General features: G+C 35.6%; 1 pseudogene; it reads left to right on the top strand.

Moving 5' to 3' along the window:
* The first annotated feature begins 38,769 nt into the window (after positions 1-38,769).
* On the top strand, positions 38,770-53,613 carry LOC114676150 (small ribosomal subunit protein uS2B-like; annotated as a pseudogene).
* The last annotated feature ends 18,476 nt before the right edge of the window (positions 53,614-72,089 follow it).

Genomic DNA, 72,089 nt, shown 5'->3' with positions numbered 1-72,089 from the left:
CTAGGAATTCAACTTTTTTCGATTTCACATTTAAGTGGGATCATGTGGTATTTGTTTGATAGTGCCTGACTTATTTCAGTTAACATAATGTATTCCAGGTTATTTCTTGTTGTCACACATGACAGGATTCACAACTTTTCATGTTAAATAGTATTTTATGATCTATATACACCATATTTTCTTTATTCATTTTTACATTGATGGCCACTTAAATTGATTCCATATCTTGTCTATTGTGAATAACGCTGCAATGAATGTAGGAGAGCGGATATCTATTTGACATACTGATTTAATTTTCTTTGGATACCCAGTAGTAGGATTACCAGATCACTTGGAATTTCTAGTTTTCATTTTTTGAGGCATTTCCATACTGTTTTTCATAATAGCTGTATCAATTTACATTCCCACAAACAGTGTACAATTTGTCCATTTTCTCCACATCTTTACCAATACTTGTTATGTATCATCTTTTTTATAATAGCCATTCTAACAGGTGTGAGGGAATATTTTATTGTGGTTTTAATTTCAATGTATCTGATAATTAGTGATGTTGAGCATTTTTTATATACTTCTTGGCCATTTGTATGTCTTCAACAAAATAAAAAAATAGACAAATGGAATTACATCAAACTAATAAGCTGCACAGCAAAGGAAAGAGTCAATAGAATGAAGAGACAAACTATAGAATGGAAGAAAAGATTTGCAAACTAAACATCTGAGAATGGGTTAATATCTGAAATATATAAGAGACTCAAATAAATCAATAGAAAGAAAACATAACTCAATAAATATGTTATATTTTAAATTACGCAAATTATATGGTATTTAATATGTAGTAGGTAGAATTCTAAGTGCTCTATAAATATTAGTTTTCTCTCAAAGCACCCCTATACATTAGGTACTATTAATTAGCCCATTTTACAGATGAGAAAACTGAGGAAAAGTTAAATAACTTTCCTAAGGTCAAAAAGCTAGTAAATGTTTGAGACACGATTTGAACTCAGAAATTCACTTCAGAATCTGCTCTTATACCCTCATGTTACATTATGCTCTCCATTGGGTTCTTACGTTATACCATCCCTTTGAAATACTCTCTCTCTCTCTCTGTGTGTGTGTGTGTGTGTGTGTGCGTGTGTGTGCGCATGTGTGTCAAAAATAGCATTCACGTCAAAGGACTCTGCGAAATTCCCAGAATTGGACAAAATAATTAATAATAGCAGGTACACCAGGTAGAAGGCTGACTCTGTTTTCCATGTTATAAACCAATAAGTTGAGAGAAACAGTTGTTTGATACGCTGAAGTATAGCCATTTGGGACAACTTGTTCTAGAACATACAAGCTCATTTGCTTGACACGGTTAAGTAAATTATTTCCAATGTAACTCAAAATTATTACATGAGCGTTTGGGGAGACTGGCTTGTGTTGGGGCACTTAGAATTTTGGAATCTGATTCAGTATTCAATCAAAGCAAGGTTTTATACACTTCATTTCTGTTGAATTAAATGCAAAATGATCATTATTTTTGAAACCTTTATTTTTAATGTACAAATTACAAGGCACATAAAATGGCAATAAAAATCCAGCTTTAAATGACGGTAATAAAACAAATACTGTGTTAGATGGAAAACCAAATACACCATTTTGTTACCTTTATTTACCCAATTGATCGTTGGGAATGAGCCTGGCAGATGGTTCCTTGATAATTTGCATTTAATTAGTCAGATATCAACAAATAACACAGCAGAACTTCATGAAATAATGTGGTTTAAAATGAACTTTTCTAAGGAAAAAATTTCCTTCACTGATACTGTTTGCCATTTACTATCCTAATTGTTTTTATTGCTAATATATGCTAACGATTGAGAAATACATTTTCAGTATATATAGGAAATTCACCCTAGTTAATGAAGTTTGTTTTTACATATGAAACCAAATAGTTAGAAACTTGTAAAATAAGAATAAAATATTTTAGCTCTATTTTATGTCATCAAAATTTTCTTAGTTCGTTTTACGTGAATAATAATGTAGAGAGTGTTGGAAGAAATATCAACGTGAATAATATCCAAGTGTTCTCCCTTAGGTGCTCATAATGTGGAAATATAGAACATATACATATACCCACAATTCACATTTATAAACACGTAAGTGTGTATACATACTTATATATCTCCCAGCATCAAAACTTGAGTAAAATATATCACTGGCTTCTAAGAAAACCTTAAGGACATAATAGAACATTCATTTAAGTAATGTTTTATTACCAACAGTTGTGAAGCATTAGAAGATGCTAGTGTGTGTAGAAATACACAAAAGTGAGTCCAAAAGTCATCCAGAAAATTTGAACTCTAAACGGGAAAGATGTTTTAAGAAAACCTTAACCAAATTTATTTTTCTGGTACCCTTCTATTTGTTAAGGAACAAGTGATATATAATAAAAACATCTATTTCTAAATAAGGTTTTAAGAGTTTTCCTTACAAGTATGACATAAAACACTTACTGATAATAAGGCATTATGTCAGAGTTTAAATTCTTTCTCAGGGGTACAGAAAGTAATTGACATCTTCCAAATAATGGCATCTCAGATTTATTTACATTATACACTCCAATAAATGTCTTTTGAATGAAATACAGCTGAACTACTTTACTGCCAAACCAATACTAGGAACCACAGTTATAAGTCTATTCATCTTGTCTGATAAACTCATTTTATAGATTTGGTAACTGAGCCCTAAAAGGAAAAAAGTGACATTCCCAAGGTCACATGCTGTTTTCAGGGCAAGGTGGTACTAGAAATAAATGTTCTATGTTTTTTTTCCATCAAACCATGTGCTATCCCAGAAAGGTCATAGTTTCAACTTATGACTTGTGAAATCAGCCAGAATTCTAAATATCCACCAATAATGTCAATTTCATTTTGAGAGGCAATGTCCTTTAATAGAAATCCTAAAATACAAATATTGGAGTTAGAAATAAATTTGAATTCTGGCTCTGCATCAACTGTTTCATAACCCCAATAAAGAACATTAACCTCTCTTAGCTTTATCTGTAAGTGTTAATAACAATAATGTATGTTTTCATATGGTGAGGATTAAATACTTGATTTTTTAAAAGAACTCCTCCCAGAGGTGGACATATAACATTCACGAGGTGGTAGTATCCTTCGCGTTTCCTTTCCTACCCATCATTTTGTTCCCAAATTTACCACTACTACATACACACACACACACACACACACACACACACACACACACACACACACCCCTCTATCTTTCCACTGGGGAGATATCTGGCTTTTTTCAAAAATGTTTTCCTGAGCCTTGTTAAGAGATTCGGTTGTACTCATTCTTTGTTATATTTCATTCATGCTTCAATAATGCAATGAAAACTAAAGTCTGATCTTACTATGTGAAATTATCGAATTTTCTTATCAAATTTCTATAATTTACAGTTGAAATTAAGTTGTATATTATATAATAAATAATATATTTATATATCAAATATACTGTATATGTAATATTCCTATGCTTCTGTGTTCTGATTTACTTTCACCCAAAGAACTGAATGAAATAGTTTTGATTTGAAGATATTTAACCCAACTCTCAATGACCAGATCTTCAGTGAAACATTGTCTTACAATTTAGGAAACACGTGCTAGTCTCTAAATCAATATTTGTTGAATGGATGGGGTTTATTTAAACTAATAGAAGTTTTTTTTTTTCAATCTTAAGAAAGAAGAAGAAAAAAATCATACTTTTCTCTCAGCATTCTAAAGTCCTCTTTTATTTTCAATTTAATGTCAACATCCTAAAATCTGCCTTGTGGATGTGTTCACAGTCACTCAGCTAATCTGGAGCAATCACTATTCTCAAATAATCTTGTCTGTGCATGCGACATCTCAAAGTATAATTATCAAATAGTTGGCCGAGTGTGGTGGCTCATGCCTGTAATCCCCGAGCTTTGGGAGGCCCAGGTGGGAGGATCACTTGGGACCAGGAGTTCAAAGCTGTAGTGAGCTATGATGGTGACACTGCTTTCAGGCCTAGATGACAGACTGATACCTTGTCTCTAATAAATAGTAATAATAATAAACTTCAAATAGTTAAAAGTACGATGTTTATACAAATATTATAACACTGGTTCTCCTTGTTAATGAGGTGGTCAACAGGAATGAAAAGGTGATTCAAAGGAGAATTTTTAGAACAAGAGTTATACAGGCAGTGAAAAAGGATGTAGGCATAAGATGGCTAACATAATATCTCGGACATTTTTTTCTACAAGCAAATAATGACTTGTATCTCTGCTAGACAAAAATCCACAAGTTAACATGTAAGTTCACACAAGCTGGGATTTTATAGTAAATATTGAGTCAAACGATGGTATGCTCCAAAAGTGTAGATAATCAAGCACTCCTTTGGTGGGCTTATTAAAAAGTGTTGTGATCTAACATGGCACTAAGATTACATGCAACTCTCCCTTCACCTGACTTCCAAGTTTTTGTCATTTTTTTCTAACAAACTGAGTTTAGTCTACCAATATCAAATGACACGGGAATGATAGCAAGAAATATTTGCTCATCAGCTAGGACAATATGATGCAACAGCAATCTATTTGGGTCAACTAATTTTAAAGGGAATTTATTGGAAGTATTATAGTGTAACTCAAACAACAAAAAACGAAAAACAAAATAATTAGCATTGGAAAGGAACTAGAAACAAAGCATCTCAGTAGATCAAAGCAGAAGAAGCAAAAGGAAGGTGTATAAATTTTCTTGAGCTAACGTAATGTATCACCACACTCTTAGTGGCTTAAGACCACAGATGTTTATTTTCTCATGATTATGAAGTCTAAGAGTCCCAAATCAAGGTGTTGGCAGCTCTTCTCCAAAACCTCTAGGAGAATATCTTTTCTTGCCTTTTCTAGATTCTAGTAGCCCCAGGCATCTGTTGGTTTGTGGCAGCATAAATGCAATCTCTGCCTCCATCCTCGCATGACTGAATTCTGTCTATATCTGAGTCTGTGCCTCTACTCTTTGTATTAAAAGGACACCAGTGACACTGGATTAGGGCCCATCCTAATTCAGTATAACCTCATTTTAACTTGATTGCAATTACTTCTTTTCAAATCAGGTCACATTCACAGGTATTATTGGTTAGGATTTTAACATATTTTTGAGTGGGGCACAATTCAATCCAAATCAGGAAGACTCTACATTGCAGCAATAAGTCAGCTCCAACCATTTTTTCTATACTACATGACTGCATTCAAGGCTCAAAATCCTGGGAAAGAATTTTAGATAGCCAAATTTGGATCATATAACCCAATGCCTTACAAAATGTCATGCAACTAAGTTGTCGATGTTTTCTGGTAAAATTATTTTACCAGAATGAATCTAATAACTGCAAAACAAAAAAAATGCTCTCTATATCTTATAATAAATCTATAGATTCCTCCAGTCCTCCAATCTACTCATTGTACAAGTTTCAGTAAATTACCTCAACTTCATTAACCACAACCCTGACTTTGTAGGTGCCTGAAAAATTTCTTATATTAAAACAATTTTTATCCATATTTTTCCTTTTACTTTTAAGTGTCCTTTGCCACAGAAGTGCCCTAATAGCTCAGTTTACAACCAACTGCTTGATATTTAGAAGGGAAGCAGAGTGGTAAATGGAAAACATTGTCTGAGTTTCCTTATCTCTGCTATTGTAAGCTGACAAAGGAGTTTAAAAATTAAAGTTTTTATTATTATACTTTAAGTTCTGGGATATACGTGCAGAATGTGCAGGTTTGTTACATAGGTATACATATGCCATAGTGGTTTACTGCATCCATCAACCCATCATCTACATTAGGTATTTCTCCTAATGCTATCCCTCCCGTAGCCCCTCAGCCACTGACAGGCCCTGGTGTGTGGTGTTCCCCTCCCCGTGTCCACGTGTTCTCATTGTTCAACTCCCATTTATGAGTGAGAACATTCGGTGTTTGGTTTTCGACTCCTGTGTTAGTTTGCTGAGAAGGATGGTTTCCAGCTTTATCCATGTCCCTGAAAAGGACATGAACTCATCGTTTTTCTATGGCTGCATAGTATTCCATGGTGTATATGTGCCATGTTTTCTTTATCCGGTCTATCATTGACGGGCATTTGAGTTGGTTCCAAGTCTTTGCTATTGCGAACAGTGCTGCAATAAATATACGTGTGCATGTGTCTTTATATTAGAATGATTTATAATCTTTTGGGTATATACCCAGTAGTGGGATTGCTGGGTCAAATCGTATTTCTGGCTCTATATATTTGAGGAATTGCCAGTCTTTCACAATGGTTAAATTAATTTACACTCCCACCAGCACTTGTACAAGTGTTCTGATTTCTCCACATCCTCTCCAACATCTGTTGTTCTCTGATTTCTTTTTCTTTTTCTTTTTTGTTTTTCTTTTCTTTTTTTTTTTTTTTTTTTTTGAGATGGAGTCTTGCTGTGTCACCCAGGCCAGAGTGCAGTGGTGAGATCTCGGCTTACTGTAACATCTACCTCCCAGGTTCAAGGGATTCTTCTGCCTCAGCTTCCCAAGTAGCTGGGATTAGAGGTGTGCGCCACCATGCCTAGATAATTTTTATATTTTTAGTAGAGACAGGGTTTCACCATATTGGCCAGGCTGGTCCCAAACTCCTGAACTCATGATCCACTGCCTTGGCCTCCCAAAGTGCTGGGATTACAGGCATGAGCCACCAAGCCCAGCCTGTTTCCTAACTTTTTAATGATCGCCATTCTAACTGGCATGAGATGATATCTCATTGTGGTTTTGACTTGCATGTCTCTAATGACCAGTGATGATGAGCTTTTTTTCATGTTTGTTGGCTATATAAATGTCTTCTTTTGAGAAGTGTCTGTTCATTACTTTGCCCACTCTTTGATGAAGTTTTTCTTTTTTTTCTTTTTTCTTGTAAATTTGTTTAAGTTCTTTTTAGATTCTGGATATTAGCCCTTTGTCAGATGGATAGGTTTCAAAAATTTCCTCCCATTCTATAGGTTACCTGTTCACTCCAATGATAGTTTCTTGTGCTGTACAGAAGCTCTTTAGTTTAATTAAATCCAATTTGTCAATTTTGGCTTTTGTTGCCATTGCTTTCGGTGTTTTAGTCATGAAGTCTTTGCCCATGCCTATGTCCTGAATGGTACTGCCTAAATTTTCTTCTAGGATTTTTATGGTTTAGGTCTCAAGTGTAAGTATTTAATCCATCTTGAGTTAATTTTTGTATAAGGTATAAAGAAGGGGTCCAGTTTCAGCTTTCTGCATATGGCTAGCCAGTTTTCCCAACACCATTTTACTAAATAGGGAATCCTTTCCCCATTGCTTGTTTTTATCAGATTTGCCAAACATCAGATGGTTGTAGATGTGTGGCATTATTTCTGGGGACTCTGCTCTGTTCCACTAGTCTATATGTTTGTTTTGTTACCAGTATCATGATGTTTGGTTACTGTACCCTTAGAGTATAGTTTGATGTCAGGTAGTGTGATGCCTTCAGCTTTGTTCTTTTTGTTTAGGATTTTCTTGGCTATATGGGCTCTTTTGTGGCTCCATATAAAATTTAAAGTGGTTTTTCTAATTCTGTGAAGAAAGTCAATGGCAGTTTGATGGAGATAGCATGGAGTCTATAAATTACTTTGGACAGTATGGCCATTCTCACTATGTTGATTCTTCCTAACCATGAGCATGGAATGTTTTTCCATTTGTGTACTCTCTTATTTCCTTGAACAGTGGTTTATAGTTCTCCTTGAAGAGGTCCTTCACATCCCTTGTGAGTTGTATTCCTAGGTATTTTTATTCTCTTTGTAGTAATTGTGAATGGAAGTTAACTCAAGATTTGGCTCTCTGTCTATTTGTGTCTAGGAATTCTTGTGGTTTTTGCACATTGATTTCGTATCCTGAGACTTTGCTGGTGTTGCCTATCAGCTTAAGGCGTTTTGGGGCTGAGACGATGGGGTTTTCTAAATATACAATCATGTCATCTGCAAACAGGGACAATTTAACTTCCTCTTTTTCTATTTGATACCCTTTATTTTTTCCTCTTGTCTGATTCCCCTGGTCAGAACTGCCAACACTATGTTAAGCTAAAGACAGCTTTAGTTTTCTTGCAACGTGGAGATATACAGCTGAACTCAACGATGCTGTGTACCTTTAATTTTAATCATTTTATAAAGAAAAGAAGATCCGCTGTAATGGTGGCAGCAACACCGCTGGCAAAAATAGGTGTCATTCTATCAGTACACGGTTAAAAAAGATTGGTAATCTGAGAAATGTAGATGCTGTGCTTCTTAACTCCACCATGTGGAACTGGATAATAATAGGATGAGGCAGTAGGAGGAAGGAGAAATAATCCTCATGCACATTTATTGTAGCTGGAGTTATGCCTCTGTGAATATACCTGGTTAGTATTTTGTTTGGAGTGGATTCAGGTTATTGAATTGTTTTATTTGCAACTCCTAATAAAGAGCAGAATGAATTTCCTGAATAGGAAGTGCTCTCAACTACAGTACATTGAGCATTTTCTTAATTAGCCACTCACAGTGTAATTGTACACTGTACAATTAAATCTGGGTTAAGGTGTGAGTTGGAAATATTCTTAAATGATAGGAACACCTAGAACGGATTTAAAACCTAAAATCCTTAATCTTTTCTAAGGTGTGATTTACACAGAAGAAATGTGGTATCCTCAAAGAGGAATTGTGCATTCACAGTTTTTCAAATACAAACATTAAAATAAATGCAACATACCGAATTCAGGTGCCATTGCTATGAGATATTCAAGGAGAGGAGAAACATTCTTAAGAAAGTGGATTCTAAGATTATTATTCAGAAATGACACTTCAAGGAAAGGCTGGAGAATACCTGGATGATGGTTCTAATACATAAAATTAGCTGACATAAATTGGAAACCATAGATTAATGCCTCAGAAGTAGATTTTAGGTAAGGGGAAGTTTCTTTCGCAGTCAACCTCTGACTTAGGAGAACTCAGTGTTTGGGGAAGAGCAGTGCAGCATCATTTAGAAACTATGTTATGAGGGGTATATGGCTTCTCACTATGTTATGAGGGGTATATGGCTTCTCAAACTAGCTCACTGAGTGTATTTTACATTCACCCTGTCGCTGAAGGATTATAATAATAAAAACTTCATTTCTGAAAATAGTATTTCAGGCTGAACAAATGGAAAGGGAAAGAAGGAAGAGTATTTTCCCTTAACTTGCCCTTGTCCTAAGCCAAAGGGTAAAATTAATATCAACAAATTCATACCAATGAAAAAATCTACTAGAGTACTTAACATATTTTAAGATGCTTTTTAGTTTCAGGGAGTGGGTTGACAGGGATACTTTAAAGTAAAAGTTTACCCCAATAACAGACTACCTTTGGTTCAATTGTCTGTGCTAAAAATCAACTTTATCTCCTTTCCGTCTTTTATTTTGTTCCTCCTTAACATTATGTGAGAATTATAAACAAAGGGAATTTAGAAAAAACAAAGGAAAGGGCTGGTGACAAGTAAGAAGACTAAGTCAATAATACCAGCACTTGTATTTCAGAAATATGATGGAGATAAACTGAGATAATCAGATTAAAGGAACATGACGGAATTTGCTGTGCACTGGTATGAAGTTATAAGAAAACACACGGGCAGAATTTCTTCAAACTTTCTGATATGAATAATTATGCAAAACTAAATGTGTAAACACTATGGATGGTCTGTGATACTTAATGACCATGAAAGTGAAGTCATAGTTTTCTATTTTTCTACATCAATTCACATTGTACACTGAAAGTCTAGTTTCCAAGATTAGTAAAAAATGTAATGGTGGTCATTTTCCATGTTTCTCTTCTATAGGTTGATAAATATTTAGATCCTGGGTTTTACGCCTTTAAAGAAAACATCAGAACATCGATACACCCTTGCCACCTCTAAGGATGCTCCTTCTCCAGGGCCTCAGAGGTAAGTAGGAAATGAGTGGATTTTTTGGTGGAGTCCTTCACCATTTATCCTAAAGCAGGGAACTTCAGTGTTCTGTTTCCCAGAACATCTGTACAGTCACCCCTGTTGGAGGAAGTCCTGCCGCCTTTCCGGCACTGAATACTTCCACTGGAGTGTTCTTCCAGGGTGAACCTATAGCCTAGATTATGTCAAACCTAATTCTTATTAAGTTATTTTATTACTTTATTTTTTCAATACGTTTATTTGCTATAAGTTTCAGTTAATGTTACCCCAAGGCTTTTGCAAGACGATACTCTCTGGATTATATCTGCAAAGAATAGGTTGTGTGGGTTCCTTCATTTATTCATTCATTCATTCTTTTACTAATTTACTCATTCATTCTAAAGTATTTATTGGTTATCTCCTATATCTCTGTATCTGGAACACTAGAGGTGAAAGATATCGTAGAGCATATAGTGGAGAAGAAAAACAGAGGAAAGATACTAAAATGATGTGATAAATGCCATGGCACAGTGAGTTTCAAAGGCTTGGAAGAGCAACATCAACTAAGGCTTGAATAACAAGCAGAAATTAGCTAGGTATAAAGGGCAGGTGACAAGGACATTGCAGGTATCAAGGTCTAGGAGAAAGATCCAAGTGCCTAAGGCAGATAGCGTTCATGTGCCTGTTATGCAGACAATAAGGAATGAAGTAAAAGAAGTAAGGCCCAAATTCAGAAACTTGATGTTGGTCTTTTGTTAATGAGAAGTCACTGAGTGAATTTAAGGAATGGAATGAAATGGAAATAATTACCTTTGAGAGAGCTCTCACTTGTTATGATACAAGGAGAGAGTGAAGAGAGAGATTACAAGGTAGGGGAGAGAGGTGGAAGTTAGGCAGCTGCTGTGGTCATTTCTGGAGATGAGGAAGATGAAAGATTTTGAAAATGGAGATGAACAGTGGACACTGTTAATGGATAGCAAATGCTAAGCATTTTATATATGTTATTTCACTTAATCCTTGTAACTTGTTAGTTACAAATGAGGAAGCTAAAGCTTAAGAAGTTAAACAATTTGCATTTAGCTTTTGAGTTTCAAAGCTGGGATTTGAATTCTTAAATCTCCTTTTCCCCAAAGCCCACGCTTTTAACTATGAGAAGAATTAAGGAGGATGAGGGGGAGGAGTGGGAGAAGAGATGGTAAATGAAAAGAATTTTGCTTCATTGAAAAAAAAAATCAAAATGAGTCACTCATCAATGAGTGAACCCTTGTTTATGAAACTTCAAAGGCACAAACGTTAATCTAAGGCACACTTCTCTTCATGCACTTATTAAATTGTGAAATCAGCTGTCTTTTAGTTGTAAGTAGTTCAGTGACAGTTCAAATCATAACGGCTTTAAAATAAAATATTCTCAATTAAACACTGTGTGGTCCCTCTTTTCCCAGCTTACGCTGAACTCCTGAACAAATTTTAAATTTTTTTGTTTCATAAGCTCTTTGAAAGTTGGGATGTGGCCCTTCTAAGTAAACAGCAATAACCATTTACAGAGTGCCTGACTTAAACCAGGCAGTGCATAGAAGTGTAGAATCCATTCATGTGTTATCTTGTACATTCATCACAACTGATCTATAAGTTAACCAGTTTTTATTGAACCCAGTTTATGTGCTACTCCAGATTTTGTGAGTCTACCTGCTCCTGAACCTCAGTTGTTTCCCAACGAAAATTTTAGGATATGCCCTCATACGCCACATCTGTTAAAACCATCTTCTAAAACACGAAGGGCTAGATTTGGACACATCTTCAATTTTATCTGCCATTATCCATCTCCACTCTACCCACTAACGACTTTGCCTCTTTGTTCCACTTTTGAATTCAGATGAAACATGTTTCTCCTTAGCATGGTGTCTGGTTTTACCTCTCAACAAAGATTTAGCACACAAGCTCTACCCTACACTTTCTTATAGATAATCTGATCTAAGACAATTAAGATGATGATGGTGATGATGATGATGATGATGATGATGATGATCAGCCAGGTGAGTATGATTCGAACAATTAAACCTGAGTTTATACAAGGAATGAAGGGCTTATGTAAAATTTAAATCCTGGTCAGTTGTATGTCTGATACTTTCCTAGTACATCAGTTATTTCAGGAAGCATGGGTGGATTTAGTGATTGTTATGGGTTGATCTGTGTTTCCTTAAAAAGATATGCTGAAGTCCTAACCCCAGTAAGGTAGAATGCGAACTTATTTAGAAATGAGATATTTGCAGATATGATTAGTTAAGATGCTGTCACAGTGGAGTAGTGTGGGCTAATCCAATGATTGGTGTCCTTATAAGAGGAAATGAGACACAAAAAGAAACACATGGAGAAGACCACATGATGACAGAGGCAGAGATTGGAGTGATGTAACTGCAAGATCAAGAACACCAATGATTGACAGCAGTCACCAGAAATTAGGAAGAGTCAAGGAGTGATTCTTCTCTACAGGTTTCAAAGGGAATGTAGCCCTTCAGTCACCTTGATTCTGTATCTCACAGCCTCAAGAACTGTAAGAATAAATTTCTGTTGTTATAAGAAACACCTAGTTTGTGACACTTTGTTACAGCAGCCCTAGAAAACTAACACAGTTATTCTTGGCAAATGTCAGGGGATTTGCTCCTGGATATATCAGCTCAGATTCAGTCTTGAGTTCATTTAAAATTTATATATCTTTTCTTTATTAAGATGAAAGTAATATACCCTCACTAAGAAAATTATGCAGTAAAGTATAATGATAAAAATAAAAATTTCATAAATTATATAACTCAGAACTAATTGCTCTTCTATCATTTAAAAATATTATTTTAACTTTTTATTATGGAAATTTTCAAGCATATATAATATTAGAATATTATATTAAAACACCTTATACTCTCCACTCAACTTGGACAGTTGCCAACATATGTCCAATCTTGATTCATCCACACCACCACCCATTATTCTCCCACTAAACTGAGATACTTTAAGTCAAATCTGAGACATTATTTAATTGTATGCATAAACAATTTAGTTCATATCTAAAAATAATGATCTATTTTATAATCTGGCTATAATACCATAATCACACCTAATGCATTAGAAAATGTTTTTTATATCATGTAGTCAATGTTCAGTTTTCTCTAATTCTTTTTAAGAAGTGTTTTACTATTTTGAATTTTCAAATGTCTATTAAAAAAAAAATCCACTACATATAATTTGCTTGACATCTCTTAAGTCTCTTTATCTCTTGGTTCTTCTTTTACACTTGATTGTTTTTCTTGCCATTAATTTGTTAAATAAATCAGTCATTTGTCCTAAAGAATTTCTCACATTCTGAATTTTGCTGACTGATTGAATGTGGGGATTTTTTTGTTTCTTTGTTTCTTTGTTTGTTTTAATGCTGCTCTCTCCTTTGTGTGTCTTGCAAACTGATAAGCAGATTTTAAGGTTTGATCAGGTTAAGGTTCAATATTTTGGCATGGGTAATTTACAGATGTAAGTTATGCTTAATGATTCCTATTATACGTATCAGTAAGTAGGTCTTTTCTGATTTCTGTGTGTGGGGGGTGTGTGTGTGTGTATGTGTGTGTGTGTGCATGTGCATGCACACATGTGTATTCCTAAGGTTAAAAGGTGTTGACAATGTGACCTATCCATTTTAAAGCTTTCCAAAACTTCAATCTTATTACTATTTCTAATGTTCACATTTTCTGTCTTTTCTGGGATGGGATTACGCTCTTAAAAATGACTGTAATTTCCTTTGATCTAATCACCATTATAGTGGCTTTGCTGCTTTTTTTCATTGCAACCTCTGGCTCCAGGGTTCAAGCAATTCTCCTGCATCAGCCTCCCAAGTAGCTGGCGTTACAGGTGGGCCACCACACCTGGCTAATTTTTGTGTTTTGAATAGAGATGGGATTTTACTATGTTGGCCAGGCTATTCTCAAACTGCTGACCTCAGGTGATCCACCCGCCGGGGCCTCCCAAAGTGTTAGGATTACACCTATTAGCCACATGTCCAGGCGGCTTTGCTGCTTTTGGTTTTTGAAAGAAATTCCAGGCTCTTTTTATAGGATATAATTTCCTCCCAAACCTGGAATCAACCATCTGTCTAAGCTGTCTGGTTTCCTTTTTACTACAGAAAGGCATTTAGAGACCATAATCTGTATGCTTGGGGCTACTCAGTAATATTGGGATAGTCATCGTTTCTAGAATTTCAGTGGACAGATGTAGAAAATACTGTGTTAAGATAAGAATCATGAGTTCATTTTGATCACTTCTATTCAAATGTTGAATTATAAGATTTTTGCTTAACTTCATTGACTTTATATTTCTTTTAGCTATCTTCTCTAATGACATAAAAAGTATTCAGTTGCTTCATCCAAAAATATGTGGATAATAATTCAAAAATAACAAATCAATATTGTAAAAATATTGAAACATACAAATTTTAATATTGTGGGCATATCTCATTGTCATTAAGATATATTTCACAAAACTGTACAAATTACTAAAATTCAAAGTATCCTAAAATAATTCTTTGTACCAATAAACTACTGACTTATACACAGATTCTTCTGTTTCATTTTTCTTTAGAGTTTAAGGGTTTTTTTCCCCCCACATTATGAGATTAATAGAAAACTTTTGCCTGTTTGTCTGGGCAGAGTGGTGCCTCATGCCTGAAATCCCAGCACTCTGGGAGTCTGAGGAAGGTGGATCACTTGAGGTTAGGAGTTCGAGACAGCTTGGCCAATATGGTGAAACCTTGTCTCTACTAAAAATACAAAGATTAACTGTGTATGGTAGCATGCACCTGGAGTCCCAACTACTTGGGAAGGTGAAGCAGGAGAATCGGTTGAACCTGGGGAGGCAGAGGCTGCAGTGAGCCCAGATCACACCACTGCACTCCAGCCTGGGTGACACAGCAAGACTCCATCTCAAAACAAAACAAAACAAAACAAAAACTTTTGCTTGTTTCCAAATTTGAAAATAAATAATCAATGCTGTTTCTTCTAGTTTCTTCCTTTATCTCTTCCTCCTCTAGGTAACCACTATTATTAGTTTTAATTTTACCTTTCTGGGCATTTTTTAAGTTTAAAGGTATCTTACTATACATACTGCTCTGCCTCTTTGTGAAAGTCTATTTGGTTGTCCATCACATAGATTTAACCATGATTTTGTTTTACTTGCCCCGTATTAATTAATATGGATTCTTTTCTAACTATTGTAAGAATGTTATGATAAACTATCTTTACTTAAGTCTTTAAATGTCCTCTCATTATTTTTGTAGTATAAATTCTCAGGAGTACAATTTATAATTTGAGCATGAATATTTTAAGCTTGGTCCCATATGTGACAAGTTGCTTTGCCCAGATTTGGCATTGAAGAGCATTTTCTACCACACCATTTGAAGTCCCAATTGGTCTGCATTGACAATCTCACATGAATATGAAAGTCATTATGGTGTAGTCCATTTCTGTAACATTTCTTTCTTCAGTGAATTTCATCAAGTTAACAGGTAATGAAATTTTGTATGAAATTTCAAATTATTCAAATTAATACGATAATGCAAAACCTTTAAAATATAAACTCATAAAATGTCTGCATCATGCCTTGGCATTTTCAGAATTAAGTGAAAGTTATATTTCTGATTTCCTCATTCTTTTCATTCTCCAAGCACAAAGTATTTATGGGAGAGAGGTCATGATGTTCATATCCGCTTCCTTCCCACTTCGAAATCTTACTCAGATCTGACTTTTCCAATTCACATCTATTAGTTCTCATAATTCCTTCCCAACAAACTTTACCCATCTTGTATCAGTTCCCTCAGGACTTTCACAAATGAGAAGAAGCTGATATGATAAATTGATAAGAAACATAAAATCAGTCAACTGTGTCATGTGGCTCGATGAAAGTTAATGTGATAGTGTCATAGTTATAAAAGCAGATATCTACATTGTGTTTGGTTACACCGCATTTGGAGTACGTATTAAGGAAATAACTATTGAGTACTAATTAGATTCTACGTACTACACTGCAGTCCTAAGATTACAGTAATAAATTACACAGATTTGTGTCCCACTCTGATAAAGCAACTTAAGGGTGATACAGATAAATATCTAACAGCAAAATGTGCATGATTTTGTTTTGGGTACCAAGCATTAAGAAGGACATTGGCTAACGCTGAAAAACATATGCAAAGAAGTGATCAGGGTAATGAGGGCAATTCATCTGATTCTTATAAGAAAAATGTAAAAGAATGGGATATTTAGCCCAGGAAGTGTAGCGGAAATAGGATAGTCCTTTGAAGCTATAAATTCTTGTAACATTCTTGAACTGGAAAATTATGCCACAGAATGGAAGTTAATCAATGGCTACTATTATTTTTCTAGCAGTATACTTTTTTCCAAGCATATATAAGAAGACATACGGGTATTCCTCACATTGCACGATACCCTACTAACTGAAAGTATTGCGTATCAGAACATGTGGGGATTGGGTAAAGTAAGAACTAGGTTCCCGCTCCCCGCCCCCCAAACACACAGATTTGTGTTACGTGATCTGTGCTTAGTAAAGATTGGCTGTACTCCAATTCAAGTGAGTTTGCGGTTTTATAGTCTCAGCTCATATCCTCTTCCTCGGAGAGGTTTTAGAGCTTCCAGTGGCACTTCAGAGCATTTGTGAGACCTTAGAGTTTCTTAGAGCAAAATTTGAAAACTAAAATGAGAACTTGAGGAGGAAAAATACCTGTCTGTTTTTACTACTATTGTTTGCCCAGCCCTTAGCAAGAAACTCAGGAAATAATCAGATTAAAGCTTTGTACCAATCGCTGAAATGAACAAATACATGAGCCAACCCCTCTTCTGGTTAGATGTCTAGGTTTCAGCCCGTTAACGTCTCTCCTATGCTAACTCCCTCATAATGCGTGTCACATTCAGCAATAATTATTTCTGAATGTTGTGGTTTACTGTTTGCTTCTATTCTCTCATGTGTAAATTCCACATGAGCAGTGATTGTGCTTAATTTGATCTTTACTTTATCCAAAATGCCTATAAATAGGTGCTCACTGCATGTTGTTGGTTGGGTGAATTAAAGAACACGAGCAAGCAAGGAAAGAAGGAAGAAAGGAAGAGACAATGAGAAGGAAAGAGTAAGGAAGGAAGTGAGGAAGAAATGAATTAATTACTCTGCATACCTGGTGATTGTCTCTAACTTTCAGATTTTATAAATCTATAGCTGTAGTAACAGGTGCAAAAATGTTACTGGGTGCAACTATTGACTTTGACACCTACCACCACTGCTAGTACTGCCTGTTAACATTTACTGAGATTAGTTTGCCCTATGCCCTATGTTAAACTCTTTACAAGTTTCATCTTATTTAATCTTTAAAAGTCCTCAATGAAATAATAACTTTTTATGATCCCTATTTAATGGTTCAGAAAGCACCTGGGTAATGTGCTTCCAATACACTGGTAACTGCCTCCGTGTTTTGACAACTCTGTAGAAGCTCACAATTCCCTAAAATAAAAAAAAGTGGCTTCTTTTTGAATCTTAGATTTCAGACACTGTTTTAGACTGGAAGGGTGGTTTAGAAGATGTATATTCCTCATTTTCAAAATCATATCATATAATCCATCCTGTCTTTGTATAAACAGACCACTCCTACATATTCCTCTAATAAGAATGCACAGAAAATGGCCCTTGCTAAAAATTATACAGCCACAAAGACATTCAGTATCTCCTTTTCATCCTGGAGTGGGTTGAGAAAGCAAGTAGTGCAAGATATTTTATTTTTTCAACCTTTCTTGCCCAAAGGGATGAGTCAAATTCAGTGAAATACCACAAAGTGTTTTGAGATCTGAGAAGCAAATTATACAAATTCAAAGCATTTCATACAAGTTAAAGGTGGTTTTATGCCCTATACCCTTTAAAAGAGTACTAGTGTTCCCCTTTAATAGGTTTGTACTTTGAAACAGTAGAGAAATTAAAAAGTGATAATTTAATCTTTTCTGCTTTGGAGGACACTTGCAAAGATTTGGGGAATAATAATAGGATGCCTTCCAATCTGAACTCTTAAGTTATGTACCCCCTGTGGATTTCCTAAAATAAGACTAAGGCTACTGAAAAGAATATTGCTTTCTAAATGAAGCCAATACTTCTTGACAACTCTTCGTTAACAAAATCCACAACTTAGGGCACTTACTGAGCAGAGAGTGCAATGTATTGACAATTTGAGGGGTTACTAAAAATCTGTATACCTGCATCAGTTATCTTTGCCAGGGTTAACTGCATTAAAATAAATATCTATATTTTGCTGATACTCCCCAAGAGGGAAAGTAATAAATAGCCCCATCTTTGGTTCTTCCATTTCTGCTGCATTAATCTTGGAGTTTAGTATTACTGCAATCATTCTTTCATTTATAGTAAAGGCAGTTCTGAAATCTTTGGGGACTCTTTTTCAAGTTTTCTCTTAAGATGTGGGGGTACCAATTGTAGCATCTGTGTTCTGGTACAAAGTGTGTTTTACATAAGTGTAAAATATGTCTCATTTCCAAAGTAATTCAAGAGTCAATTGAATATAAGAGCCTTCACCATCATAGCAATCACATTTAAGGAGATTAGAAGGAAGCAAAAGACTTGCAACCACAAAGACTAACTGCTCAGTGCTTGCTTTCCTCTTTTCTTTTAACCCCTTTGTGTTACATTATTGAACAGGCCTCTTGGCTTCAAATGATTCATCCTCATCACTGGTGCGCCCATCACTTGCCACACATCTGCTTCTTGCAGCCCATATCCCAAATGCACAGGCTCCATAGACATACAATAGCCCAAAGAGTCTATCTTAGATTTAAATAAGCTTCTTGGCTTTTGGTAACTGCCTCCATGATTTTCAAATTCCACAGATACTCAAAATTCCCTAAATAAGGGCAATTTTTCACATTGTTTTCCTTGATGTTTTTCTGGACCTTAAACCTTTTAGAGGCTCCAATGTAAAGTTATCTACCCTCTCCCCAGGGAAATGAAAAGCACACATATATGAAGTATTGTATACAATTTCCACGATATAGTCATGGATATTTTTAATCCCATTTCTGTTTATCTTACTAGGAGTTTGCTCAAAAAAGGTGAAATGGAATTTAGGATGTCTGTGGAATTTTTATTGAGAAGACACCTTCTGCCCCCTCATTTGTGAGGATAATGTATACTCCTTTCTAAAACAGATGCTGAAATGTTTGAGGGGTAACACAATATGTGTTTGTTTATGTATGTGTATATGTGTGTGTTTTGTTTTTATTCTTGTTTTCTCCTTCACCAAATCTGATGTAGGTCAGACATCATTTTCTAGCCACTACTGGTAGCATGTGTGACCTCCAAGTTCATAGAATCAGAGAATGAAATTATGGTGGCAAAATCAGAGAGAAAATCATTCACCCCCAGGCCATGAATGTTGATACGAATTTTATTCATAACCCATTGGCCAGAACTAGTCAGATGTTCCCAACTAACTTGTAAGAGGATCTAGACAATTACAGGATGACTAAATATTTGGTTATTACCTGTACATTCTCTTTTTCTAACTCTCCTCTCCCTTTTCTTAGAAGGATACTGTAAGAAATTCATTGATACTCACTGTAGCAAAGTATCTCTGACACAGTGATTGATGTATGAGAGATCAATCACCCTCTCCCTCTCTCTCTCTTTCTCTCTCTCTCTCTCTCCTTCTTGGTCTGTCTGTCTATCTCTCTCTCTCTCTCTCTCTCTCTCTCTCTCTCTCTCTCTCTCTCTCAGAGAGACCAAGGCCATACTAACATTCAGAGTTTACACAGAGAGTTTGTTTTTCTTCAAAATAATAAAATCCAAATATAATATTTTGCTGATTAAGAAGATACACTCAAGAGAATGCTTTGATTGCTTTGATTTCTTAGAATGTTCACCTCAGCAAGTTAAAGTATTTGAGTTAGTAATATAGACTCCCCCCTACTTTGCCTGGATTTTAAAATAAAATAATACATTGAGAAATAAACCCTTCCCCCACACACACACATACATACACACACACACAGACACACACACACACACACACACACACACACACAATGCTGAGGTAATAATGTGGGCTAACCCAGTAGAAATTTAACTCTTCATTGAAAGGAAACATTTAAAAAGGCATTATAATAGTTTTGAAATTTGACATAGATTGATGGCTGATAGGGTTGACCTTACATTTATACTATTTATCTGATACTTCAAGCCCTCTGGCTTCTCATAGAGGGATAGATGATAGCCTGCATATTTGAGCCACGTTCCAGGAGGAATCATTGAGACTCCATCATCTGTAAGACACATCTATGCTGAGTAGAAGTATGTCAGGTCCTCTGAGAATCTTTGACCACTGTGGTGAGGAGAAAAGAAAGGAAGAAATTATAGAAGCTTCATGATTGATTGTTACTCTTTTTATCTTATCCTTTTTAGTATCATATTCAATATGCTTGTTGTTTTTCATGAGTACCTGGTATTAAATACACCTTAATTTAATTTTATTGTACAAGTATGCTTAAGGTAACTGAAATAGGTCATCAATTAATAAAGTCAATTCATGAAAACACTGTGACACTTTCTGAAGTCTACACGTCAATGCCAATCAATTATTAACTGTCTTCTGATTTCACAGTATTTTCCTCTTGACTGAATCACGTAACAACTTGTATGTCCTTTATGTATTTATTCCCTTAACAAATATTTACAAAGCCCCTACTGTGTGTCTACAATTTCCTCAAGCAGGGAAAAAAGTGTTAAAGAGATTAGTTGTCTATTTTCCCTGAGGGAATGAGGAAAAGGAGTGTGGAAACAGGATGTAAGAAGTCTCAGAATACAATTTACAGTGAGTTTCACTGACAAAATAAATAGAATTCCAGAACTGTACAATTCATAACTCTATAACTCTGAGGCTGGAGGTCTAGGTATTATATTTCAAGGACTACCCTGTCTCTAGGGCTCCGGATTCAATTTCGATCTGCCAATGAGATGCACTTCCTTGAAATTGTGGAAGAGAGAGAGAGAGAGAGAGAGAGAGAGAGAGAGAGAGCGCCATCTTTCTCCAGCAGTGGAGGCTGATGTGTTGGTCTCTGCAGATATGACAATGAGCACAGCAGACTCCACGTCCTTTGACCCTTTGACAGGTGTCATATTTGGGACTGAGGGGCATTGTGATTTCCTCAGTGGCTGGAAATACCTAGATTGTTTTTTCTGCTCTGAAATCTATTGATACAGTGATTATTTCCTTTGCAAAATGATTCTTAATTTTTACGCTAAGATTTATTGTGGAATCTATGTATCTTGAAAAACATCAGTTCCATGGGTTTTTAATTTGTATTGTGAAGCAAGGATCTTCTGGTCAAATGACTTTGGACAAACCTGCATTATATATCTTGAGATTCCCATAAACATTATTGATAAATTCGTTCAACACACTAGTTGTGAAAGAGTCTAAATGGTCCAGCAATAAAATAAACCCATTTACTACTGTTTTAAGAAAACGTTTCCCACACTAGCTTAATCAAGACTACCTTTTTGGAGCACCTGCAGAATTATCCTTCAAGGACTACATTGTGACAACTGGTGTACTGTAGCATTTCTAAAATAAGCAAATACCTGTAACAAATTATGCTTTATTTTATGAAAGAAAACCACATGGACTTTTCCAATATACACATACTGGAAAAAGTAATTTCTTTCTATTGTGATTACTGGGTATGTAATATCAGAAGAGTATTTCTGTCAATGGATATTTAAGTTTCAAATAAATGTTATAAAAATGGTAGAAGATCTCTATCTGGGAACATTGTGACTTTTTAAAAAAATAATAAGCTCAGTGACAATTTGTCTGTTACATAGGTACCTGATATGATTAATTAGAGCTGTGTACTGGCCTGGGGATGCCATAAAAATACATAATACATTAGGAGGCTTAAACAACAGACATTTATTTTCTCACCGTTGTAAAGTCTGAAGAGTCCAATATCAAAGTCTATCAGGGTGCAGTTTCTGGTGAGGGCTCTCTTGTCAGCTTGCAGGTGGGACACTTTGTCCTCACATGGTCTTTCGTCTGATCACATAGGGAAAGGGATGGGAGAAGAGAGATAGAGAAAGATCTATTTCTTCTTATGAGGCCACCAATCCTATAGGATTAGGGTCTCACCTTTATGACCTAATTTATCTTAATTCATGCCTAACGACCTTAATTCCAAATACAGTCACATTGGGGGTTAGAGTTTTAACATATGAATTTAGAAAGGACATAATTCAGTCCACAGCAAGTTAATATTTAGCAGATACTAGCTGTAGAGCCATACAAATTGTTTCCAGCCAATAGTGGTTTAAACTTCTCATTGCCCATGTTATATCCTTCATTAAATATTTTTACTATTATCATTCATTATAATTGAGACAATGAAATTATTGTGCTTCCTTTCTTGTGGTAGAACTAGACAGGAATACAAGAACTTAAAGTTATTACTAGACATTTTCTAGTGGCTTACCAAACTTGTGCAATTAAACTAGTATAGGGAGATTGGCCTAAATTTTTAGAAAGTAGAGAATTCTCTTTGCTTCAGTCCCATGTTTGTAAAGCTAGCCTAAAGTGAGCCTTTCACATATTCATGCCATCAATACTCTTTACTGAGCTCTTTCTATGTGGCAACCAGTAGGATCCAGTCATGCAATGGTAGGTAGCACAGACCAAGAGCCTTCTCTTAGCAGGCTTCCTGTCTAAAGGAGGAGAGAGATCTGACCAAATTACCACACAGACATGCCCTTAACACCATAATGAATATTATGGAAAAAATAGAGCCCTACCATTGTTTCAAGAAAAAGTTATAGTAAAGGGAGGCGAATGCTGCCAACAGGCCACATAAGCTGGGAGTAACCTAAGAGGAATCAGTGGGAATCTGAAGAGAGATGTTCTGAGGGTGGCATGGGTGTGAGGCCAAGTTACAGTAGGGTAAGATGTGAATGAAACGTGACCAAATAGGAACAGTAAATTGATGCCCCCCTCCATTTTTTAAGAGTTTGGCCATTGAGTGGGAAAATTTAAAATTAGAATCTTTTCTGGAAATTCCATCATATTATGCCAGAGGTTCTACAGGCAGGTGGAGTTTCCGTGGGAAAGCAGCCCCACATCTTTCATAAAACCAGTCAAGAAAAGGTGCCCAAACACCCCTTGTAATGCTCAAGAAACTGAGCTAATAAAGCACCACTCAACATCTCTAGAATCCATACAAATGAATCTCCTTACATCTGAGAATTTGTCTGGTTGAGGTAAACTTTTAAATATTAAACAAAGGAGAAGAAGAAAATGAAGAAAAACAAACACTACGATTTTTCCATAGAGCAGTAGAGCTACTCCTCTTCACCTAAATAAAATCTTTAAGAAATGCAAAGCTTTTTTTAATCCGTATTTGACCAATTTAACAATCAGTCGTTTCTGATGTGATGCTTTAGAAATATTTGAGACTCCTTTCTCTCTAAGCAGTGGCACTAGTACACCTCATTCTATTCTTAACAGTTTTGTCACTAAGCACATTGCCAGTTTACTACGTGGGTAGTAAAATAGGAGATTATGATAATGTTACATGACTCAAATTTGTCTGTTCTCTTCAGATCTTGCACCTGTATTATAAAGAATGTGTTTTTTTTCTTTGCCAGCTGAATCCCCAAGTTTTGATGCCACAAATGGGCGATACACCTGGTACCAGGCATCTAGAAAGTGCATGATGGAGACGTCATCAAATAATAAATATCAGCCACCATTTCTTCAGGTGCCTGCTGTCAAGAGTACCTACTTCCCACCTTCCTCTTCATTTTCAGTACTTCTAGTCCCCTTCAAGCTGGAGAACCAGCTAAGTGATGATGTTATGACCATGTCTAAGAGAGAAGCCAATAGACTTAGTAAGCAAGTAGAGGTGAGAATCTCCCCAAGTAAAGTATACGATGCAAAACTCCTCCATTAAAAAAATCCAGCATTAATGTTTGCTTGTCTATTGGAGGTCAAGTGAGTTCACAATTTTGGAAGTTGCTGAAGACATGATTCTCAGATAAGAGAATTAGAAATACGTTGGTACAATTTCAGTGACCTCCAGTATTTCTAAAACTCCCAGTTTTCTTATCACCATCTTTTTGCAGCAACAAATTATTTTTTCTTCAAAATATAGGGCCAAACCACCAGTTTATTTTAAGAATAAATTATACATCTTACTTAGGTCTCAAAAGAATCCTATTCTGTATTTCGTGTATCACAATGAGTTCAGCTATTAATCCAGTTAACATGATTTCTGTACTAAACTTTGATGCCACCCAAATTTGTTCACCTCCATTATTGTTCCCTCGGTCAGCATACTCATATCTCTGCCTCAAATAGCTATCACCACCTGGAACCCTTTATTCCCCTCTTACTCACCTGTTCCTCCTCCCCACAACATCTGGAGTGAGTGATCTTCACAAAGAACAAACCAAACGTTGTTTTGCTTAAATCCTTCAATGTGTCCTTCACACCTTGCAGGATAAAGCCTAAACTTTTCACAGCAAAAGAAGGCCCTTTACGATAAGCCCTTACCTACCTTTCCAGTCTCATCTCTCCCCAGCTCTCTTTCCACTGTCTTAACTCAAACCTTAGAAAGCTACTCAGGATTCCTGGGTGAGCTCGTCACTCTTATCTCTGGGTCTTTGCAGACTGAAATGCTCGGAACTTCCCCCCCTGCCCAGTTAATGCTTATTCTTTCTTTGACTTATAAGTCACCTCTTTCTGGTATTATCTCTTACAAACGCTTTGACAAAATAGGTTGGAGGACTCTCTTATATACTTTTACAGCTACCTATACTTAACTGTAGCATAACATGTTTCACAGGTGGTAGTTTTTTTCTGATTTCTTATCTTCTTTATTAGATGCCATGTTCTTGGAGCTCATATGTCTTGTTGACTTTGATATTCCTTCTACCAAGCAAAGTGTTTTAGTAAATAGCAGATAGTTTATATATGTGCGTATGTGTGCATATACATATACATACTATATATAGACACATATATACAGCATATACAGTTTATATTTATATGAATATTATATAAATATTTTATATGTCTATATTATGTAGTTTATATATACACACATATATAATATATACATATGTGTATAACTATATATAGCTTATATATGTGTATATATGATTATATGTAACATATGAATTATATGTAAATAATATACCTAAAAGAAGCGCTATAGTTTGTAGATGGGTTGTCTCCATCAAATCTCATGTTGAAATTTGATCCCAGTGTTGGAGGTGGGGCCCAATGGGAGGTGTTTGGATCACGGGTGAGTTCCTCATGAAGAGATTAATGCTGTTCCTATAGGATGGGTGAGCTCTTACTCTGTTAGTTCCCATGAGAGCTGGTTGTTAAAAAGAGCCTGGCACCTCCCTCCCTTCTTTCTTGCTCCCTCTTTGGCCATGTAGTCTCTGCACCTGCCAACTCCCCTTCACCTTCTGCCATGAGTGGAAGCAAATTGAGACCCTCACCAGAAGCAGAGCGGAATGCCAGTGCCATGCTTCTTGTTCAGCCTGAAGAATTGTGAGCCAAATTTTCTTGGTAAACTACCAAGCCTCAGGTATTGCCTTATAGTAACAATAAATGGGCTATGACAATAGGTGAATAAAATTATTAGAAAAAGGGTTTATTTTGCCTCTAATAATATTTCTGCATACATCATTTTACCCAATATCATATTAAAGATAATAAAACTTACGTGTTCAAAATGTGCATTAAAATAAATACTTCTCTTTACCTTCTATATCTAAATATTCAACTCTTAAGTGAGAAGGACAAAGTTTGTTTCATTTCTACTTTTACAGCATCTTAAACAATTGTAATTTCTTTCGATGATGATGATAGTTGTGGCAGTGGGGGTGGTGATGAAGACAGTTGTGTGCTAATGATCAAACATTAAGTTTAGTATTTTCAGAGAACTGAATTGCACTTCCTTTGTTTTATAAGCCCTGGATGACTTAGAGGTGTTCATCATATCTGCAGACCAACCCCTGTGCAGCTATGGGTTCCTTTATTTTATATGCCTGTGCTCGGAAAGACAAAACATCCCCAATGTGACTTCGACTCAAGCCTTTTTGTTTTTTCTTTTAAAATTTACTGTTTTTCCTAGAGATAGTATACAAAGAGCTCTTTCCTCCAAGAATACATCCTGATTAGGATGTTTTCAAATTATAGGAACAAACTACATTCTGCTTTCTAGCACCTCCTGAACATTTTACAATTTACATTAATTAGAGAAACTAGGTGGTGTTCTAACAGGTACATTAATCTGACTCTTCCTTGGAGTTAATCAAGTAATTAAGATTAAGGCTATTGTCAAAATAGGGAAGGAAGTCTTTCCCATGCTGAATTACATCTCTGTTTGTGATTAACCTTCTTCCCAACAGGTTTTTCTAAAACAAAGAAAATGGGTCTCTGAATAAGAGTGTTTTTCTATCCTCTACTGATTTGGAGGCTCTGTTGACACAAGTATTATACAGTGTTATCTGTTGTTCAGAGTTGGAGAGAAAAAAGTGACAATCCTATTAACAAGAAAGGGTAATTCAAAGCTTCTTCTATTGGGAAGTTCATATTAAGCAATTCCAGGCATGCAATCATTTTTAAATTAATTCACAAAGGCAGCCCAAGTGTATTATACTTGCTATTATAGTCTTTCTGTGTCTATTACTGAATACACGTGACCACCACCTTTTGCTTCTTCATTTTACCCGGAAGGAAATTCAGTGCAACTTTAATGTCAACTGAAACTTTAAAATGTCCCTTGAATTTTAAATACCAGTTGTTGAAAACTAGAACAATCGTCTACACTTTAACCAGTGCCATATCAGAGGCAGATGGACACACTGGTTAAGATTTCAGGCTTTGGAGTAGATGGTTGGATTACACTACAATCTCTGTTATTAACCATGGAATGTTGATTAATCTCTTAGGGTGTTTAGTTCCTCTTCTAGGAAAAGAATGACAATAATAAATACTACTTACTTGATAGGGCCCTTGCAAGAAATGAGATGATGAACATGAAATAATGTTGTATGTTTTGAGATTAAAAAATGAGTTAATGAACACAGTTGTCTCACATGGAGTAACTACTCAATTTTGATATTATCATTGTTATTTGATAACATTCATTTCCTTTATGTGTGTGCAGAGTGGTCTGGCTCACTAAATAGACCAAATCCTATGATTAGAAACAGTGTATCATTTCTAAAATCTTTAAAGAAGTTTCATGCCACCTTTCTGGAAATTAGTATCTACTGTTACACTTCCGCACATCAATAAATCCTGGACTGAGTGACATGTGAAGAAAGGAAGTCCTTAAGCGCCACCTGGTGGTATATTCTTGATTTTGCTTCTATCTCGGCTACCAATACTTTCACAAATCCCATAGGATCATGCAGAATGAAGTCTTGGCCTATTAAGTTAATTAAGCACTACTCGGCACCATGGTGTGTATGACCCAATCTAAGAATTTTCATGATCCAAAAATGAGACTAAATTTGGAGTAACGTCTCTCCTTTAACTGTGAATTGAGTCACGGCCAAACTCTTATTAGAAAGATTTTCGATTATGTGATTTCTGGGTTAGGTACTCCAAAATTAACTTACAAATTGAATGTTCACAAAAATCTAAAACACTTATCCACCGTCCATTAAAATTTAAATACAATTTTTGCATTAATGCCAGCCAACACTCTCTCTGCCAAACTATGGATTTGACTTTCTCCCCAACATTTGTCCCAAACCAAAGCACAGCAGTGTGTGAGGCCATTAATACTGTTATTTTCTCCATCTACTTTTCTTTCCCCACAGCTTTCAAGATTCTGCATAGGCAATAGTTCTTTCCTAGTACTGCAAGCCAGCTGTGACATAGTAACAAGATGCAACCAAGTGGATCGATAATAATAATAATCCAGCTACCACGTTGGCAGGAGCCATAAGTTTCATTGACTTTAGTGGGTAATTTGTGCACTTTGGGCAGTGTGGCCACATACGTTTAGGACTAGCAGGGAAAAGATGGCTGTATATCAATTAATGCAGGTGGTGGCAGCCAATTAGTGGAATTAGAATAACCTAGTTCAGAGATTCGTATTTCCAAACTCTCAAATGTTTTACAAGCACTGCCTTTGGATGTGCTGTCCTTTGAGTAGGAATTTCTCACCATAAATAGATAGCTCTCCTGTGGTCCAATTAAGTCAACTCCTTAACCTGTATTTTTTAAAATAAGTGGGTTGATTTCAATTATAGCCTTTTAGCACCTACATAGGAACCCGGTTTGTTACCTTACTTAGAAAATTTATGAGTGTGTAAGAATGTGGTTTCACTAAGGTAAGTGTCATTTGGAAACTGTCCAGAGAAACTGATTATATCAACTAGCATTATGGCTCATAATCTCTCCCATCCATTCCTTCTCTCCATTCCCAAGGCTACTACCTTGGTTTAGACTCTCATTATTTCTTTGAGCTAGCTTAAGCATCCCTTAACTAGTCTCCCAGTCTCAAATATCTATCTACTAAAATCTCTCACATGCTGTGGCCAGGACAAACTTCTTGAAACAAACTTCTCGTGTTGTCACTTCCCCACTCAAACTTTTTATATACGCAAACATAAATGTATATGTACATACATGTGCACTTGTGTTCCTGTTTTTTCAATATTTGAAATATTTCATTTCAAATATTTTTATTTGTATGAATTGACCTTTTATCATCAATACTTTTTTACTATTGATAAGGTATAAATATGCAAACACATATATACATAAATGCATAATATTAAAAAAGTTAAATCCTTGTTCTGATATTCAAGGTCTACCATTGCTTGGTCCTATCTATCTTTCCAGCTTGGCTATTACCACATATTCCCTTCATACTCTCAAATTCTCTTAATCATTGTTTCCAGATGGATACATATTAATAGACAACATTTAGGCTTTGAAACAAGCAGACCTGGATTTAAACATTTCACCAACTATCACAATGAACTATTTTAAGAAAACCATTCACTGTCTTTGAACTTTGGTCTCCTCATTAGTAAATAAGAATAACAATACATTTTTTGTAGGGTTGTTTTGAAGACTGAATGAAGTAATGTACTTAGAAGAGGCTCATAGTATTCATGCTAGTTATTTCTCTCACCCCTTTTATACCTAGTAGTATTTTATCTATACATCTTTAAGGATGTGTGATATTTTCTATATGGTAGTAAAGTATGCATAAACTATATGTTTCACAAATTTCAGGACAGAAATGGGGAAAAAATTGGCACACTTATTGCCACCTGTCCCTTTCCACCTTTCCATGCTCATAGCAGGAATCTTTCCACAAAGCTTAGTGAATCATCAAGCGCTCTGCCCCCCCGATTCTTCTTCCTTTTTTTTTTTTTCTCTTTTGAGACAGGGTCTCACTCTGATTGCTCAGGCTAAAGTGCAGTGGCCCTATTTTGACTCGCTGCATCCTGCACCTCCCTGGACTCAGACGGTTCTCCCACCTCAGCCTCCTGAATAGCTGGGTGCACAGGTGCACACCACCATGCCTGGCTAATTTTTGTATTTTTAGTAGATACAGGTTTTGTAATGTTGCCCAGGCTGGTTTTGAACTCCTGGACTCAAACAATCGTTTGCCTCAGCCTCCCAAAGTGCTGGCATGACAAGCGTGAGCCATCGTGCCAGCCAAACACTTTTAGTAAGCTCAGGATTCTTTAATTCTTTTCTTCTTAAAAAACAAAATGGGGAAATATAGACACAAACTGGATATCACTACTTGATATCAGAATCAGAGATTAACCAGTGCATATCCATCTTTGCAGTCAAAGGCACCTTCAAGGACACCTACCACACTTTGCTGATGCTTTGAGGCACATATGTTCCTAGATGCTCCAAGCACTACAGTAAAGGATTTAAACAGCAGTAAAGTACATGAATCGGTAAAATTGAAATAGAGATGTTTGTTGATAAGGGAAGGGAGACAACTGAGAAAAAAATCACCTCAGATAGATAAGTTATTTACCAGATCAGAAAATGTCCCTCTACACATAAAGATGTCCTTGTTTTCAAATCTTACATTGATCCTTGAGACTGTGATCTGTTCTATGACCACTGAAAGCACCAGCATTATTACAAGCAATCAGAGGGTTTGAGTCTGGATGGTGCCAAAAGATTCTCCATATGGTCTCAGGAAAACATTCAGAACAGAGGCCCAGTCTCCCAACTGGTAGCCTAAAAGTGTACACGTTATTAATAATACTGCCACCTTCTGAAAACAAACCCACTGTATTAATGGGAAATGGAGGCTCTTTAACAGACGCAACAGAGAGAAGCCAACTAATGAAATGCTAATAGCCTCTTTGGTGACTGGTCTGGGCTTTGGCAAAGGAAGTGGTTCTCGAATATGAGCTCACATTTAATCATCTTGTGCTTATTAAAAAATGCAAGATTCCAAGACAATATCCCCAGGAATCCATATGTATTTTTATATTTATATGAATGTGTATGCATATATGTACATACACACAGATATATGTTTGTGTTTGTTACATACACACACACACACACACACACACACACACACACACACACATCTATACCTGCCATGAATTGAATGTGTTCCCCAAAATGCATGTGTTGGAAATTTAATACCCAATGCAACAGTGTTTTGGAAATGGGTCTAACAAGAGGTGTTTTGGTCAGAAGAGCTCCATACTTACAAATAGAATAATACTATTTATGAAAGACCTGAGCCTGCGTGTCCTATCTCTTGCTCTCTCATGCATGTGCATTTTTGTCCTTGCATCATGGGAAGCAGCAAGAAGACTGTCACCAGATGCAGGATCTTTGACACTGGACTTCCCAGCCTCCAGAACCTTAAGACCTATGTATCTGTTCTTTATAAATTACTCCATCTCAGGTATTCTGTTATGTAACCCCAAACAGATTAAGACAAATAAATGGTACTGGGAAATGGGACTGTTGCTATAACAAATACCAGAAGATGTGAGAAGGGCTTTGGAACAGGGTAAAGAGTAGAGACTGGAAGAATTTGGAGAGGCAGGCTATGAAAGCCTAGCTTGCTATACAGGGAGTACTAAGGGTGCATCTTCTGAGGGCTCAGAAGAAGAGAAGAGCTGTAAGAAGAACCTAAATCTTCTTACAGATTACTTAAGTGGTCATGATCAGAATACTGGGAGAAATACAGAAAGTAAAGATCATTTTGATGACATCTCAGGTGGAAATAACAAACAAAGTATTGGAAACTAAAGTAGAGGCCATCCTTGTTATTCAGTCACCCAAAAACTTGGCAGAATAGTGTCTATGTCCTAGGACTTCATGAAGGTAGAATTTAAGAGCTATGAGCTAGAATATCTGGCAGAAGTAATATTTAAGCATCAAAGTGTTCAAGATGCTGTATGACTTCTATTACCTGCTTACAGTAAAATAAGAGAAGGAGAGAATAATATAATGATGGAATTTATCATTAAAAGGGAAGCAGGATAGAAAGATTTAGAAAAATCTCAGCCTGGCCATGTAAAGAATTAAAACATGTGTTCAGCAGAGAATATCAAGTGTGTGGCCGAGTGACTCTTTGCTAATAAGATTAATATGGGTAGAAGAAAGCCAGGTTCTATTGAGTAAGCAACAGAAGAACAACCTTAAAGGCATTTCACAGACCTTCAAGGTAAGATAGAACTTTAAAGGCAAAGTTTTCAGAGAGGTGGCTACAGGACGTCAGGATTCACTGCCCCTTTGCATTAGGACTCTGCTTCCTGAATGCAGTGTCTCTTGGCCATCCTAGTCTTGGCTCAAGTGGACCCAAGTGAGGCTTGATCCACCAAAGGCACAAACTGTAAATCATGGCAGCACCCTCATGGTACTAATTCTGCAGGTGCACAGCAGGCAGGAGCTCTGGGACCATGGCAACCTCTACTTAGATTTCAAAGTGTGTTACAGATAGACTAGAGACCATGGCAAAGACTTGCTACAGAAGCAGACCCACTGCAGAATGTCCTGACTAGGGAAATGCCTAGTGGAGTCGTAAGAGTGGAGTAGCCCCCAAGACCTCAGAGCTACTGAACCATCAATATGCAGCTCCTGTCTGGGAAAGCCACGGGTATGAGACTGCAACCCATGAGAGCTGCTAGGTGAACTAAGCCTGCTAAAGTCATAGGCATGGGCTGCCTGATGCCTTGGAGGTCCAGTCCTTGTTCCAGTGTGCTGAGAAAGCAAGACACGAAATCAAAAAAGGTTATTCTCCAGCTTTAAGATTTACTGCTTTTCCCCTATTGGATTTTGGACTTACTTGGGACTAGTTACTCCTGTTTTCTTGTCTATTTGCCCGTTTTGAATGAGAATGTCTATTCTATGCCTGTTACAAAACTTTAATTTGGAAGTAGATAACTTGCTTTGGTTTCACAGGCTCATAGCTGGAGGGCATTTGCCTCAAAATGAATCATGCCTTGACTTTCACCCCCATTCTATTCAGAGGAGACTCTCGACCTTGGCCTTTTGAGTTGGTGCTGGAACAAACCAAAACTTTGAGGGTATTGGAATAAAAGTAATGTATTTTGCTTGTGAGAAGGACATGGATTTGGGGGACCAAGATTGGAATGCTATGGTTTGAATGTGGTTCCCGAAAGCATATATTGGAGATTTAATATCCAATGGGGCCTAGTGGGAGGTGTTTGTGAAGTGGGCTACATCTTCATGAATTGATTAATAATGCCAGTTATAAAAGAGTTTGGGGCTGTGAGTTCAGTCTCTTGATCTTTTGAGCATGTACTCTTTTGCCTTTCTACCAAAAGAAAGGTGATGATCAAGAAGGTCCTCACCAGAAGTGAGTCAGTTGATTTTGGACTCCCAAGCATCTAGAACTATAAGAAACAAACATCCGTTCTTTGCAGAAACAAAAAACCAAAAACCACATGTTCTCACTTATAAGTGGGAGCTAATAACTGGGTACACGTGAACATGAAGATGGTAACAACATAAACTGGAGACTACTAGATTGGGAAGGGACAGAGTGGGACAAGGGTTAAAAAACTACCTATTGGATGCCATGATCACTACCTGAGTGACAGGATCAGTCACACAAACAGCAGCATCATGCAATATACCCATGTAACTAACCTGCATATGTACCTCTTGAATCTAAAATAAAGGTCAAAATATGTTTTAAAAAGGAAAGAAATGTCTATTTTATATAAATCACCTTGTCTTGGGTATTCTGTTTCAGCAGTCCCAAAAAGACTAAGGCAACACTCAAAAGCAAAAGTTGGTGGTGATCTGAGCTTCATTACCAACTTTTCAGTCTTCCTTTGTGAAATAGTGGCAAAAATTAGTTTGATTTTTGGAAAATATGATAGGCCTAATTGATGTATTAAAAGTAACATGATGAAGTAGAGAACATTTTCCCAAGGTGATTTACCCTCTATTTACACATATAAGTAAGTATGTGAGTGACAGCCATATCATGCCTCTGAATACATCCCTTGTCTCATCAAAGAAGGTGACCAAAGTATATAAAAGGTCATATAGTATTGATTATACATGGCATCACAAAAAGAAGAAATCAGAGGACATTACCGTTATAATATTAAATAAGAATTTTCCAGTGGAGAAGATGGATGTGTCATATACTCAGAAGGAGTTAAAAGGAAAGTTCATTATCTAAGACAAGACAACATGGGAAAATGAATTGTTTGGTCGCAAATTATGTTTGATTTATTTATAGAAATGTTTCATTCAAAGCCTCTGTGAAACATCTTTCTGTTTGTTGTAAAGACATCAACTAAGCAAGTCAATATAATTTGGGAATTGAAGAATAGTATGGTCTAGAGAAGAGTTTTTCTATTGTGGCACTATTGTCATTCTAGCTTAGTATTCCTTTGTTATAGGAGGCTGTCCTGTACACTCCAGGATGTTTAGAGCATCCATACTCTACATACCATATGGCAGTAACATCCCCAACCCATCCTCCAGTAGTGACGACTAAAGATGTCTCCAGATAGATCCTTGGGGGCTAAATTACTCAGTTTGAGAAGCACTGGTGAAGGCACATAGACTCTGAAGTCATAGGTATATAGGGGGCAGAGAAGTAAGAAAGAAGATTAAACATACAAAGAATTGTAGGATACAAAACTATCTACAGGGTATGCTTGGCAGGGGTAGGGGAGACAGAAGCTAAAGAAGTTTAGTCAAAGAGGTAGGAGAGAAACCAAGAAAACATACTCTTTCTAAAAGTGAGAATGTTTCACAAAGGAGATAATGTAACTCAAGGATAGAAAAGCATCCATTAGGTCTGAGAAATAAAAGACTATTAGTGACTCAATGGAACTGGTTTGAGGAGGTTGGTCAGGCATAAATGAATAAGCAAAAAAGGAAGAGAACGTTGATTAATAATGTAGGACGTAAATGAAGCAGAAAGAGAATTAGCTAGGTAGGTAATTGGAGAAGAAAGCTTTTATTTATTTTGATGTATGTATTTTTAGTGATAAGAGAAATAAGACTTATAGATTAAAATAAAAGAAATGTTTGGAAGAAAAGAAGCTGAAAAACTTGAATTTTGAGACAGAGTAATGACACTAACTTTATTGTTTTAAATCTTATTATATAAAATGACTGTAACCAGAGGAGAAGCGTGATGTCTAGGTTACGGTGCTGGTTTTACTATGAACTGACAGCATGACAGGTGTCCTTATATAAGAGACTCCATTTTTGCAAGCATGAAAAATGAAGCATTTAGAAAATGAAGGAACATTAAGAAGTTAAGGTCAAAAGAAAATGTCAAATCTGTGAAAGAAAAGGACAGTGCCTAGAGACAGCAGGAGTGGATGCTAGGGGCAAGGTGTAATATTAAACCAAAACTCAATCAGCCAATTACTGCCTGACGTAGTCACCCCTTAATAGATTGTTTTAAAAGACATTTGGATCTTTTTTTACCTGAGAGCTATAACCTATGCAATAACTACACCTTCTTTTGGGAAGCTAAATGAGATTAAAAACAACACAGAGAAATGTATGAAATGCTGCTGTCTTCTACAACAATGATCAATTTTAGACAGCTTCGCCTTGTCCATGAATTATCAGTCTTCCGCCTTCAAACATAATTTGGAAGCATGTTATTTTATGAAAAGAAGGAATGACAATTACTCCTCAAATTATGCTTATTTTTATAGTTCTGATAGCTATATCCCTCCAAAATATTAGAGAAGCTGGTAATCACGTAGGTCCTTTGACTTGCTTTTCTTTCCCTTATAATGAAGAAGTTTGATAACACGGTATCTGGAGTCCTTTCAGTGTTGAAAACTAAACTATTATCATTCTATTGTGGCTTGGGGACCCTAGGTCTGACCTACAGTGAAACGTAGTGTCTGAAGTTAGGGTAGGCTCTCACTCTGTCTCTCTGTCTCTCTCTCTCTCTCTCTCTCACTCTCTGTGTGTGTGTGTGTGTGTGTGTGTGTGTGTGTGTGTAATTAGGCATTTTAGTTGTCAGGCAATTTAAGTATATTAACTCTTTAAATGATAAAATCATCATCTAGTGCCCTGAGGCAGCAATTTACTAAATGGTATTCTAAGTAGCCTGGAAAATATAATGGAGCCTCTGAAAAATGACCAAAATCTTTGGACTGGAAATTGTCCTCAAATTGTCCAGCATAAAACCATGTTGGCGCAAAGATGGTAGCCATTAACAATGTTTCATATATAACATATATGTAGCCATAAACATTTTCGTGATTTATTCCTAAGCAAATGTGCATTTGCTGACATGGAGGAGCAATCTTCAGGGGAAATGGCTCTATAATGTACAATTTGATGTGTCTTTCAAATCAAGCTCCCATTAAAGAGCTAAGCATTTGTCTACGTGAATCAAAAATAAATGGCCACTTACATTGATGCAGGAATTTTGTCAGCAAAAAAGACAAGTAAACAATTACATCTGAATGTGTCAGAATATACGATAGTATTTTAATACAGTATCCTAGAAGTGGCTAGGCTTTTGCTTTAACTGATGTTTCATAGAAAATCTCAATGAGAGGTAAAGGAATTAGAATATTAGCTGAATTATAACTCTTCATTATAATAAGAAATGTTCTCCAAATGATGTTTCATAGAAAATCTCAATGAGGGGTGAAGAAATAAGAATATTAGCTGAGTTATCACTCTTTATTATAATAAGGAACATTCTCCATCTTACTATCCACATAATGCAGAAAGGAGGTAAGATTTATAAAACAACCCTTTACAAAATGTGTGTTAATTAACATAGGATACACTATCTTAGAGAGGAAAGATCACTGAGGAAGGGGTACAAAGACCAGATTTTAGTCTTACACCTGTTATTTATGAGCTTTAAAACTCTCCCTTCCCCGTCTTCTCTGGTTGAATCCTCAGATTTTATTTTGTATGTAGTGCTCATTCAAAGGTGGGTGAGGGTCTTCTTCTCTAGCACCAAGGGGTAGACCTTGGGTAAAATGTGCTCCATGAGTTCACAGACACAGGGATTGGTTTGTGTAATCCAGGCACCAATCAATCACCACCTAGAATTCCACAGCCCTTGAGACTGGGTCAGGAATGATTCCAAGAGCAGGAAGCTCAGTACTCCGATTCAGAGATGCATGCACACAATCTCAGTTCTGCGCAACATTTTGTGGATGTGGTCAAAGTATGAAAAAAGAAAGACCTATGACAATCGCTGAAAAGCCAAGCTCTTATTAAACCAAGGGTTATCCCAATCTACCTGTGGGCTTCAGTTCACATGCAATAATAAATTCTTTTTATTGTTTAAAACCACGTCAATCAGATTTTTCGTTAGTTGCTGTCAAATACATCCTTACTATTACATATATTAAGATCAAGGCTTTATTTCGTTGACTTGAGCTTTTATTTCTTCACTTGTGAAATGAACAAATCTCTGGCTACATTAATGATATTGTAGGAATATCTGACCAGATATGTTTGTGAAAATCCTTAGTAAAAATTTTAATGCATGTAAGGTGCTATCTATTTTACAAATAAAAACAATTATATTTTTCCCTTAGGAATCAAAAGTTATAACTCTTAAGATGACATTTAGTTACAGAAGGGTTTTTTTTAGGTCCTTTGACTTGACTAAGTCATACTGTCTGCTCTTGCCAGATGTGTAGTACACAAAGTAAGGTGGAAAATTGAGTTACTAGGTATAAAGAGTGCATTTTCTCTAGTACATCCCCCTAAAGGCTGTGAATATAGTCTTTCTTGATCTGCATTCACTATGAAGAAAACTCTCACATAAAGAAAATCCTAATGCATGCTAGGAGGGGCATAAGAACAATTTTTCCCTCTACACCACTCTGAATTGTAGCATTCCTACAAAAGTTGTTTCATTTTTCATGGAGTATACTGCTTTTAATTTTCATTAAATGAAGCTAGGTGGTTCTTATATTGATGTCTTTGAATATCGGCTACTCAATGTAATAACAAAAGCCAAAATTCTTGCTTTTTAAAGTTATTCTAAAGAATCCATAAACATACACAGAGTTTGAAGAAACATGTGTGCACTTTAAATTCTTGAAGTATATTTGTGGTAGATTCTTTCAACCCCTTACTTCTCCCCGCAAAGCAGTGGAATTAGACATTGAAACCTTGTTCTGTGACTTTGCAACACCTTCCACCTCCTTGACGTTGGACACAGTCATGTGATCTGCCTTGGCCAATGTGAAGTTGTTAGAATGACACAGCAGAAGCTTGAAATGTCTGACTGATGGAGCTCGTTTTCCTAGTACCTCTGTCTCTGTGAGGAGAAAACGTCAAGTTATCCTGCTTGGAGTAAAAGAGACATAATCAAACTGCCCAGCCAAGCTCAGCATAGATCAGCAGAGCTATCCAGCCCAGCCACAGACCAGTCCACCCACAGCTGATCCAGAGATGTATGAAAAATGACATTTGATCATGCTTTAAGCGACTCGGTTTGAGAGGATTGGTTTTGCAGCATTTTTGTATCAATAGCAAAATTATACAGCTGTGTCTCTGTGTGTGTGTGTGTGTGTGGTATCTGCTTAACATTGTGTGATGTATGAATATATATAATTTACTGTCCTTAGACTGCAATGAGCTAGAACTCCAAAAATAGGGGATAAGAGGGATGCAAATGATTGTAATAAATAGCAGGACGCCATGAGTTTCATAAGGATCTTGAAAGCCAGAACTGATTTCTTCACCACTGTATCTTCTATCAAGCATACATTTACAGTTGCATGATTCCAAATTGTCATCATTTGTCATGAAAGTGATAAATGACATTGTCTACAACCAAATGGCTTTGTTATTAGTTAATCACAACTAACTGGAATCCAGGGAAATAACCTTTATTTTACTTTTTAATTTCAGGTTAAATCCTAATATTCCAAACAAAACTTCATCTCCAGAATGAAAGAAATCCAGTATGGTTTATTTAGCTTATTCTGTTCATTCCTATTCTCCTTTCAAGTTACTATTCTCAAGGGCCAGGAGAAAACATCTTTTGTGAGGCTAGCTCTCTTGTCTCCTCATATTCTGTCTCCCACATAGGATTTTGTTTCTTTGTAACCCTTTGCTGCTCCTGAGCTAGAGGATCTAGAAAATAATTGGAAATTTAACAGTGAGGTTAATTTTTTGCTACCATTTGCCTTTATTAGACTGAAAGAGTGTGTGCTTTCATCTGATTGCAATACATGCATGTACGGGTATGTATACAATACATGCATGTACAGGTATGTATGCATGTGTAATATGTACATATATGTGTATATACAATATATAAATTATAATATACATACATAAGTATATAAAATTGTAATGACATACATATGTATATATGTATGCATTGCAATATACATATATATTGCTATATATATATATATAATATATATATATATTTGAAGGAATTTATTAAGTAGTATTAACTCACACTATTGCAGGGTCCCACAGTAGGCTGTCTACAAGCTGAGGAGCAAGGAAACCAGTCTGAGTCCCAAAGCTGAAGAATCTGGAGTCCGATTTTCAGCATGGGAGACAGATGTAGGCTGGGAGGCTAAGCCAGTCTAGCCTTTTCACGTTTCCCTGCCTGCTATTCTGGCCACACTGGCAGCTGATTAGATTGTGCCCACCCAGATTAAGGGTGGGTCTGCTTTTCTCAGTCCGCTGACTCAAATGTTAATCTCCTTTGGCAACACCCTCACAGACACATCCAGAATCAATACGTTGCATCCTTCAATCCAATCAGGTTGACACTCAGTGTTAAACATCCCAACGAATATATATTGCAAGAAGAAATACATGTGTATTTTTTCTTACTATATTACCATATGTCAACTATAAGAAAATAGTGTGGAAGAAGAGAAGAAAAACCTTAATAAACACATAAGTAACGCCAGAAACATCCTTGTAGAGTTAGGATATATAATATATCTCTGTGTTTTAATCTTGCTGTTTCCCTGCCCCGCCCTCCCGCCACAGCCATGCTTCTAAATATGCCTGAATTAGGTACAGTACGGACTTGGCAAAAACTCTTTCCAGTCAAGGTGCATACTTAGGTAGAATTTTCTGTTTCAAGAGTGATTGATAAACAGATGGTGCATCAGTCAAGATTCTCCAGAGAAAAAGAAACAATTAAAAATGTGTAGACAGATGGATGAATGGATGGAGAAAGAGGCAGAGAGAAAGATAAATAGATTTATTTTAAGAAATTGGTTTATGTGAGTGCGGAGGCTAGTAAGTCCAAAATCTGCAGGATAGACCAGCAAACCGGAGACCCAGGGAAGAATGAATGTTGCAGCTCAAGTCTAAGGCAGTCTGCTGCCAGATTCCCTCTTCCTCAGGAGAGAAAGATGTTAGGAGAGGTCAGTCTTTTTTTTTTTTTTTTTTCTGTTAAGGTCTTCCCGTGATGAAATGAGGCCCACCTAGATTATGGAGGTTAATCTGCTTCACTCAAAGTCCACTAATTTACATGTTAATATCATCTTAAAATTCCTTCACAGCAGAATTCAAAATAGTGTTTGACCAAATATCTGGACCTTAACATGTAAAATTATTAATTACAGAGGGACAGGTTATGGAAGACAAAGAACAATTTTTTTTAGCAGGTAAAGAATTAGGTTTATTAATTTTAGATAAACTGAAATTATCCTAAATTACTTTTAATTCAAATCAAAAGACGAGGAGAGATAATGTAGAATTGTAAACAGTGTCAAAATCATGTAAAACTGAGGAGACTCAAGGAATTAAAAAAATTAAAAAATTAAAAAAAAAAGTACTGGACAAGAATTATCAGTTCACTTCTGGACTATGAGCTTAAAATTTCTTTCTTCTCTGTATAAATATTACCTAAATCTCCATTTTTCTCCACCTTAGCATTCTTAGACATAGTGTCACAGTCACATAGAACAAAACACTTTAAGTTTTCCTGCAGGTAACATGGATCTCAAATATCAGCAGAGTATCATCTTTATTGTGATGTGTTACAGTCAAAGAAAAATATAAACTTTGTATCCTCAGTGGGATTTTCTTTCTGAAAAACACTGAAAGTCTATTATAAAGCATGTCATAAAAATCTCTCCCTCAGCCCTAGATTAGCCCATAACTACCTAGTGATCCAACGTGAAGTGTGATGTTATTACAGAAAATTCACATCCTCTTGTAAAAAAAAAGGAATCTCAGTAAGACCTAAAGAAATAATAGAGGTCTTCTTTCACATTTGTTCTTTTCTAGAAGAAGATGAGGGCCATCTTAGACTCATTCAAGTTCTCAAATATAAACCAATCTCTCAAAGAATTTCCAACACTTCTGAGTGCAATGTAACTTACCTGTGTCACACAGACACTTCAATATTATATATTTTTAGGACCTCTCCATAAAAGAACTCATCCTGATGCCTTTTTACTGTGTTAATATTCAATATTATCAACTCTGAAGTATTTGATTTTATAGTAAAGTCTTGTCTGATTAATAAGGTAATTATTTACTTTTATATACTTAAAAAATATTCTGACTTCTTTACTATCTTTAAAGGTAGGATGAAAATGCTGGAAATTTGAAAATGTGTTGAATATAATAAAGCAGGTTTAGCTTTCTGCACTATCCAGACAGGGTTCCACATGTGTTGTTCTGGGTTCCCATGGTAACTTAAATGGAAACTTTCAGAATGTCTGGAGTCCTTGATGTCCTGCAAATGAAGGAGGAGGATGTCCTCTAGTTTCTTGTAGCAGGAACCTGCTTAGGTGGCACCAACCCTTCCAAATGGAACAGTACATCTATAAAAGGAAAACTGAGGGCATGTACATCCTAAATCTGAAGAGGACCTGGGAGAAACTTCTGCTGACAGCTTATTCCATTGTTGCCCTTCAAAACCCTGCTGATGTCAATGTCAGATCGTCCAGGAATCTTGGCCAGTGGGCTGTGCTGAAGTTCGCTGCTGCCACTGAAGCCACTCCTATTGCTGGTCACTTCACTACTGAAATCCTCACTAACCAGATCCAGGCAGCCTTCTGGGAGCCCGGCTTCTGGTTACTGCTCTCAGGGCTGATAACCAGCCTCTCACAGAAGCATCTTGTGTTAACCTGACTACCCTTACTTTGTGAAACACATATTCTTCTCTGTGCTTTGTGGATGTTTTCCTCCCACACAGTAAAAAGGTAGCTCACTTAGTGGGTTTGATGTGGTGGATGCTGATATGAGATGGCTGTGTCCCCACCCAAATGTCATGTTGAATTGTAGTTCCCATAATCCCCACATGTCGTGGAGGAACCCAGTGGGAGATAATTGAATTGGGGGGAGGTTTCTCACATCCTGTTCTCCTGATAGTCAGTGGTGCTTTTTCCCCCTTTTGCTCTGCTCTTCTCCTTGCGGCTGCCATGTGAATAAGGATGTGCTTGCTTCCCCTTCTGCCATGACTGTAAGTTTCCTGAGGCCTCCCCAGCCATGCCAAACAGTTAGTTAATTAGACCTCTTTCTTTATAAATTACCCAGTCTTGGGCATGTCTTTATTAGCAGCGTGAGAAGTTCTGCACATGCATGGCACCGTCTCCTGGGAACACTCTTGGAAAGTCATGTCTGATCCCTACATCTAGAGAACCTGAAGAGATTGAAAAGGAAGAGCAGGCTGCTGCTGCTGACAAAGCTGTTACCATGAAGGAATTTCAGGGTTATTAGACTCTTCCAGATTCCAATTGCACTGCTGCTCAGCCTCGGATTGCAAACTGGTCTGAAGGTGGCAGGTGCCCTGTATGCCTGTTTAGCAGGTCCCTACGTAGGACTGGAGCAGAGCACTCAGCCTGCCATGGACACCTGATCTGCAGCTCCCACTGCTCTGGCCACTGAATGGGAAGGAAGAACCACTGAGTAGTTTTAAGCTGTTCTTCCAAAGACTCTTAAGCAACATGGAAATAAGGTTAACAGTTTTTTTGTTTTTGTTTTTTCCCCAAACTCAGGGCCAAATAAGGCTAACCAGGGATCGTTATGATTAACATTTATTGAGCACTTACTATGTGCCAGGCCCTGTAAACTCAATGAAGGCATGGGCTTTCTCTGCATTAATTACTATAGCCCACCAAGTACCTAAAGCACTGCCTGACTTATAATAAGCATTTAATAAGTATTTATTGACTTGTTGGAGTCATTACTTCACCTAATCCTAATAGCAATATCTGAGTCAGATCCATTGAATTCCTCAATTTTCATATGAGATAGGCGAATCTTAGAGAGAATGAGATATGTGTCCAAAGTCACACATCTAGTAAGTGACATTGCTGGAACTGGAACTCATGTCTGTTTGAAGCCAAAGACTGTGTTCTTAATATCTATGTCATTTGAATTTTCAAAATTTACAAGACACCATGAGAGTACTAAAAATGCATGAACTAGATTATGTGGATGCTCTTTTCTATGTACATTTTTGAAAACCATGATGTGTCAGGCAGTAGTCCAGGTGCTAAAGTCAAATGGCAAGTAAGATAAATGCTTGCTGTCTTGGACCCCATTTAATATAATTAAAATAATGGTGGTTTGGCCAGGCACAGAAAACAAATATCACATGGTTCTACTTATATGAGGTGTCTTCAGTAGCCATATCACAGAAACAGGCGGCAGAATAGAGGTCAACCAGGGGCTGGGGAGAGGGAAGAAATGGGAAGTTACTGTTTAATGAGTAGAGTTTCAGTGTGAGATGATGAGGCTAGTGCTGATGGTTGTACAACAGTTAAATGTATTTAATGCCACTAAACCATTTGGGTGAAAATTCTGAAAATGCTAAATTTTATTTTATATATATAACCACAATATTTTTTAATAATCATGGTTTAGAAAATGTTGAACAGAAATTCTGTTTAGGATAGTGATGCTTGTAAGATACTGGTTTTGGTTAAGATATAGTTTTGAGAAGTTAACAAATAGGTAATAATTATCAATACAAATCTGTTAGTCTAAAATCTGTTTTATTTTTAAGGTTTTCTATTTTACAAGGAACAATATAATTTTCCCAATTTTTTTTCTCAATCTTCTGTTTCATAAATTTTCCATACTTTCCAGCAGTTTTTGACCTTTTGTGGATCAGGAAAATCTTTAGAACTTAATGTCATTTAAAGTTGCCTTTCCACAAGGCATCCTTAGACTCACAAAAGTACATAAACATATGTGTATGCGTAAACAATTCTATAAAGAAAATCACTGGATTGAACGACAACATGAAGGTCTCATTAGTGCACTTAATCAGAATGAGTAAATATTGTGTCCTAGGTTCTGCAGAGTGACATACAGATTTTTTTTTCCTAGTGAATTATGTCTGAAAAAAAGGGATGGAAAAGCACACACTTGATTTCTGGGGAAGATAGAGAATGTTATACTTCATTCCAAACGACTCAAAAGAGGAAGTCCCCATGACAGAAGCAGGCCACTAAGCCTTTGCCAGCCTTGCTATTTACAAGATTTCTATCCTTTACACTGGCCTCTACATTGAAACCACATTTAATTCCAACCTCTTATTTTTTTTACATTGTTTGCAAATTTTACATATTTTATTAACAGCATATTATCACAAATCAGGATGGATTTTGTTACTTAATAAACAAAGGCAAAAATCTCAAACCTCTAATGTCAGAATTACGGGCATTAGCGGCACATCCACTTAGAAAAGCTTGGGTTTTTAAAAATATTAATATGGTACATGGAAAAGCTTTATCAGAACCTAATTAAAATAATATGTATTACTTTCTAAAGTAGAGCAGAGTGAAACTTTTTAAAAACAGGAGTTTGGATTGCAACAGCTAGGATTCATGGTTTCAAGATGCAGGAACCAGATGTGACTTTTCTATGCAGAGTTGAGGGGATCTGTTGGAAGTGTTTAGACTAGGTGACATCAGGCAGCAGGAACAGCTTAGAAAACAGGCACCAAGAGCACTTTGAAGCCTAGATGGTGGGAACGACCTAATCAGAAAGGGACCATAACACCATGCAATTTCAGGGAGGCCATCGCTTAGTGTTTGCCAGGATTTCCTGGCTGTAACCATGACTGAACAGCGCTGCCACATGGCAACTAAATACAATTGAGCATCCCTCAGTGTGCTTCGCTCACTCAGGATTCAGAAATATGTTCTAGTTTTCTAAGAGTTAAACAAGTACAGATAAGTAGAACCTTATCTGTACTTATAAGGGATCAGTTTCCTAAAATTTTAGCCAGCAATACATAACGTTAATATATTTGCTGTATCCAATTGGTATCTATAATTAATGTTTTAAAATCGATTATACATACTATAATTTTCAACTTTTCTTGCTCTTTAGCGATCATAAACATGAAATCACACCTTTGTTGTGCCAGCTGTGTGTGTGTCTATATAGACACATATACACATATACACATACATAGACAAACATCAGTTTTGTCTAACTGATATTCAGATAAACACAAAACTTTAGAAACTAAAGGGAACTGTTATTTAAAACCATTTCATACACCACCAGAAGTTCATTACTACATTTTGAAACGCTGGGTTAGACAATGCTCAAAAACGCTTTAACAATTAAAAAAAAAATCTGGGCATTTAAATTACTCTGATTACAAATTTTAAAATTCTCAGTTTTTTTTTTCTTTTCTATGAAGTTTACCACATTCTGTTTAATAAATCTCTATATTTAGGGTTCCCTAAAAGCACAGTCTGAGTGGAGGATTCTGGTTCATGTAATTTTTTCCCCCTCAGGGGTAGGCTGGGAAGAGAAGTTTCTTTCAGGAGAGTAAGGACGAAGGAAGCAGGATAGGGCAGGAGACGCTAGCTTCAGTCTAATCACAGGGACAGGAGGAGCTCAGGAAGAACTGCACCACAGCACCACCTAGAGGCAGAGCCTTGCTGGTGAGTCATTGGCCATGGTCTACCCCCAGAATGGGTGTCTTATAGGGGTGGAGGGAAGAGGTACAAACCCTACCAGCCAAGCTGCTGGGAGTTACTATTATCCAACACTTAAAGAAGTAAAAGGCAAGGATATATGACACCATCTAAGCCCACTACACAGAAAAAGCCTAATAAATGCTACCAACATTTTTCCTACCTTAACACTCTTTGTCCTATTTATGAGCAAATCAGTCAAATTCTATGACTGTATGCAGATTGCATTTTGCAACCCAGTTTTTCTATTCGGATGTATATTCAGTGCTACATCATCTGGACCATTAACCAAGGATTTAGGTAGCACACTTTAAAAAAAAATCCTAATAAGTAATTTCAAACATTATTTTTAAACATAAAAATGTATATCTGAGAATGATGGTTTCCAGCTTCATACATGTCCCTACAAAGGACATGAATTCATCGTTTTTTATCGGTGCATAGTATTCCATGGTGGATATGTGCCAAATTTTCATAATCCAGTCTATCATTGATGGACATTTGGGTTGGTTCCAAGTCTTTGCTATTGTGAATAGTGCCACAATAAACATATGTGTGCATGTGTCTTTATAGTAGCATGATTTATAACCCTTTGGGTAGATACCCAGTAATAGGATGGCTTGGTCAAATGGTATTTCTAGTTCTAGATCCTTGAGGAATCGCCACACTGTCTGCCACAATGGTCAAACTAGTTTACAGTACCACCAACTGTGTAAAAGTGTTCCTATTTCTCCACATCCTCTCCAGCACCTGTTGTTTCCTGACTTTTTAATGTTCACCATTCTAACTGGTGTGAGATGGTATCTTGTTGTGGTTTGGATTTGCATTTCTGTGATGGCCAGTGATGATGAACATTTTTTCATGTGTCTGTTAGCTGCATAAATGTCTTCTTTTGAGAAGTGTCTGTTCATATCCTTCGTCTACTTTTTGATGGGGTCGTTTGTTTTTTTCTTGTAAATTTGTTCGAGTTCTTTGTAGATTCTGGACATTAGCCCTTTGTCAGATGAGTATATTGAAAATTTTTCTCCCATTCTGTAGGATGCCTGTTCACTCTGATGGTAGTTTCTTTTGCTGTGCAGAAGCTCTTTAGTTTAATTAGATCCCATTTGTCAATGATGGCTTTTGTTGCCATTGCTTTTGGTCTTTTAGAGGTGAAGTCCTTGCCCATGCCTATGTCCTGAAAGGTATTACCTAGCTTTTCTTCTAGGGTTTTTATGGTTTTAGGTCTAACATTTAAGTGTTTAATCCATCTTGAATTAATTTTTGTATAAGGTGTAAGGAAGGGATCCAGTTTCAACTTTCTACATATGGCTAGCCAGCTTTCCCAATACCATGTATTAAATAGGGAATCCTTTCCCCATTTCTTGTTTTTGTCTGGTTTGTCAAAGATCAGATTGTTGTAAATGTGTGGTATTATTTCTGAGGGCTCTGTTCTGTTCCATTGGTCTATATCTCTGTTTTGGTACTAGTACCATGCTGTTTTGGTTATGGTAGCCTTGTAGTGTAGTTTTAAGTCAGGTAGCGTGATGCTTCCAGCTTTGTTCTTTTAGCTTAGGATTGTCTTGGCAATGCGGGCTCTTTTTTGGTTCCATATGAACTTTCAAGTAGTTTTTTCCAATTCTGTGAAGAAAGTCATTGGTAGCTTGATGGGGATGGTATTGAATCTATAAATTGCCTTGGGCAGTATGACCATTTTCATGATAATGATTCTTCCTATCCATGAGCATGGAATGTTCTTCCATTTGTTTGTGTCCTCTTTTATTTTGTTAAGCAGTGGTTTGTAGTTCTCCTTGAAGAGGTCCTTCACTTCCCTTGTAAGTTGGATTCCTAGGTATTTGATTCTCATGATTTGGCTCTCTGTTTGTCTGTTACTGGTGTATAAGAATGCTTGTGATTTTTGCACATTGATTTTGTCTCCTGAGACTTTGCTGAAGTTGTTTATCAGCTTAAGGATATTTTGGGCTGAGACGATGGGGTATTCTAAATATACAGTCATGTCATCTGCAAACAGTGACAATTTGATTTCCTCTTTTCCTAATTGAATACCCTTTATTTCTTTCTCCTGCCTGATTGCCCTGGCCAGAACTTCCAATACTATGTTGAATAGGAGTGGTGAGGGAGGGCATCCCTGTCTTGTGCCAGTTTTGAAAGGGAATGCTTCCCATTTTTGCCCATTCAGTATGATATTGGCTGTGGGTTTGTCATAAATAGCTCTTTTTTTGAGATACGTTCCATCGATACCGAATTTATTGATAGTTTTTAGCACGAAGGGCTGTTGAATTTTGTCAAAGGCCTTTTCTGCATCTATTGAGATAATCATGTGTTTTTTGTCTTTGGTTCTGTTTATATGCTGGATTACGTTTATTGATTTGCGTATGTTGAACCAGTCTTGCATCCCAGGGATGAAGCCCACTTGATCATGGTGGATAAACTTTTTGATGTGCTGCTGGATTCGTCTTGCCAGTATTTCATTGAGGAATTTTGCATCAACGTTCATCAGGGATATTGGTCTAAAATTCTCTTTTTTTGTTGTGTCTCTGCCAGGCTTTGGTATCAGGATGATGTTGGCCTCATAAAATGAGTTAGGGAGGATTCTCTCTTTTTCTATTAATTTGAATAGTTTCAGAAGGAATGGTACCAGCTCCTCCTTGTACCTCTGGTAGAATTTGGCTGTGAATCTGTCTGGTCCTGGACTTTTTTTGGTTGGTAGACTATTAATTATTGCCTCAATTTCAGAGCCTGTTGTTGGTCTATTCAGGGACTCAACTTCTTCCTGGTTTAGTCTTGGGACGGTGTATGTGTCCAGGAATTTATCCATTTCTTCTAAATTTTCTAGTTTATTTGCATATTGGTGTTTATAGTGTTCTCTGATGGTAGTTTTCAGTTCTGTGGGATCGGTGGTGATATCCCCTTTATCCTTTTTTATTGCGTCTATTTGATTCTTCTCTCTTTTTTTCTTTATTAGTCTTGCTAGCGATCTATCAATTTTATTGATCTTTAAAAAATTAGCTTCTGGATTCATTGATTTTTTTGGAGGGATTTTTGTGTCTCTATCTCCTTCAGTTCTCCGCTGATCTTAGTTATTTCTTGCTTTCCGATAGCTTGAAGGTGTTTGCTCTTCCTTCGCTAGTTCTTTTAACTGTGGTGTTAGGGTGTTACTTTTAGATCTTTCCTGCTTTCTCTTGTGGGCATTTAGTGCTATAAATTTCCCTCTACACACTGCTTTAAATGTGTCCCAGAGATTCTGGTATGTTGTGTCTTTGTTCTCATTGGTTTCAAAGAACATCTTTATTTCGGCCTTCATTTTATTATGTACCCAGTAGTCATTCAGGAGCAGGTTGTTCAGTTTCCATGTAGTTGAGTTGTTTTTAGTGACTTTCTTAATCCTGAGTTCTAGTTTGATTGCACTGTGATGTGGCAGACAGTTCGTTATAATTTCTGTTCTTTTAAATTTGCTGAAGAGTGCTTTACTTCCAACTATGTGGTCAATTTTGGAATAAGTGTGATGTGGTGCTGAGGAGAATGTATATTCTGTTGATTTGGGATAGCTGAAAACCATCATTCTCAGCAACCTATCGCAAGGACAAAAAACCAAACACCGCACGTTCTCACTCATAGGTGGGAATTGAGCAATGAGAACACTTGGACACAGGAAGAGGAACATTACACACCAGGGCCTGTCTTGCAGTTGGGGGTGGGGGGAGGGATAGCATTAGGAGATATACCTAATATAAATGACGAGTTAATGGGTGCAACACACCAATATGGCACATGTATACATTTGTAACAAACCTGCACGTTGTGCACATGTACCCTAGAACTTAAAGTATAATAATAATAAAAACAACTAAACTGTAAGAAAACAAACAACCCAATTAAAAATGGGCAGAAGACGTGAACAGACAGCTCGCCAAAGATAAACAGATGACAAACTTAAAGATGCTCCATAATCAAATGTTAGCAGAGAAATGCAAATTAAACAAGAATAAGATATCACTACATATCTATCAAGATGGCCAAAATCCAGAACATGAACAACACCAAATGCTGACAAGGATGTGGTGCAATAGGAATTCTCATTCATTGTTTATGGGAGTGCAGAATTGGTTCAGCCACTTTAGAGGACTGTTTGGCAGTTTCCTACAAAACTGAACATACTCTTAAAATACAACCCAGCAATTGTACTCCTTCACGTATAACCAAATGAATTGCAAACTTATGTCCACAAAAAAAAAAGAACCCTGCACGTGGATGTTTATAACAGCTTTACTCAAAATTGCCAAAACTAGTAAGTAAACAAGATGTCCTTCAGTAGGTGACTGGCTAAACTGTGGTACATCTAGACAATGGAATATTATTTAGTGCCAAAAAGAACTGAGTTACCAAGCCATTACAAACACATGGAGAAAATTTAAGTGCCTATTAGTGAGAGTAACCAATCCGAAAAAGGCTACATTATTATATGATTCTAACCATACGACATTCTGAAAAAGGCAAAACTATGGAGACAGTAGAAGATCAGTGGTGGTCAGGGATTAAAGAGAAGGAGAGATGAATAGGCAGAGCACAGAGGATTTTTTGGGCAGTGAAATTACTCTGTATAGTACTGCAATGGGAGAGACATGTCATTATACACATTTGCCAAAACTCATAGGATGTACAACACCAAGAGTGAACCCTAATATAAACTATGTGATAATGATGTGTCAATGTAAATTCACTGACTAACAAATGTTCATGCACCTGCACCTCCTCTGATGCAGGAGGTTGATAGTCGGGGAGGCTGTGCATGTGTGGAGGAAAGTGGCGTATGGGACAATGGAAATTCTATATGCTCTGCTTTATTTTGAAGTGAACCTAAAACTGCTCTTTTAAAAAGAGTCCATTTAAAAGACAAAACACTAAAAATTTTTAAAGTACTATCTTTATGTTCTAACATAAGTCATTACTCACTGATCTGGAGATACTCAAATGTAGTACTTTAAAAGTTTTTAAAATAATGAACTGAGACTACATACTTGATTCCTAAATTTCTAGGTGACCTGTTTTATAAGATAATCTTACATTAAGGGAAATTATAAAAAGATACAACATAAAAAATGTATATCATAGAGTAGTATGCAAAGTTTGCATGAATTTGTAAAATGAAACAGAAAGTTTTGTTTGGGATCTGGGTTTGGGTTTATGCTTTCTGGAACTCTAATGTATATGTTTATTCTCTTTTTCCATTAAGAGTATTTGCAAAGGATACCTTGAGTTATTTATTGAGGGCTTATTATTCCCTGGTGTTGCGCTAAGCTATTTATGTATACATGACTGCTTATTAATCCTCTCCCCAAATCCTTCCAGTTCAATGTTGTTATCCTCATTTAGAGAGAAGCAGAGTTGCTTGAACATCTATGATAACTTGCCACAGCTCTAGTTAAGGGCAAATTCAGAATTCAAAGCCAGGAGGAGTCCAAGGCCAAAGGCCACCTTCATGACCATTATAATTCTCCACTCCCAGGCAGTATGGACAGATATAGAAACTATCCACTGAAAGTTTATGGAGCCAGATAAATTTCATGAATTTTACAGTTTTTATTTTATTTAGTAACTAGCAGGATTTTGAGATTAATAATTTGGGCTCCAGAGTCAACTTGCCTGGGTTCAAATACACTTATTAAAAATAAATGAGGGTATGCTATACAGCTAGTGGTAATGTAAATTGACAAAACTTTCCTGAATAAAATGTGGCAACATGCATCAAAAGCTTTAAACATGTTAAAACCATTGTCCCAGGAATTTTACTTATAGAGTTTCATTTAAAGAAAATTTATTTAATGTACACAATAATTAATTACAAAGGCATTTAATTTCATTGTTGCTTTGAAAGAACCTAAGTGCACAACAATAGGGGATTGATTAAATGAGTAATAGGAAATTCACATATCACAGGGGAATGCCTCCTTCCTCACCTTTGTTTTGTAGCATTTTCCACAGTCTGCCTGGCTTCCTTTTCCACCACTTCCTCATCCTTAGAGCAGAGGACAGCCAGGTTTACAGTGGTCGGTGGGTTACAGGTATTGCGTAGACATGATCAAAGTTCCTCTGCTTGGGGAAGTTGCTTCTTTCCTTCCTTCTTCTATCCAGGGTCAGTGCAGGGCAGGGATTGCCTGCTCCCTGGCTTTAAGCTTTCCCCGAAGTGGTTTTTTCTCACAGCTCAACAAACTTCCAAGGGAGGCAGTGAGCAAGCCCATTTTTTCTCTCATTGTAAGCTGTGCCTGACAATTGTGCATTAATTAGGAATAGGGTAATAATCTGTTTCTCCACTTGCTGTCTATTTTTCAATTGAATTGGGTAGAAAAGACAGGTGCTACTTATTGAGCACTCTCAAAGACCCTCAAAAACACTGAGGAGAATATTATAACCATTAAAACTGACATATAAAATACTTATGGCTGGAAAAGGTCATGACATTTTAAAGCAAAAAAGCAGGTTACACAAAAATATGTAATACATAGTTAAGAAAACTGGGGGGATAGCAATACATTGTGTTTATTTTTCTCTAGCTTATTCTGCATTCTCTAAATTTTTCTACAAATATTTATATTGTTAAAAATAAGAATAAAAATCTATATTTAACAAAACAATACAATAAAGGCGGAGAGTTTATTTAACTTTATGAGTCTCAGTTTTTTCCTCCCCTAAAATCCAAAATAACCCTCTTTGGGTTTTTGTGAAGACTTCATTGACTGATCTATGAAAAAAGGTTTGCAATTGTGTGCGTCATAGGAGGTGATCTGTTTTGAACATGGAGTCTCATTTTATAACTATAATTTCGATACCTTCCCATTAACTTTGGTAGTCACTACCACTTTAGTGTCAATTATCTAAGTGCAAAACAAAGCCAAAAAATCTTTACTTGATTCCATTGCTTGCTGCCAATATTGGTGAGATATTTGACCTCTAGGTTCAAGTATGATTTTGTTTCATAACACTAGTATTCAAAAGTGTTCAAGATGAAGCTGGTATTATAAAATTTTAGACGATTTTCTTCCATAATCCAAAGGTAAATTAAAATTTCTTTCCTCTTCATAACGGACAAAAAACCTGTTTTCAGAGTTAATATGACAGTGGTATGGTTATAGCTTTCTTTTACTTCAAAAAAAAGTAGAGAATGGTATGGTGTATTTAAGTAGAAAGGAAACATGAGGATGAGACAGATTACTTCAAAAAGAAGTAATCTCCCCATTGACAGTCAAACACAGATAAATTTTTAGCCTCATTTGGTTTCTAAGACAGTTCTTTTTAAACAAAGAAAAAAAAATCATGTTTTGCACCCTCATTCTCTTGAACACATGGTAAATTAGTAGCAAAGTAATGATGAATGTGGAAGTTAATCAAAAGCAAAACTATAGTTTCCACACATATGTTTCTTAGGGAATTAATGATTTCCCTTTATTACAGTAAATGTGTCAAGACCATAAAATGTGAACAAAAATTTAAAGTGTAAGATTAAATGCTGTTGAAACTTTGCCTGACCCTTATTAATGCAACACTGTGTTTAAGCAGAAACCTGGGATAGAAATAGAAATTGTAAGAAAGTGCTACAGCCAGAAATTTTCCAGTAAAGGCCTAAGGAAAAATGAAGTAAATGATAATAGCCTTAAAAGAGAAGTCAGGGGAAGAGACATCACAATTCAATTTTAAACAAGGCCAGGGGCAGAAAATAGTACTATAAAGAATCAAATGTAACTGAGAGAAATAATCTTGTAATAAGTCAAAGAGTGGTTTTGAAGGAGAAGATTCAATAATCCAGTTGTTAGCTCTTAGCAGGAATCCATTAAAGGAGACATGCACTAAACTTTCTGCTTGAGCAAAAGTATGTTTCTTAAGGTAGAAAAGTTAGAAACAGTGCAAATGCTTTGACTAAATGAACTGATTGGATTGGTCAAGCAAGAACATTTTGGAAAACTATACTTCTTCAAAATGGAAAAAGGGAGTAGGGCTATTCAGGGAGCCAATGACCCAAGAATTTCTGTGGAAAATAAGTGTGCTTAATTTTATTTTTTAAATTGTATTTTTAGTCCCAGTATGAGCAAGCCTCTACAATAGATTCTGGAGAATATCAAAGTGGAAAACAAGTGGGCCCTCCTGTTGAAGAGTTCATTGCCTAGTACAAGGTGTGAAGATGCCTGGAAGAGAGAGGAACCAGCTCTACCTAGAGGTAAGAAAACTTTTCATAGCTAAGGGTGTGGGATAAGAAGACAAGTTTTACGTAGAAGGTTTTCCAGCCTGAGAGTCGAACTTAGGCAAGACACGGAGTCATGTTCTAGGCAGGCTGATTATATATTTCAGATTAACCTGCAATATAAGAAGTCAGTGAGAAAGTGATTGAAAATAGAACAGGCCAGCAATGCAGGTGAGGGTCAGGTAATTAAAAATGTTGATACCATGCTAAGAAATTTCTACTTAAGCCTACACTAGTTGCAATCTACTTATGCAGCGGAATGGAATATGTTCAGCATCATGGTTTATAAAAGGTTACTCTGATATCAATGAAGAGGGAGACAGCCTATTGTAATGTTGAAAAACTCATGCTCTAGAAACAGGCAGATCTGGATCCAAATCATAGCCTTAATTTAAACCTTTCAGCCCTAAGCAGCCGTCAGTTTTTTCATACTTAAAAGTTGGATAATAGTATCCATGCTTGGAGTAGGGGAGGTAAGGTAGAGGGTACGAGTGTTAAGAGACAAATGAAAGGACTCAGGAATTAGAAATAGAGAAAAGGTAAACCTATTCAAGAAACTAAAAAGAAAATAAAATCAAGGACTTTCTGAGTGGTATGAGGTGGAAAAGGTGGGGAAAATGGAAGATGAAACTGAGCTTTCTGTTGTTGGGGAGGGAGGAAGATGGTGTATTACTCTCTTGACCACAGAGACTGCATTTGGAATCAGAAAGTCTAATGGAAGAGAAATTAGAACTTTCAAATCAAACCTTAACTATAAAATGTGACTATGTCTCTGGGAGAGGAAACATGTATTTCAGAGACATAATGTCTACATTCTATATTATTTCAGAGACATCCTGTCTGCATTCTATATTCCATGTTTTTCTCAAAACATAAATATAGAGAAAAAAATGAAAGATGTGAAAAATCACATACAGAGATAATAAATGTGCATTTTAAAACATAGTGAATTGATCCTTGAAGGATTGTGATAACTAAACATGATTTATAAAGAAATTCAAAAATCTTATTTACTTTTCAGTATACTATTAATAATGCAATATTTCTCCATGCTTGATTTCACTGATATTTTTGACTACTTTAAGATTCTGGAAAACATAAAACACGGTTATGAGTAATTATGTTTTTCAATTTGCTTATCTGTACACACAAATAAAAAATATGGTTCTTTCAAGCATCTATAAACAATCCAGTCTCAAGTACAAATGGGCTTCAATGTAACATGTTAATTTGCTAAAATTCTACAACATTTCCCAAGAAAATAACAGTTTTAGCATTTTTACTAGGTGGCTTTTTTATTTTTTTACTGCACTTTAGAAGTCAGCCCTGTGCAATTTAATCTTTCAAAGAATCCTTCTGCTGATAAACTACAGAGAGTACATGTGGCTGATTTGACCCAAACCTTTCAGTTAATAAATATGAGACAGAATCTTATAAAAGGAAATGCAATCAGGATTTTCACAGAAGGTTTTTCCTGAAGGGTAAAAATAATAATGGTGTTTGACTCACTTTCATACCTGGGAGCCGAAGATGTCCTTGCCAAATATCTTCTTGGCAGAGCTCTAGTTGGACAGACACTTCCAAGAGATAAGCAAAGCATGAAAGATAGGAACATCGGACAAAATGAAAGGAAATGAAAGCATTTCCTAAAGCATTTAAAATGATGACATAAAAAAGTTTGTTTATAATTATCAAGCATGAGTTAGGTGACTTTTTAAAAATGTAAAGATGAACTTCAGGATATTTATTACCAAGCTGGTCCAGACAGTTTGCATTCATTCATTTATTCGTTCATTCATTCATTTATTGTTTTAGTTATTACTTAGGAGGTGAGTCTAAAATAAGGATAAGTCACCATAATATTTTTAAGCAAATATTCTCTAGTTTACTGTATGCATTATTTGGCCTACTAAAATTAGCTTGCAGTAACTCATCCAAACACAGCCTTACTAGTTCCATGATTGTTTAGTGGAATAAGGATGGAACATGGGAGTATGATGTAAAATGGGCTATATCCTCGATATCTCATGAGCACCACTCTGGCACAGGCTTCCACCAGCAAGGGTATCCTAGTAGCAGCAAACAGGCATGAAGTTTTTCATTATGCACATCTGACAGTGATACCATGTGATATCAATAAGCAATGGCACTGGCATCCGAAATCTGTCTCACTGGGTTTGGCAGAAGGACCTAGAGACAGTATTAGATTTGTTTCCCAGAAGAGAAAATGGGATGTTCCAATGAATAATTGGAAAAAATCTATATCTATATATAATATATTATATATATGTAATCTATTATATATTATAGATATATAATATATTATATATCTATATAATATCTATATATATCTATATATAATAATATATATAATATTATATATGTAATATATATAATTACATATATATGTAATCTATATATAATATATTATATATATGTTATATATATAAAAATATATATATTTTAAAAAAAAGAGGACTGACCAGCTACCCATCCGACGTTGGTAGAACAGGTCAAAGTGGTTTGGTGTTTTTCAATTTTACCAAAATGGGAACAGGCTGACTATATTATTTTCTATGTTTTTTTCTACTTAATACATCATGAGCATCTTCCCATGTCTGTGTCTATCATGGTATGGTCATTTTTAATGGCAAGGAACTTCTTTTTAGTCCAGGCTTCTTTTTCTTCTAAAGTTCAATATTATGCTGCCGTTACATCAAGGCTTTATGGAAGATAATTTCCATTAATTTGACAGGTCATTGTCTTGTCAGCTTCGGATAATTAAGGACTAGCCATTAGTCCCTGTACCTATTGTGTAATCTCTTTTGCCTCATCAGGTTTGTGAATTTTGCAGTGCTTGCCAATCTACAGTTAGCTTAATTAAAATCAATGGAGTCGAAAGTTGGTGTGTTCTCTTTCTCTTTCTGTAAAGGATTCCATTTTCCAAAACACCATAAGCAAATAAATTGGCATGTGAAACTTTCTTCAGCCATATAGTAGTCAAACACACTTAACCGTGTATATTTAACTCCCAGCAAAATTATCCCATTTTGCATTTGCTAGCTAGCCAGTAAACTCCAGTTTTCTTGCATCAGAGGAGGATGCTCACCCACAGATTTTACAGTCAGAAGTAGTCCAATTGCTAGTAAATACCCTCAACAAAAGACTCAGAAAGTGAAATCAGTGCCAATGCTATTATCTTCCCTCAAGCTGAGCTAGAGCGTTCAATTCTCCAAATGTGAAGTAGCTGGCAAATATGTTGCTGTTGTTTTCTGAATTTAAGCTGGGAAGATAGTAACTAGAGCCTAGGAGAAGAATTTTCAACTAATGAAGTGTTGTTAGTATAAGACTTTCAAAAATACTAATCCCAACATTTCTGTGATTTGCAGCTGGCATCAATTGACATATCTTTGATTTTCTCTATAAAAACAAAGACTGAACTGGCCAAATTAGCAGCTCAGGGTTATGCTGATCTTCCAGGCTGGAGGCCTTGTCCAAGATAACATCATGAACATTTTCTACCTCCTACAGAACAATAGTACACTTGCAATCTGCCAGACATATGACTGAAATGCAGAAACATTAAAACAATAATTAGTAACTCTGATTTTACTAATGCCTGGGCAGCTCAAATTTCTTGACAGTTATAACCCTAAAATATCTACTTGAACTAATATATACTTTGTTATGCATATCTATTTAAAACATATTTTGATAAACATGTATAGTGAAATATATTATTGTCTGTAATAAAAGGGAAATCCCAATATGTTAACAATGTAATGAACTGTAAAAAGTGATCAATATTGTTTTTCTGCATATTGACCAATGTATGGACCTATTTTTTATCTTCATTCTCATTCTTTCAGAATAAAAAGCAACATCTATTTAGTACATGCAAATAACTTGTGGGAGTTTTCAAGAATATACAAATGAAATTAATTTAGAAACATATCAGACACCCTACCTATGCAAATGGTATTACATTGTGTTAATCTAGTTCTAAATTATGTGTTTAACATCATTCTACTTCAGAATTATTTTGAATCTTTTTATTTATCAATAATAAAACTTTCTAAGATTTTAAATATAAAATACAAAGCTGCCATTTTGAAGTTGTATTTCCATTATTACATGATAATTAGTTGTATAATTAAAACATGTGGGGTCAAAGGTCAGATATTACAATCCAAGGGATATCACAAAGGATATTGTATTTTTACTCCAAATATGTATATTAACAGCTATGGCTGTTACACAGAACATTAAGCTAAAAGAGTCCAATGGAAATTGGAATAACATTTGTTGCAAATAAGAGGTATAGTGAAATTTCAAGATGATTCTGAAAATATTTTATTTATCTGGACTTATGATAACAAATCTTAGAGAATAACTGAGAGAGTGCACTCAAGGAAGTAAATAGCTCTATTAAAAACAGTAACCTGATGATGAAGACTCAACAAATGAAGACAATGATATCCGTGGATGCTTTTCAGACACTCTGTTATTCTTTGGTGGTGACTCCACTATTCTTTATGAATAATACAATTAGTGCAATTTTGAGTCCTTTCATTCCTGCCAATTATCCTAATATTGGAAAATTTTCTGTTTAACACAAAAATATTAAGAACTCATTTGAGAGTATCTTCACTGAGTGGTTTATCAAGCACTAGAATAGCTCCGGAAGTAGGAGTTAAATACTTCCCAAGAGAATTCAGTCCACTCTAATATCATTTCAGTGTTAGAAAAAACACCCTTGCACTGACTTGAAAATTATATTCCTAGATCTTTTATCCAGGACACTTGGGGTCACAGAGAAAAAATATTTGTCTTATTCTTAATCGATCTACAAATAGAAGTGTGCTCAAAATAGTAGCAACAATATATTTCATTACATATGCTTTTATATATAATATATATAATTTCATATATAATATTAGATATATAAAATTTTTATTACATATATGATTATGTAACAAAGTATATTGATGCTACTATTATGTTATTTTATGAGTGCTTATATATAAGCACTTATATATGCTTACATATTAGTGAATGATAGCAATGATAAAAGTGACAAGGAGGGAAGAATTATGATTATTTTATTATTATAAGGTACTCACACACTACCTGTGGAGTGGTATAATGTTGTTTGACTATGGATTTTAATTAGTTATAAATGTATATTGGAAACTCTGGTGCAACTACTGAGAAATGTAAAAAAGGAAGCATACTTGATATGTTAATAATAAAGGAGCAAAGATGGAATCATACAAAATGCTCAATTAAAGCCACAAAAGGCAGTAAAATAGTGGAAGACAAACTAAAAACAAAGAAAAAGTGAAACAAATATGAAACTAACAAATGTGGTAGGCATTAATTCAACTAAATCATTAGTTACTTCAAACATCAATAGTCTAAATATATCAGTTAAAAGACAAAGATTGTCAAAATGGATTAAAAAAAAACCCTTCCCAAATGTATGTTGCCTTACAAGAAACATGCATTAACTACCAAAGCACATACAGAAAGATATACTATGCTGATGCTAATTTTTAAAATGGGAATAGCTATATTAATTTTAAACAGACTAGACTTCAGAGCAAAGAAAGTTATCAGGGCTAAAGATGGGCATTTCATAATGATTAAGGGGTCAATTCCTTAAAAAGACATGACAATCCTTAATGTATATATGTCTGATAATGGAGCATCAAAAAACGTGAGGCAACATCTAATAGAACTGCAAGAAGTAAAACATGAGTCCACTCTCATAGTTGTTGACTTCAACATCCCTCTATCAAAAATGGACATATCAAGCAGGCAGAAAAAAGAATAAACACAACACCATCAATTAACTGGATATAATTGACATATATTGACTGTTTTATGATTAAACAACACACTATTAAAGTAGACGTGAATTAAAGAAGAAATCCCAAAAACAACAAAATAAGTATTTTGAACTAAATGAAAATTAAATACAACTTACAAAGTTTGTGGGATGTGTCGAAAACAGTGCTTAGAGAGAAATTCATAGCATTGAATACATTTATTAGAAAAGAAAAATTTAAAATTGATTACCTTATCTATAACAAACTCACAGCCAACATTATACTTAATGAGGAAAAGTTGAAAGCATTCCCTGTGAGAACTGGAATAAGACAAGGACGCCCACTTTCACAACTTGTATTTAACATAGTACTGGAAGTCCTAGCCAGAGCAGTCAGACAAAAGTAAGAAATAAAGGGAATCCAAATTAGTAAAAAGGAAGTCAAAGTATTCCTGTTTGCTGATGATATGATCTCATACTTAGAAAACCTTAAAGACTCATCCAAAATGCTTCTAAAACTGGTAAATGAATTCAGTAAAGTTTCAGGATACAAAATTAATGTACACAAATAAGTAGCACTGATATACACCAACAGCAACCAAGCTGAGAATCAAATCAAGAACTCAACCCCTTTAACAATAACTGCAAAACCCCACAAAAATATAACAACAAAAAAACTTACTAATATACTTAACCAAGAAGGTGAAAGACCTCTATAAGGAAAACTACAAAACACTGCTGACAGAAATTATTGACAACACAAACAAATGGAAACATATACCATGCTCATGGATGGGTAGAATCAATATTGTGAAAATGACCATACTGCCAAAGCAATCCACAAATTTAATGCAATTTTCATCAAAATACCACCATCATTCTTCACAGAATTAGAAAAAACAATCCCAAAATTCATATGGAACCAAAAAAAAAAAAAAAAGCCCACATGGCCAAAGCAAAGAAAAAGAAAAAATCTGGAGGCATTACATTACCTAAGTTCAGAAGTTCAGAAGTTCAGATGATACTATCAGGCCATAGTCAAAAAAAAAAAAAAAAAAAAAAAAAGAAAGAAAGAAAGAAAGAAAGAAAGAAAAAAAAAAAAGGCATGGTACTGGTATAAAAACAGGCATATAGACCAATGGAACAGAATAGAGAACCCAGAAATGAAACCAAATACTTACAGTCAACTGATCTTTGACAAAGCAAACAGAAACATAAAATGGGGAAGGGAACACTATTCAACAAATGGTTCTGGGGTAGTTGACAAGCCACATGTAGAAGAATGAAACTGAATCCTCACCTCTCACCTTATCCAAAAATAAAATTAAGATGGATCAAAGACTTAAATCTAAGACTTGAAACCATAAAAATTCTAGAAGATAACATTGGAAAAACTCTTATAGATATTGGCTTAAGCAAAGACTTCATGAACAAGAATCCAAAAGGAAACACAACAAAAACAAAGATGAATAGATGGGACTTGATTAAACTAAAAAGCTTCTGCACAGCCAAATAAATGATTAGCAGAGTAAACAACTCATAGGATCAGAGAAAATATTCACAACCAGTACATCAGTCACAGGACTAATATTCAGAATCTACAAGGAACTCAAGCAAATCAGCAAGTAAAAAACCAAAACAATTTCATCAAAAAGTGGGATAAGGACATTAATAGATAATTCTCAAAAGATGATATACAAATGGCCAATAAACATATGAAAAATGCTCAACATCACTGATTATCAGGTAAATGTGAATCAAAATCACAGTGTGATACCATCTCACCTCTGCAAGAACTGTCATAATCAAAAAAATAAAAAATATACATTGGCATGGATCTGACGAAAAAGGAATGCTTTTACGCTGTTGGTGGGAATGTAAACTAGTACAACCACTATGGGAAACTGTGTGGAGATTCCTTAAAGAATTAAAAGTAGATCTATAATTTGATTCAGCAATCCTACACCTAGGTATCTACCCAGAGGTAAATAAGTCATTATTCATAAAAGATACTTGTACACACATGTTTATAGCAGCACAATTCACAATTGCAAACATATGGAACCAGCCCAAATGTCATCAATCAACAGTGGATAAAGAAAATGTGATATAGATATGTGTGTGTGTGTGAATATATATGTGTGTGTGTGTGTGTGTGTGTGTATATATATATATATATATATATATATGAAATGAAATACTACTCAGCCATAGAAAGGAACAAAATAATGACATTTTGAGCAACCTGGATGGAATTGGAGACCATTATTCTAAGTGAAGCCACTCAGAAATGGAAAACCAAACATCACATATTCTCACTCATAAGTGGGAGCTAAGCTATGAGGATGCAAAGACATAAGAATGATATAATAAACTTTGGGGATTTGGGGGAAAGAGTGGAAGGAGGGTGAGGACGAAAACACTACATAGACATTGGGTACAGTGTACACTTCTTGGGTGATGAGTGCACCAAAATCTCAGAAATCACAATTAAAGAATTAATTCATGTAGCCAAACACCACCTGTTTCCCAAAAACTTATTAAAATAAAAAAAGTCACCTTAGAAAACTAGAACAAAAGCAAATTAAATCCAAAATAAGCAGAGGAAAATAAATTAAAATTAGAGTAGAAATAAATGAAATAAAAATAGGAAATCAATAGAGACCTCAACAAAACCAGAAGATGATTCTTTGAAAGGTCAAATAAAATTGATAAGCATCTAGCCAGGTTAACTAAGAAATCAGGTATTCAACATTATTCACACAAACGAAAATAACTTAAAGTGGTATATTTAAAATATAATTGCAGTGTACAAAGGCATTGCAGTATACAAATATATTGCAGGTAAAAATCACAATATTTAAAAGATTTACCAAAACCTGCTTGACTGTGTAGACACTGCCTCACTTCAGCAAGTTTTTTTTATAATGACTATACTAAATTATCTGCCTGAACGCAAACTTATTCTTTTTCTTTAGGTGAAATTTTTGATTCAAATTTCTGAAATCCAATAATGTCACCTAGGCCAATAATAGATCAATCATGGTGCCTGTCAGGTTCTTTCTAAGCCCCATTAGCGCTCTTTTAGGTGTCATCCATTAATAGACACTGCCTTGACACCTCCAATGTATTTTTTGTCAGATTAGTTTTCCCATGCATTGGGTCCATTATCAATCCTTAATAATGAGAAAAACATGAAATTTAAAATTTAAATTTATCTTTTAAACATTGGAAAAGGATGGTTTAATTCCCTAGGTCGTTAAATGACCAGGTTTTACATTCTAACAGTGAGATATATTAGCTGTTCATTTGAAAAGGAAACATTTAGTTTCCAGTCTTTAGGGACCTCATTGCAAACTTTTATTTACAAAGCCAGTTGTACATGTCCATTATTGTGTATCATTTTTGAACTTTTGCATTATATTTCGTATCACCACAGTTAAGGGTAAAATAACAAGACTATGGCATCTGTGTTTTGATTTAGATAAACAAATGGGGAAATAGTGCAGAGAAAAGCCAACTAAAGAAATTTTAATTGTTCTTGTATAAAGCCCCAGTTTACAAACAGGTTGAACCAATTCATTTCTGCAGCTTACATATCTAAATTTGTGACCACCTGTAACATATGAAACAAATATGATATCCCTATTAATCATCTGAGTTGTAAATATGAACTTAAGGATTGGTGCAAATTCAGTGTCCTGCACAAAAGTCTTCATTTAAAACAGAAGAGAGATTATGGTGGTGAATTCCCCAGGATGTTCAACAAACAGAGAAGAGGCCAAAGCATCTTGTCTCAGTCTTTCTTCTTGTTTTAGTTCATTCTTACACTGCTAAACAGCACTACCCAAGACTGGGTAATTTATAAAGAAAAGAGGTTTAATTGACTCACAGTTCCACATGGCTAGGAGGCCTCAGGAAACTTACAATCATGGCAGAAGGAGAAGCAAGCACATCTTACAAGGTAGCAGGTGCGAGAACATGAGCAAGAGCAGGGAAAACTGCCTTTTAAAACCATCAGATCTCATGATAATTCACTCACTATCCACGAGAACAGCATAGGGGAAACCCTCTACAATCCAATCATCTCCCACCAGATTCCTCCATTAAAACGTGGGGATTACCAGTACCACAATCCAAGAGGAGGTTTGGGTGGGGACACAGCCAAACAGTATCACCTTTTATTTATTACAATTTTGTATCATCCCTAGCAAATTGTTCCAAATTCTTGCCCATCCCCCATCAATGTCTAAAATTGCAGTTGTAACTGAGAATACTTGCTGAAGTTTTACTTATACTTGCATATAGAATGGACTCAAGATATGAGCACTGTTCGTCACAATTTTATAAATGAAGACAAAACAGGTATTGAATCTTCACCCTGTTTTCTGGATGCCCAGTTTCATGATAAATGCCTGCCTTGGTTCATGCATCAGTACTATTTCCACTTGGCTTCCTTGGACATCACTTTCGCTTAATTTTTCTCCTACCTCCCTAGTCCTTTTCTCTTGAACACTCTTGATAATCCTACTTTATATCCCTGTCATCTTAAAATGTAAGTGCCCCAAGCTCTTGGTATTTCTCTTCTCCTTTTGTGCTTTAGTAACTCAGTATTTTCTAGAGGCTGGCAGCATCCACATATATCTCCAGATAAGACCTCTGCTAGAAAAGCTAGACTCATACCTATTTGCCTCTTTGCTTCTCTATTTGGATGTTGAATAACCGTGTAGAAAATAACAAGACCAAAACCCAGGTCCTGATTTTTCACCTTCAAATCAGCATCTCTTATATTTTTCCAACCCAGTAAATGACAGCTACACTCTGCCTCATGCTAAAAAATCTTGGAGACATCTTCATTCAACCTTTTGTCTTGTATTCTACATCTAATTTATCAGGTAAAGCAGTTACCTGTACCTTCAGAGTACAGTTAAACAAAATCCTACCCTTTTTTCTTGGTCCTCCCTGCTATGATTCTAGTCCAACCCACTAAACTCTTTTGCCTGGATTATTAAAATACTCTCCCTGATTCCTTTTTGCTGCCTACAAAGCCAGAGAAATCCTGTTAAAACACAAGATTAATGTTGTATAATTCCTTTTCTCAAAATACTTAAAAGACTGCTGATTTCAGTTCCCTGGATATGTGTAAGACACAATTCCAAAACAGACTGGATTAAAAAAATATGTATTACTCCCTCTCAAGGTCCTGGGAATCAACTAGGCTCAGCTGGATTGTTTTGGTTCAGGATCTGTCATGTGACTGTAGTCAGATGGAGGTCGAGGCTGAAGTCATCTTGATGTCTTCCACAATCACAGGTTTGGTGCCTGAGCTGGCATGACACAACTACGTGAAAGTTGGAACAGCTGGGATTTATCTGGCATCTCCTGTCTTACTTGTGAGATTTTTCAATGTGCTTTCTCCAATTCAGCAGCCTCAAGGTAGCCATATTACTTATATGGTAGTTGGTTTTCTCTAGAGGGAGGAAACAAAGAAAACAGTGGAAGTTGTATGTTTTTTATTAACTAGCCTTAGAGGTCGCGTAGCATCATTTCTACCATAGTACATGTGTAAAAGAAGTCATAAGTCCAGCCAAAATGAAGGCAAGATGTAGAGACACCTCTCAATGGGAAGAATGCTAAAGAATACATGGCAGTTTTTTAAAACTACCCTACTCTTCATCTCAGTTAAAGCAAAAGCCAAAATTTTATCAATGGTCTGCAATGGGAAATTGTAGCAAATCTGACCACTGCTTGCTTTTAAAAATCAAGTTGGATTACAACAGTCACATTTGTTGGTTTACATACAATAATGTCCTTTGTATTATAACGCCAAAGGTGAGTCCTTGTGACAGAGACAGTGTGGCCTGCAAAGCTGAACCTGTTTATAATCTGGCTCTTTAGGAGACAAGTTTACTAACCCCTGGTCTGCAGTCTTGCACACACACATCCTGCTCCCCTATTTGCTCTCTGAAATTCATCTCTCTAATACTCTGTTCCTCACTGTATAGTTTAGCATATATGCCACCTTGCTGTTCCCTCTGCCTAGCATGCTCTTCCTTCAGATATCCAGCTAGCTCGCTTCTGCATCTCTTTCATGTATTTGCTCAAATTTCACCTTTTCAGTAAGTCTTTTTCTGAATGCTCAATTTAAAATTCACCCCTATTTCCCAAAAACTCCTTATCTGCCTTCTCTGAGTGATTTCCCCCCACTTACAATATTCTCATGTGCTATAGATTTAACTTATTCATATTACTTATAGTCTATTTTCCTCATTAAAATGCAAGCTCCATTAAATCATGGATTGTTGTCTATTTTGTTCTCTGATGCATCCCAGAGCCTACAACAGTGCTGGCATGCAGTAGGTCCTCAATAAATATTTTGTTGAATGAACAGAGGCATGCATGCAGTGACTAATGAAATAACACAAAACGAATAAGTGAAATTCATAGGCAATATTATAAAATAAAATTTATTAGCTGTTTTGAGTTATATAAGTAGAACATAGAAGTGAATTAAAGCTTTAAGTAAGAGGGAAGATCCTGATGTTAGTATTGATTCCCTTTTCCCCACGATGAATGATGTTTTGAAGATCTCGATGCTAACATTAGTTTAAACTCATTCAATACTGTCATAGGAGAGAGAAAATCGTTTGAGGTCTTTGATGTTAATATTCCAATCCCTCACCTCTGTCTGTTTGGACTCATCAATCACTTTGGGAATAAAACTGGAATAGTGTGCAAATTCATGATGAGGTGAGGGGTTTTAATATAGAAGATATTTTCTTCTTTCCCTTGATGTCTCAGAATAAAATGATGAAACTAGAACAAGAGAGAAACTTTGATTTTTGTATTTCAAATTTCTATTATTTATTATTTAAGAGTATATGATTTGGAGTCAGGGTAAAATTGAGTCCACACCTCAACTCTGTAATTTCACAGCTATTTGTTCTTAGAAAAATTCCTCAGTGTTTTAGATCCTCAAGTTCTTTCTCTCTGAGAAAATGAAGACAGTAATATCCATGTCATGCAATTTTAGGAAAACTAAATGAAGTTAGATTTTGAAAACTGTACTATATTTAGAATAGAACCTGGTACATATCTTCTCAGTAATGATAGCAGAATATTTCCCACATCTATTTTCAATAGTAATGACCACAACAGACAGAAGTTTTTCACTTACTTGGTATGACCTTAAAAAACGAAATTCAACATAATGCCACCTCTAGAAAGAAGTACATTCATAGTGGACAAATGTCTACTAAGTATAACTGACATAAAAGGCAGTAAGAGATAACAAAACAAATGGGGTGAAACACCAAGACAGTTAAAATATTTGTCTTTATGACTTGCCTATTTGAGCAAGAAATTATTTTCTGGATGTCAGTATGTAAGGAAAGTTTAGATGAACATTTTCAGTGGTCCAATAGTTATAGATTCAGAGCTTTTGTTTATTTGTTTTGTGCTCAGTTTGTTCTTGTGTTTGTAGACATCTCTCACATTACAAAAAGAATAACAGAGAGAAAATACTATGTTCTTCAGAACAAAAAGCTAGTCGGTAGTGAGTGGCACCAAATCTCATGGGTTATTTAAATTCAATCGAATGTTATTTAATTGATATCAGTTATGTGTCAGATATTATGGGCGGCATTGAGGATAAAATAATATATGAAACACACTTCTGTCTTTTTTAAAGTTCAATGATTTGTTGCCTAACTTTGAGAAATACTACCCTTCACCACAGAATCACAATTCACATCAGTGTAACTATGTCTCGGAGAAGTACTGCAATAAAGGAACTGTGTAACTTCCTTATCACTCAGTGTCTCAAACTTATTTGAGGAGACTGCTTCTTTGTGTAACATCCACAACTAATATGCTATCTAACACATTCATGTCCAATTTCATTGTATCCTATCTCCACTGATTAGAGATCCTTCAAGTAACCCTGAGGTTATTTGCTTTATATATTTGGCTTCTGACTAAGCATTGATTTAGAATCAGTTTTCTCAACAAAACTGACTTTGAAAACCACAAGCAACAACTATCACCTTTGATCTTCACAGGCATATGTGAGGGAAATAAATGACTGGCATGAGGTTGTGCAGCTGGTGAATTTGAGACTCAACCATATGAGTAAAAACAATTTGAGTAAAACACAATGAATTTAGACTTCATTTATTCTCATTTTGAAATAATTTGCAAAAGTGTTAGACTAGGGATTTATATTTTCACTACCTATGAGGAAATAAAGCAAGCAAATTTGGACCGAAACTACAAAAACCAAAGGATTCAAATTATCATCAAGTGCTTTAAAAGTCACATTTTCAGTATCCTCATCATCCAACAAACACTTAAATTGAAATGACAAATGATCTCATTCAGTATGGCTCATCAGAAGAGAGGTTTGACTCAGAGACATTTGTTACTAGTTGTTATCTCTTATTATAGGAATTGCCATAATGAGACAAGCTCACACATCGTGGATTTCTATCAGTAAGAAGAAAAATAGGGATTTTTGTGAGAAGACAATGCCGTCCTTTTAATGTTAGCATCAAAAGGTCCAGGATAAAACTTAATTATTTTTATCTTTGCATACAACCAGTTAGCGAGTTGTCATGAACGAGCTGCCTTTTGAGGAGGGATCCCACTTTATAATCTAGTTAGCTTTTTTACCCAAGAAATTGATTGACCTAAGTGCCATACTATTTTGAGATGATCAATTTGGATTGGAAATTTTTAGAAACATGTTATTTCCAATTTCTTGCTCCTTTCTCAGGTAGAAGCAGAATAGTAGATCCCTCGCATAATGTTTGGCACATAATTTGTGCTCAATTATGGAGAGTTGTCATTACTATTATTAATAAAAATGCATATAAAATATATAATAATATATTGTTATTATACACAAAGAGTACACTAGATACCATGCCTTCGGATAGAAGTAGTATTTCTTTCTTAGCATCCCAACTTGTACATTGTACCTTTTTGTGCCTTATTACCTATAATACTTTTTAAATTTTGTGTGTTTACTTTTCTGCCTCCCAGAATACAATAAGCATTCCTTGTGGGTAAAAATACTGTCTTTTATCTCTGTATCCTTAACTATACCCTGCAAATGTTTGCTGTAAGAATTAACAAAAATAAATAAATAAATAGTTAAACTACATTTGTTACTTCTTTAAAGAGAGCATCTGTGTGAAGAACCTACTCAATTCAATATGCATAGTGTTTAAATGATGTTGCAACATGTCCAGCTTGGAGTCCTTATAACGTGTCGACTTCCAAATATTCACACATCTTACAGGGCAGCTAGTTTGCCCCAGAGCAAGCATTTCAAGCCATAGGAAATGGGAGCAGGCTATTCTAAAAATGTAAACTTTAAGCTGGCACCATGTCATTTCTACCACATTTTACTGGTGAAGCAGTCACAGAGCTAACCCAGGTCCAAAGAGAGAAGCAATAAATCCCATCTTTCTATGCAGGAAGTGAGAAAGACATTGTTGTCGTCATTAATTACCCACAGACTAATCTGTATCCTCATTAATGACATTTGTTTAGCTTGATATACTCTTGGCTTTGACAATTAACAAAAATAGAAGAAATAGAAGGAAAAAAACAATATGGCATGCAGTAGTCATAATTACATTTTCATTTGTGTTGCTATCCTTGATTACTATACATATAAGAAATTATCTGTCAAGGAAATAAATCATCCTTGTATTGTTTCCAGAGATGAAAATCAATGAGTTTACCTTTAGCTACAAATATAGCCACTCTTTTTTTTTTTCCTGTAGACATTAAACATCAATTTGTGGAGACAGTTTTGTAAACAAAGGAATCTGAGCAGATACCTGACTCAATATTAATAAATGAAGTTGACATAAGACCTGTGATTGGTCTGTGATGACAGAAAGCAAATAGCTTTTCCTCCTGATACAACTAAAAGATTACCTTGCTAAGCATTTATTTCAAGGATTGGCAAAGAATGTGTTATAACACAGGTCTGTATGCATAATGGAATAAACGCCTTGAGTGTCATTCAAAGGAAGGATAGAGAAAAATCATATAGAATCAATATATTTTTAATAGTAAAATATATTGTTAAATTTTCATATAACAATCTTAATTTTTTATTAAAATAAAATTTTTTAAAAATCAATCTTTCAATTTTTTTTATTAAAGTAGAAATTATAAGTCAAAAGTGGTGATGGATACATTATTTAGCAGAAAATCCTTCAGAGACCACAGGAAAATCCAGGTTGTTGGAGGCTTACTGCTGAGAAGTAAGAAAGGAGGGAGCAGTGAGTACATCAATTTAACCACAGGAATGGTTGAATTAACTTGGAGGCCCTTTATCTAGAAGAGAGGTGTTTTTTCCTTGCTTAATAAAAGGAAGTTTATAAAACTTACAGCATCATTGTAATTGAGAAATGTATTTTGAAAAATGCATCAGAATAATAGGTTTTTCTTAGATGAAACTAAACCACAGTGTTTAAATATTACATGTGTTTATGTAGTTTTAAAGTCATGGAAAAAGTGCATAGCAAAATTAAAGTTGACATAGAAACTGTACTTTACAGATCAAACTTAGACCAACTAGAACAGAAAGGCAAGGAGAGTCTGCAATGAGTTGATTAGCTCTGCTGCAGGAAACTGACCAACTGCAAGTGAACTACTGGGGGGATAGATGTTTTACGTAGATCTTTGTGAAGCACAAAACAAGATCAGCAAATCATAAAGAAACAACTAATGAAAGCTGACTTAGTTGGTTCAGGCTGCTATAACAAATTACTGGGTGGCTTAAACAACAGAAACGTATTTCTTACAGTTCTGGAGGCTGAAATTCTGAAAGCAGGGTGTCAGCATGGTTAGGTTTTGATGATCAACTTCTTCCACGGCTCCCTCACATGGTGGAAAAAGAGAAAGAGGAAGCAAACTCTATCCTGTGTCTTCTTATAAGGGCACTAATACCATTAATGAGTGCTGCACTCTCATGACCTAATTACCTCCAAAGGACCTACCTCCAAATACCATCACATTGGGAATTAGGCTTTAACATATAAATGTTGGGGGGATTCAAGCATTCAGTTCATAAAGAAAGCAGAAGAAACATTGAAAGAAATCAGCATTTTCTTTTTCTTCTATCGCGTAGGCTAAAGAGGTAGGATTGACTTTAAATACCAGAAAGCAACCACTCTATTTATACTTCACATTTATTTATAGCTGCAGGTATGTCTGTAGTCACGCATCCCTTAACGACAGGAAAATGTTCTGAGAAATGAGTCTTAGGTGATTTGTTGTGTGGACATCATAGAATGTACTTATGCCCTATGTATACCTGCATGATAACAGCCTACCACACACCTAGGTTATATGGTATAGAGCCTATTGCTCTTGGCTTTAAGCCTGTATAGCTTGTGATTGTTCCAAATACGGCAGCCAATTGTAACACAATGGTAAGTATTTATGTATATAAACATGTCAAAATAAAAATGTACAGTAATAATATGATATTTCATTCTTATGGGACCACCATGGTATATGCAGACCATTATTGAACTGAATTATTATATAATGAATGACTATGCATATTTATGTATAGCACACTAGCTATGCATTTGTACAGATTGGCCTTCGGTAAATTTTAAACGTTTTTTTCTGGGGTTTGGCAAACCCCAGAACTTTTTTAATAGTTTGGCAAACTATTAAACCTCAAATTAAACCAAACCAACCTCCACTTTCACAGCTAAAGTTTTGTTGGAACAAAACCACATTCATTCATTGATGTACTGTCTGGTTGCTTTTGTGTTACAATGGCAGAGTTAAGTAGTTATCACAGTGAACATAATGTCCTCAAGGCCTAAAACAGACTATCTGATCCTTCACAGAAAGAGTTGATCAACTTTTGGTTTATTCCATAGAGCAAATATGGGACTCTCAACAAATCCCAATTAGTATCTATAACTAAAATAATAGTAATAACTACAATAATAGTAACAATAGTTATCAGTTATTAAATGCATACTTTGTGCCAATATTATACTAAGCTGAAAGAGCAGTGTCCTATGATTTATAGCCTCATCAAAATCACATGAAATGAGGAAAAAATAGTTAGAAAATAGAATGCCTGTTGTTCAGGAGAAAAAAAGATCAATATCTACTATACTATTAATAAATACAAATTTTAGCCTGTCATAACTTGTTCTAATGAATGCCTAACCTCATTCAATATACGAAATTAAATTGGATAAAGTCTCATTAATACAAGAAGTGATTAGTATTTTTCAGAGGTAAGCATTTGTTGATAATATCCTAAACTTAGTTATGATTCTAGGAGGGGAGCCTCTGTGTTGTATTTCCTATTCTTTGTAACAATGAAATAAATAAACAAAACTCGATTTCAGTAGTGCCAAATCAAACTGTGTAGTCTCCAAATTGGGATGCATACAAAAATGATCTGCTGTGGTAGAAATAATTTATAAAAAAAAAATCTGTTTACATTTATCTTATCTCATCAATTTTAGTAGGTATTTTTAAATCATATATTAGAAAAATTGTGTACCTATAAATAAACA

Source organism: Macaca mulatta, chromosome 2 (assembly GCF_049350105.2).
Source record: "Macaca mulatta isolate MMU2019108-1 chromosome 2, T2T-MMU8v2.0, whole genome shotgun sequence".
Classification (NCBI taxonomy): domain Eukaryota; kingdom Metazoa; phylum Chordata; class Mammalia; order Primates; family Cercopithecidae; genus Macaca; species Macaca mulatta.
This window is presented reverse-complemented; position numbering and strand designations above follow the sequence as displayed.